The 72,089-nt window shown below is 40.2% G+C and overlaps 1 long non-coding RNA gene across 1 annotated transcript; it reads right to left on the bottom strand.

The window, feature by feature from the left end:
- Positions 1–32,872: 32,872 nt before the first annotated feature.
- Positions 32,873–53,538, bottom strand: LOC114693456. The gene is made up of 3 exons (XR_003734554.2): positions 53,352–53,538; positions 35,094–35,187; positions 32,873–33,065 (listed from the first exon to the last, which is right to left on the bottom strand). It is a non-coding gene; the product is annotated as an uncharacterized LOC114693456 (long non-coding RNA).
- Positions 53,539–72,089: the final 18,551 nt, after the last annotated feature.

Here is a 72,089-nt window from a genome sequence, read left to right as displayed (position 1 = left end):
ACACACACACACACACACACACACACACACACACACACACACACACACACACACGAAGGGACTCAGGCAAAACACCCATACAGATAAAATTTAAAATATATCGGGCCTGGCAAACATTGCTCTGGCAGGCTCTGACCTTCTCTCTTATTCCCTCTGCCTTGCTAAAAAACATTAGATTGCACTCCTGAAACTGGCCCCCTAGGTCTGCTCCCTCAATTGGCCAGTCCCTCCTCCTGAGGCTGACTACCAAGGTCCAGCTATCAACATATCGAAATCCAGCAATCAACTGCTCCCACTCCCCACTTTGGCTCAACTAATTAGTATGCTTAATTAAAGTTGAACACCTCATGCTAACATGGGGTTTCCCCTTGTACCTTTATAAACTGCCATCTTCCTATGTGTCATGTCTGTCTCCCCTCCATTCTGAGGCAGCCCTTTGTCCCTCCAGGACAAACATCCTTGCCCCTTTCCCTTGTTCCTTCCCCTTCTCCCTCATCACCTACTGTGTTTGTCTCTTGTTCCCTCTGTCCCTCTGGGGCAAACAAATCTTCTTTATCCTGAGAACTTGGCTGTGGGGGTCTTGAGTCGATACTATATATACATACATATAAAACCTTAAGACTATATATATATATATATATATATATATATACACACATACACACACTCTTAAGAATGACTGGTTTTTTTTATTGTTTTTGCTCTTTTGAGGGGCCCACCACCCAGCTCCCAAACAAATCACACATGGAGGCTTATTCTTAATTATAAATGGCCGGCCTTAGCTTGGCTTGTTTCTTGCCAGCTTTTTTTAACTTAAAATTATCCTGTCCCATCTTTGGCCTTGGAGTTTTATCTTTCTCTATTCCTGTATATCTTTTCTTTCCTTCTTACTCTGTGTCTGCCTGTGTTGCTGGGTAGCTGGGTGGCTGTCCCTTAGTGTCCTCTTCCTGCCTTTCTCATTCCTTCTTCTTCTCCCCTTCCCCAGATTTATCCTTCTATTAATTGTCCCTGCCTGCCAGCCCCACCTATCCTTTCTCCTGCCTTGCTATTGGCCATTTAGTTATTTATTAGACCATCAGATGTTTTAGATAGGCAAAGTAACACAGCTTCACAGAGTTAAACAAATACAACAAAAACAAAAGTAATACACCTTAAAATAATATTCCCCAACAAATCATGATATATATATTTTGAGAGCTCACAAAGATTCCAACTTGTGGTTTGACTCAAGGTCAGAGAGTCAGAGTTTATGTTGCTCTCCAGGGCTGCACAATAGGGTGCAAAGACATGGTTACCAGGTATCATATACTTCAAGGACTAATCACAAGATGCTTTGCTGTAGGGTATGGTTACCAGGTGTTTCAAAGGTCTACACTTGGTTGTACATTGTGCTTTTGATATTAAAAGGCAGAGTTTTGCCTTTCCCCCTGCTAGTGTATAAAAAGCCCATTACAAATAAACTCAAGCCTGCTGGGTATTGGCCCAGAGCCCTCCCAAAGCTATCCTGTGTCTATCTTTTTTCTTTGTCTACTTCTATATTTCCTCTTTAACATTTCTCAATTCCGTACTCCCCACTTCAAAGGACCTCTTGATATGTCAGGGCTGGACCCCAACACTTGGCCCTGACTCTCTCTCTCTCTCTCTCTCTCTCTCTATATATATATATATATATATATATATATATATATATATATATATATATATATATTCTTAAGAACCACATGGTTGGGCTTATCATAGGAATAGCCCCACTTCTTGGTACCAATTTTTTGTATTAGCTCATTGTTGTGATAAAATGCTTTTACAAAACCAACTTAAGAAAGGAAGGGTTCACCTTGGCTCACAGTTCTAAGATGCTGTCACCATGGTGATGATCATCCTCTCTGGTGCCTAAGGCACCTGGTCCCATTGTATCCATAATCAGGAAGCACAGAGTAAGGAATGCCAGCTCCTTGTCTTATTTTCTGTTGGGCAGTTAGGGTAGGTCTTTGCATTTCAATGAACCAATCTAAATAATCCTTTATAGAACCTCCCAAAAGCTTGCCTCCTAGGTAATTCTAGATCCTGTCAAGTTAACAATCACAAGATCTAAACTAAATAAGAAAGCATGTGAACCCAAATTTTATTACACATCTTTTCCATTATCTTAACAGGATTCATAAAGACACCCAGTGATTTTTCTGTAGCTTTCCAGTTTCATGAAATACTGATAATGTTTCCCAAAAAAGGGCTGTGGTCAAACAAATTTGGAATACTAAACTAAACAAAGTTAAGAAAAAAAAATGAGGATTTTATTATCTTTTTTTTTAAACACAGGAAGTCCCAGGACATGTTCATGCTAATATGCCCCGTTAGTCTATAAATAGCTCAAAAGGATAGGCTGTTTCCTTAATGATCTTGGCCACAAAAATCTCTTTTCCTATGGGCATCTTGCAGAAGTAAGCATCCACAGAGCAAACTATGGGAAATTCTGCTGCTTGAGACTCCACAGAAATCTTCCTTTCATGCAGTAGTTCTCAAAGTGTGGATCTCGACCCCTTTTCCAAACTTCTATCTCCAAAAATATTTACATTACTATTCATAACAGTAGCTAAATTACAGTTATGAAGTAGCAACGAAAATAATTTTATAGTTGGAGGTCACCACAGCAAGAGGAACGGCATTAAAGAGTCGCAGCATTAGAAAGGTTGAGAACCATGACTTTAGTGAGATGTGATGAGTTCTTTGGTTTTTCATGTTACAGTGTGAGTTTCCCTTACCAAGAAGGAGAAGGGTCCAGCCTTCCAGGCATGCTCTCCAAGGAGCCTTGCTCAGTAATACTTTATGTGACTCAGTTGTAGCAAGTCAATGCCAAGGGTTAGCTATTTGAGGATATTGAGTTCAGGGCTTTTTTTGGCAGCTTTAACATGAAAGGATGGAAGACAGACTTATAAATAACAGTAAAAAAACTGTAGGCTTGTTTTGTCTCTGAAGGGCACTACTTAGATTTCTAGTGAGAACTACCAACTTCTGCAAAAATCAAATGAAAGGATTTACATGCAGAGATACACACTAACAGCTGCAGACAAAATCAAGATTTTCACGAAGTAAAAAGTGGCCCCATGGCAACAATCATATATGAAATAAAGTTCTCAATTTATACTTTTTCCTGCTTTTGGATAGTAACTTTTTTTGTGTTAATTCCTCCTACAACCTGGGTACGAGTTTGTGCATAGTGCTTTTAGGTATGGGAAGCTATGACCTGCTCCCTTCCAAGAGTGCTGTTTTGGACTTCTGTGCCTCTGGGTTATTGGGGCTTAGAGAGAAGCATTTACTCATGAAGAAAATGAAGTCTGGGTGGGTAGAATTATAGAAAGTCAGTAATCTAAGGTAGGATAGTCTCCGAGTCTTCCAAAGTCCCAGTTTAAAGGGCACGTAGGCAGTAAATCAAGGATTGTTTTTGTTACAAAGTATTGCCATTAGTTTCCTAAACCTGTAGGAAGTGTCACCTCTTGTGGCCAGTATGGTAATATACTACAGACCAAGAAAATTTAAAGTTCTATGCTAGAAAAGAAGCTACATCCTTCCACTAAGATTCCTATGAAAACCATTGTTTATACTATGATTTCCTGTAGCTCATAGAATGGAAGAAGATACTCTTTTAGAGGTAACTACCATTTCTCAAGATGAATGAGATAGCAAGTGAGGAGGTCACTCTGGAACACAGTGAACCATCAGATGTGATGCATGATGGGTGGACAGGAAATCAGAATCCATAGGCAGGGACAGGCTCTGGAGTGGCTGAGTCTGCTGTTCTGGGGAATGACTTTTGTGATCAACAGAAACTTTAGTCGTCAGGGCTGAAGAGGGGCAGGATGACAAGAGGGTTTTAACCCTTGAGCTAAAAGTTTGCCAAATTCTGGTCTAGAAATGAATGTATACACGGACTTCAGGGCAAATGGCCTCCATATGTGCACAGTTAGTGTGTGCCACTGGTCAGCTTATTCCATGCCTCTGCCTACTTCTTTGTATTGTATTGTCTTTTTTTTTTTTTCATTTTCATGAAACAATGTAATCACAGGGAAGGCATACTTTTAAAAAGATTCATTGTTTTTCTAACATCCAAGATAGCACACAGGCTATATTTTTAGGTTTGGTGATGATTTGCTGGTCTAGAAAAATGAAATATTTAACACATCTTCCCAAGTTTTTCCTTTTGTTGGATTTCAGTAGCTTATAAAATGGAGTCAGTGTGGGAGGCCACAGAGGTTTCCATGTGAGGTCTGAGCTTGTTTTACCAGCAGGGCTGCATACGAGGATGACTGGACCTCGGGCCTGGGCACCAGCTGTTTGGAAAGGTCTACCTAGGTCTATCTAGAAGGGGGAGGTCTTTTGCCTTGCTCCTTGGCACTGTTATAAAAAGCCCTTTTGAATAAAGTTCTGGGTTGGTGGATAAGGATCCAGGCCCTCCCCAGGCTATCCTGTGTTTCTGTCTTTCTCTCCACTCTCTATTTCTATCCACATCTCTTATCCTTCACTCCTCAAGAATACTCTGGGGGAAAAGGTGAGGGTGGGTCCCTCACAAGACAGTCAAGTTATTTGCAAAGGCAGAGTGTCTTTTAGTCTGCAGGTTCAATATAATCTTAGTCATGAAGAATTGCATGGGTAGATGTTCCAGTATACTTTTCACGTTAAAATAATATTCATTATTTTGTTATACTATTTTACTGGCCATTTTTACTTATGCTGAGAATTGCCTGTTCATGTCTGTTGCCCACTTATAAAAGGTGCATTTTTGGTTAACTTTTATGACCAAATTCTATATCAAAGATAAGAATCTTGTATCTTCTGTGTTGTAGATATTTTGGGTACTATTTCAACGATGTTGAGGATTTTAAGTATCTTCTCTTTATGGTGAAAAAATTGAGGGAAATCACAGAAAAATAATCAACACAGAAAGAACAGGGGAAATTTGTTAAGTGGTATCAAAGTCTAGGCTATATAAACTGTCAGATCTATTAGGTTATTTGAATTATCATGATCAATTAATTTGAACGCTTTAGAATCATAACGGATATGATATGATACCAAAAAAGTTGCAGGCATAATCTCTAAGCTGCCTCAGAGTAACTTCTTCTTCATGTTTCGCAAAGAAGAAAGTTTAGTTTTCCTCCTTAGCTCGAAATCGTTTGAGATGGGAAATGAAAAGCTAATTGTGTGAATTAAACTTAAATACACATGCTCAAATAGATAATCACTCAAGCGTGTAGTGAAGCAAGTCTGTGAACAGAATAAAATGCTCCCCCTCTCTCTTTTTGTTCCTGCTGTTTCTGTAGTTTTGACAGCACCGTTAGTGTTGATATGTGAGAAGAGCCACACAGTTGGGTCGGGTTCTTCAGCACCTGCCACACCTTGCTTTGGGAGATTCCTTAATTCCTGTAACAATGGTGAGAAAATGGCCAATGTGCCAAGTGTGGAGCTACAAGCCTTTCTAGTGTGTTATTTAAACTGAACAACAATTCCATGGTGACAGGTTCTGGACAATCTTCATTTTACATATGACAAAATGGACATCATGGGCTTAGATAATCATTTTCTAACTAAAGGTTTGCATCTGAAATGTCATCAAGTAGCTCATGTTTTGAATACACTGCCTACCTGGAGACACTATTAAAGGAGGCTGTAGAACCTTTATAGGTTGTAGGCTTTGCTGGCAGAATAGGTTAGTTGAGATGGGCCTTTTATGAGTACAGCTCAGCCTCTGGTTCTGGCCTCACTCTCTGCTGCCTAGTCCGCCATGATGTGAAACTGTGTCCTTCATCACAGGCTCCCAGTGCAATGGTGTTAAAGCACATGAGGCCTGGCAACCATGGATGGAGGAGCCCTTTGATACTAGGAGCCAAAATAATATTTTCTTTCTTAAGTTCTTTCTGTCAAGTACTTCGGTAACAGCAATGGTGAAGTAGCTAATACAACCAGACTCGCATGGCAGCAAATAGCAAGGTCGTGATTCCTACCCAGGCCTCACTGGGTCCAGAACACTGCCCTTCCAAGCACAGTCTGAGATAGAAGGAAATGTCACACAGTTATCTTTTTAAACACAGGACGTAGTCTCTTTGGAGAAAAAAAGGAGAGGAAATTTGACTTTTCTAAAATTTATATATTTAGCAAATTATACTTGCAAGTATCAAGATCCACAGAGGTGAGATTTTTAACAGGGGAAATCTGTTAAATGTGGCATTTGATCCTAGATTTGGAGGAGAGGTGGGAGAGGAGTGTCTCCTGTAATGGGGACTGCAGTGGGAAGAGACACGGACTCCGGGGACAGACTGGTCGAGTTTGCCCTGGGAAGGAAGCATGGAAATCATCCTGTATATACAGAGCACATGTTTACCCACCAGGCACTGCATGAACGATTCCCATTTGCCTCATTTGTTTCTTCTGTGGTCTATGAAATCAGTACTGTTATCACCTGCGTCCAGATGAGGCAATGGAGACATCAGCTGATGCTCCCAAGGTTAGCACGCTAGCTAGTGTTGGAGCAAGGCAGAAACCCAAGCCACCCTGCTCTTACCCACTGTCTAACAACCACCCCCTCTTTTCTTCTGAGATGAGACGGAATGAAGGAGCACTGGGAAATGACAGGGATACATTTGTCTCTAGGAGAGAAATTATACTTAATGGTGTTTGTTTCTCTATGTAGTTGGGAGCTGGGCTGTTTGCCCAAAATGAGAGAATATGATCGGGTGGAAGATTTGAAGAAAGTTGTAAACATTCACATTCAGCTAGAAGCTGACTAGAGAACAGGAAGTTATATCCTTTGCAGAGCAATCCTGAGAGTGTAGACCAGGAAGGAACCCTGTATTCATAACAGAACTCCTATGCTCAGGGTTTGAGACTTACAGCAATAATGGCAACTAGGTAAGCAGCCCTGGTGCCAGAATTCACTAGGGACAGTTCATGGGGACAGGAGACACAGGTCTCCAATCTTTCAATCCAACAGCAATCTGAAGAGCTCAGCCAGGTCAAGTTTCCTGCTCAAGGTGGGAGACCTGAACTTTGGAAAGATCTGGGGCTTTTACACTCTTGATTAGAAAGCATTGTCTTCCCTCTGGTATAATCAGGAGCTGAGGCAGAAAAGCAACACATTCCTAAGGACTCAACCTTGGTGAAAACCTTTTGTGCTAACCCAGGCCTTGTGACTGGGGCATCGAGAGCACCATGTGATGTGGCAATGCACACAGTGTTCACCAGACCATGGGCATTTATGAGGCACCACCCCTGCCCTGGTCAGACAAAGAGTCTGCTCTCCAGACCAGCTGGTTAGCACAGAATGATTGATAACCAGTCTGTTGCCATGGGACTTTGCAGGCAACCTTTTCCTTTTCATGGGGGTTCAGCACCAGGAACTCAGTATTGCACAAGTTAGTCCTTCCCATCTAATCAAGCTTCTCCCTTAGTGTGAGGTCAACTAAGGGTGCCTGATAGTAAGGGTAGTAAGTTTGAAAAGTTTCACCCCAGGATCTGGTCCCAGTAATGATGGAAGAGGAGATCAACACAGTATTGTTCACAGGGTGAAGAAAGAGGAATCTAGTACCCACATACTCCCATTTTCACTGACTTGTAGTTACCCACCAACTGCACCTAGTTTTTTAATTTACATTCATTAGCATTTTGTACTATCAGTTATTTTATTTCTTTACTGAATTATACTAGATATAATCGAGTGCAAGTATTTTAATTTATAATCTGAAAATGTTTTATTTTTAAATTTGGGTGTGTGTATGTGAGTGTGAGTGTGAGTGTGTGTGTGTGTGTGTGTGTGTGTGTGCGCGCGCGCGCGCGCACGCACGCGCACCTCACAGAGCCCAGAGAGGGCATCAGATCGCCTGGAGCTGGAGTTCCAGGTGGTTATAAGCCACAAGATACAGCTGCTAGGACCAGAAACTCAGGTCCTCAGGAAGAGCAGCAAGTACTCTTAACTACTGGACCATTTCCCCAGCACCACAACCTGAAATGGTCTGACACATGTCCATATCAGTTACACTACCACCATCAGAAAAGCCACGAGCAAAGACATCACCCCTTGACCCTTTACAGCCAAGCCACTCAGTCACAGCAGGTATCAGGTGTCCTTGGCAGTCAGCCCACTCTGTCACATCTGAAGTCAGGTGTCGTATTTTGCTCCGTCCATGCTTTTCACCGTATGATGAGCTGTGTGTGGCTTTGAATCCTTATTCAATTTCCTTTTTGTCAAGTACATCTTGAATATAAAGTTACCCTATAAACTGGAGTGATTTAGAGATCACAAAGTCGAAAACAAAGGACTAGAGATACAACTATTGCTGTAACAGTGCAAAGTGGAGGCTGAACTGGTAACACAGCAAATAACTATTAATCTTGACGACAGACACTTTAGGCCAGATTCCCAAGGCAGACTCTAGCGGACTCGTGCAGTAAGGACAACTGTCTAGCTCTGTCCACTTCTCTCCATCTCCATCTTCATGCCAGTCCACTGTCAGAGACGAGTTCTGGCTCTAGGAAAGAGTGATGCCAAGACCCCTTCCGCCTCCATTCTAAGCTCTGCCTTGAATCCCTCTTGCTGTGGATGTCAAGGGTGCCTGATCCCCCTGGTCTCAGTTCATGGCCTTCAGCGACCAAGCCCACTAATTCCCCACCTACTATGGCCTGTCTGTCTTTCCCTCCGTGCCTGGTTGGGCCCCCTGCTTGGCCATCTCTGCCTTTGCTGAGTTCCTTCTCGCAGGCCTCGGTACCCGGAACACGGCCGCCTTCTCCCTGTCCTGCCCGCTCATCCTGACTGTGCAGCCCCATGCAGCTCCCTGGGCCCTTACTCATTCTGTAGTGAATGAGTTTTCATGACAAATTATGTGTCTTTCTTTAGTTGTCAGAAGTAGGTTAGGACCCAGTAACATAAAAGCAGGATTCTTCCATTGGAACTCGGGATCCCTGTTTGGAAAATGGTCCCCGAGTCAGAATCAGTTGTGTTTAGACAGTGATTCAAGATGAACCTGCAAAAATAACCTGTGAATCCTGTCTGTAGCAGAGGACGGGGGTGGGGGAGGGGGTGGGGGTGAAGAAGATTGATCTGGCACTTGCCACGTGAGCTCTGCCCTCTCTGGCAGTTGGAGGAGATGGTCCAACTGCAGAGAGTACATGTTGCATATATTATTGACATAAACTATATATTTAAAATATAAGCGAGGCTTATTTATATGTTCAGCCAACCCATAAACTAAGCTGCAGCTGTGACTAAACTATTCTATCTATAGTATAAATCATATACTATATACCCCAAGGAAGTACTGTCTCCAAGGCCTTTATAATATGAACCAACCCCCTACTATTTATCCCACAGAGACTAGAAATTTGAACGTAAGAAAATGTGAGTTGGACACACTGGAGAACTTAGGAGCCGGGAGATGCTTAAACCACACAGTGGACAGGGAGAGCGCTCTCAAGTCACCAACGGCCCAGGAATCCTTCCTTAGACTGTTTTAGACGTGCCTTTGGGAGACTGCAGGCTATCTCAGGGATGTGAAGGTGTTTCTAAACCAGGACTTGGGCCTTTCAGGGTGTGTATTTCAATGTATGCATGGTAATTCCACTGCAGATATGTGGTGAGGAATAAGGTAAAGAGCTGGGCGTCAAAAAACGAAATCTGGGACTGCGCTCCATTTGTGACCCTGAACTCCAGCGTCTTCATCTGGGGTTCATGCCACTCCTTCACATTTTGTTCTGTGGATTAAACGAAGGGGTGAACAGCCACCCTCCGGCTCCAAAGGTCTTCCAGCAGGGCGGCTGCTCCCAGTGCCACAGCTTGCCGCTGAAACAACAGCTGGAATTACAAATTCTTCAGCGGGCCTTCTCAGCTGGGTGGAAACGGCTCCGAGGTAAGGATTTAATTAGGAAAGAGAAGCCACAGTATCTAGGTTTTTCACAGAGGGGAGAAGTTGAGCCACTCACAAAGGAGTTTCCTGCTACAAATTCTTCAGTGGCATGGAGTGTGTCTCACTAATTGGGGTGATGACTAATACGATGCCGACGGCCGGCCATTTGCCCAGGGTGGCTGCCTCCATTAGGAATGGCAATATGCCCTTTTTGTGTACTCTGAAAGATACCCAGTGGGGAGGCCTGAGGAGCTACGGAGGCCTTTGTAGAGAGGGCAGGTCTGGGCAGGCTGGGGGCCAGCAGGACTGAGCAGCCACCTGCTGACAGGCCCTTTCTTCCTCCTGGACAGATCCAGGGGATTCCATTAGAGAGAGTGCTGCTTCAAGCATGCCCTGGCTATCTTTAATGACTTCCACGGAAGGAAATGAGTCTCCCAAATCAATTATGACACTCAATTAGGTTACTTAGGCTGATGGATCCCAAGTGAAATCAGAGGATGCCATGTGCTGTTGAAGGGCCTGCAACTCTCCTGGCTTCAGGGCCCAGGGATGTCCCTGTTAGTGTCCCTGTATTAGCTGTGAAGAGTAGTGGTTAGTGGCCCAGCCAGGCACAGAGTGAGTGCCCAGTCAACTGGCTGAGCATACATTTCAGTGCTGTTCTTCCCTGCATCTGATCGGTCTCTAAGAAAACACTTGGAGGACTGAGAATGGTCTATACATTTTATATGATGGAGAAATGCTAATCACCTCCTCTAAAACACATTTTAAATGTTTTTACTGAAACAAATTTGAAATCACACAAGTATGTTTCTCAATAGAACAAAAAGGACCAATTAATGCTGGTATGGCACATAACTGTACTCCCAGTATTTGGGAAGGAAAGACAGGACAGGCAGCCTGGGCTAAATAAGTGAGTTCCAAGTAGGCCTAGATCACACAGTGAGGCCTGTGTCAACTTGGCTCTACCAAATAACCGACTATTTTGTTTTTCTATGTGATCCTCTCACTAACAAACCGAGAAGGAAAGAAAGATGCAAAATTAAATCCATGCACAGGAGCCTTGCAATTGCCAGAAGACAACATCTGTAACTTGTCTCAGTATTAGAAGGGGGCTAATGGGCGACCTGTCTGTACCCAGGTGTCAGGGAAGAGACCATCAACCAAGCCATGACCAGGAGGTCCTCCTTGAATGCATCAGAGGAAGATTTCCTGCGTTTGTGCGGTGTTGCCCTCTCCAAAGCCCTACTCCATGCCTTTGACTCTAACCCAGTGCCCAGGCCTCACCCCACCCCATGCCTTTGACTCTAACTCAGTGCCCAGGGCCTCACCCCACCCCATGCCTTTGACTCTAACTCAGTGCCCAGGGCCTCACCCCACCCCATGCCTTTGACTCAAACTCAGTGCCCAGGGCCTCCCCCCACCCCATGCCTTTGACTCTAATTCAGTGCCCAGGCCTCACCCCACCCCATGCCTTTGACTCTAACTCAGTGTCCCAGGCCTCACAGCCACTACAGACCTTACCACTCAAAGAATCAAAACTAGTTGTGCTGATTGTGATCAACAAAGAAATCCACAGGGGACTAAACCCCAACCTGATCCATAGTCCATAAGCTGTGACTTCCAATTAAAGAGGGTTCATTTTCTTTTCTAATTTGCACAGAGACACCATTCAGTTGATCAGAAGCCCCGTGGTTGTGTTCAGTTGCATTATCACGGCTGTCTTGAATGACTTACGACAATGCAGTAACTTCACTGAAAGCCTTGGCAGATGTAATATTTGCCACGCCGTACTGTGCAAGCCCCCCAGAAGACAAGAATATGGAGAAAGCCAACTTCTGAATTGAAGGCCTCAAATTTTCCAGAACCGAGGAAACATGAACTTAGAGACACAAGAAGTATGCTATATACAAGAAGACTTTTATAAAATAAACCCATTCCTGGATACATTTTGGTGAAACAGTAGAATTTAAAATTCTACAGCAAAATCAAAAGGGAAGATTGTTAAAGCAACAGGAAAGAAAATGATCCACAAATTATAGGTAGAGACTCACCACAGCAGTAAGGGAAGCCAAAAAGCAGTGCTGAAATAATATTTTCAAAGTTCTGACATAAAGTAACTGCCAACTTACACCCTCTCCATAATTGTACTTCAAGAACAAAGGTGTAGGAGACATTTTTGGCAAACAAATTTGAGATCATCACTAAAAGATCTTTACTGAAGAAACCTCCAAAGTGTGACTTTAGGAAGAAAGGAAAAAGAAATTTTTTTTTAAATGGAGCTAAGCCTACACATGGCTGTTTGCAATAATAATAATAATAATAATAATAATAATAATAATAATAATTTCCTTTTAAAAGGTGTGTGTGTGTGTGTGTGTGCGCATGTGTGTGTATGTGTGTGTGTGTATGTGTGTGTGTGTGTGTGTGTGTGTGTGTGTGTTTACCACATGAGTGTAGGTGCCTGAAGGTGCCAGGAGAGTGCATCAGATCCCCCTGGAATTGGAATTACAAGCCGTTGTAAGCAATCTGTTGTGGATGTTGTGAACCAAACTCTGGTCTTCTGAAAGAGCATGAAGCGCTCATAACTATGGAGCCTCCAAATAACAAATTTTAATTTGATGTCAAAAAGAAAAAAAAGAAACATTCACAATGGCAGAGAAGGTGATCAGAATTAAAAGTACATTAAAGATCTGCATATTCTCTCACAGAGATAAAGGAGTGATTGCTAATTTTGCTAGATTTACTCGCAAAATTTGAAAAGTAGTCACTAACACAGAAGTAGGTAAGTAACTTTCAAGAGAGAAAAGATGAAACAAAAAATTAACAGAGCAGCCTGGAGAGACAGCTCAGAGAGCAGGAGCACGCACTGCTGTTGTAGAGGGCCTGAGCTTGCCGGCTCCCAATCACCAGTTACCCTTGCTCCTCCAGATGAAACCCTCCTTTGGAGTCCATAGGCACACACACTCATGTGCAGACACCCACACACAGACACACATATGCACAGAGTCAAAAACAACTAAAATAAACCTCTTCAAACACATGAAAAGAATCTCATCACCCCACAAAGGCTAGCAGAGACAGCACAGAAAATAAAACTGAGTAAAAGAGACAAAGCCAGATGATGATTTTTTAAGAAGCCAAATTATGTTTTAAAAACATTGCAAGTGCAATTGTATTAAATCTGTCATAAAAATAAGAGTATCAGAGTTCTAGAAATGACGTAGCTGGTAAAGTACTTGCCCCCCAAGTGTGAAGACTGTGGTTTGATCCCTAGCACCCACATGAAAGTGGAGCATCCCAACATGCATCTGTAATCCCAGGACTGGGAGGTAGAAAGGAGAGGGTCCTCAGGTTTGCTTGTATCAGCTTGGCAGTATCAGTGAGCTCCAGGGTCACTGAGAGACCATATGTTAAAATGCAAAGTGCAAAGGATTGAGGAAGACATCTGATACCAGCCTTTGGCTACACACGGCACGTATGTGTGCACAGGCACACAGGTACACACACACACACACACACACACACACACACACACACACACACACACTCAAAATAAAAACATCAGGCAGTATACCCAAAACATATGAAAAGACCTGGATAGTTGAAAGTGAGAGGACAGGAGAAATCTATTCATCAAAAACTAATAAAAATAGAATTGAGAAAGCTATCATACTAGCAGATGAAACAGACTTTGAGTCATGAAAAAAAAAAAGATACATAGAGTCTCAACCTACTGAAAAAAGTCTCTACTCCCCATGAAGATCTAATAGTTCTAGAATTGCTTCAAATCATATAGATCAGAAGTTGATAGATCATAGAAAGAAATTGACCCATCCTTTCTTACAGTGGGACATTTCAACACACCTCTTAGTCCTTAACGTGCCAAGGATACTTTAAAAGAAAAATTCAGCCATTTTACTGTTCAACAAGTTCATTATTTTTGAATGAAAAAAATTATAAGTATCATTATGACCATAAGGACTTGATTTAATTCTAGTAAAATGTAAAGCAAGTCCACACTCTATTTTAGAAAACCATGTTGTTATTGTATATAAAATTTTCAACATGCATTTAAAATCTTTTAAATTGTTTAGTGATATTTTTACATTGCTATCTCAGTTTCACCCACTGATCTAGTAAAATCCACACATTTTAAATATGGTAACATATAAGACTTGACCAAACAATTTATAAGTTTGATATAATAAACATATATAGAAATCTATATCAAATAATATAAGGATATACTGCTGAATAAATCATGAAATATTTATGAAATTTGACCAAATGGAGCAATTCCAAAGAAACTTAAAACAAATAGAATCTTACCACCATATAATTAGGTTTGGAACCAATATGCAACAATCAATTGCATGAATAAATATAGAAATGAAAATGGAAATCCAAAAACCCTACTTTATTTGAATAGAATAACAAATGAAAGAAAGTTGGGAATAAATAATATTAGAAAGAAACTTTTGCATGGCTCTTGCTACTTATGAGGCATGTCTTCATACCCCTTCTTTGTCTCAATCCATTCACTGTTTATAAGAGCCTGAAATGGAGACCACAACTGCACTCTTCTACAGATGAAGAGACAGGCATGGAGAACTTACAGGAGTTTGCAGTTAGTAGTCCAGGAAGGAGAGCTAGCTCCTGATCTTTTCACCACTGTTCTTTACCACACATTACTCTAATGGCAGGCAAAATCTCTGGGAGATCCATCAAGTTTTATTAAGATATCTGTACATGAAAAATGAATGGAATACTGTATTTCTTACTGGAAAAGTTGCATATCATTAAGATATACCCCACCCCACCCCCACACGTATGTACACAAATCTTAATTACACTCAATTTAATTTCAGTCAAAATTTTAGCAAATTGTTTCATGGATCTAACAGACTGATTTTTAAAGTTCATATGAAAAAAACAAATGGACAATGAAGTTAAGGTATTAATGGCAAAAGAATAAAGAGAGGAGCTATCTTTTACCAATTATAAAGCTTGGCTATATTTGAAAAATCAGGGTGCTATTCTGAAATAGAAACGAGTTTGACCAAGGGGATCAAATGAGCAGGAGGGAAAGTGAGCCTCGTAAAATAGTTGTCGTTTCTATTAGAGATGATAGTTGCATTGCACATCACTGGGAATAGAACGGATTATTGAATAAACACTACTTGGGTGACTGAAATCCTACTTCCCAGCGTACTGTGTTGGTTGTTTCTCATAGCTGCTGGGACAGACCACCTAAGGGAAGTGACTGAAGGAAGGCTTTACTGTGCCTTGCAGTCCAGAGTAGAGGCATCACGGCAGCCTAGTCTGGTGAGAGCAGCAGGAGAGCTGGTCATTTCACACGTGCCTCAGGAAGCAGAGAAGGACGAGGCTTGTGCTCAGCTGGTTTTCTCCTTTTTATCCAGTCCAGACCCCCACACTGTGGAATGGTACCACCCACATCAACTAACCTCATCTAGATAATTTCTCACAAACATGTTCTGAAACTGTTTCCATGGCGATTCTAAATCCCATCAAGTCAACCATCACACCTACAGAAAACTCAGATCTTAGATGGACTGTATGCTCAAGACTTCACTGTGCAAAGGCCGAGAAGGTGGTTGCTTTATCCAGAAGGGATGGATTGTTAGGGAATGTTTTGTCGACCATGATTTGAGAAAATTTCTTGAATAAAAAACTGAAAGTGTAACTCACCGGAGCAAAAGCATATTACCTAACTACATTAAGATAAAATATGTTTTCTTTTTGAAAATATTTTCTTCAAAATTTCCTGTATATATAATATATCTTAGTGATATCCAACTCCCCTTGCTCACCAGCATCCCTAGCCTTTCCACCACAGCTCCTTCCCAACAAATCCAGTTAGTGCTTCCCATATGTGCTGGGTTTTTTGTTGTTTTGTTTTGTTTTTTCAAGACAGGGTTTCTCTGGGTAGCCCTGGCTGTCCTGGAACTCACTCTGTACATCAGGCTGGCCTTGAACTGGGAGACCTGCCTGCCTCTGCCTCCCAGTGCTGGAATTAAAGGTGTGGGCCACCACACACAGCCCCATATGTGTATAAGTATCAGTCCATCTACAGGAGAATGAGGAACCTAGAAGTGACCACACCCCTAAAGAAAAGTGAACCCCCCCCCACACAGCTGCTCTCAACTGCCAATAGCTCTTCAGTTAGGGCGAGGCATCAGAAAACTGGCCCCACCCTACGCTGGAATGTTTAACTGGCTTGACATTGTGCAGGTAAGCACAGCTGCTATACATTCATGCGTGTAACGGTCATGCCATGTCCAGAAGACAGTATTTCACAAGGTTCCTTTCCATCCACCAGCTCGTACATTCTTTCCATCCCCTTTCCCCTGATGTTGCCTGAGAGTTGCTGTGTGTCTGTCTGTCTGCCATTTGTCTATCTGTCAGTGTTACATCTACAGCTGAGTACTTACAAGTGGCTTATTCTCAGCACTTCGAACAGTAATGAGTCTCTTCCTTAAGCACTACCCAGTACAATAAAGAAACTTTTCTAACCAACGTTGGGAGCAGTGCATAAATATGAACATAAATATTTAGAAGGCAATATAACTGTTTGGAAAGCAACATCAATAGGTAAGATGAAAGATTTCTGCTCAACTGTAAAAATTTAAACAAAGGTTGGGTACTATATAATATTAAGGAGTTAATAATTTTATTAGACATGACATAGGTGTTGGTGAGTTTGGTATTTATTAAAGAATGACTGTTGGGGATACCTAGTGAAGTGTTTCTTGTGAAATTATACAATGAAGGGGCTGTCTTTACAATTAAAAGTTGATTTCACAGAAGTACCTGCCAGCCTTGAACAGTAGGTCTGATATCTACCTTCTTCCTTTACCCCCGGGAACTCAGCTCTTGACGTGTCCATAGTGTGGTAAAAGTGAGCAGAATGCTTGGGCAATGATACTGGAGTTCCAGATTCAAATCCCTTCTCCATCTCATGCCTCACTATGACATTATCCATGTCTGTCAACCCCTCTGAGGCACATTTTCCACATAATAAGTTATAAAAATGTAAGCCTACATGATAGGGTTGGAAGCAGGAATAAAATGGAATACTACTCCACTCAGCTCACGGGGTACTCACAGAGTGTAATCGCTAATATACTGGTTATTACCCAGTGGCTCTGCTTCAGTTTACTCTTTCCAAGATAATATTGACAATACCTATTTTTTTTTTTGAGCCTTGAACCCAAAGACATATATCCAGTTCCTATGATGTCTGAAGTTTTCTCTCCAGAACTTTAGCCTGGTACTCACCACAGAATTCTACTTCTGTCATTCTCTGTACACACTTGTGCTTCCCAAGACACTAGAGGCGTGTCTTTATGCAAGGCCTAGTCTGTTTAGACTTCTGCAGATAAGTCTCTCCCAGGTCCAGTTCAAATTACCCAAGTGGCCCCAGGAAATATGATCTTCCAGTTTCCAAGCCTCCAATTCTCCCTCACTAGCCCAACTTCCTATATCCACCAAACCCCATAGACTTCTGCCAGCTTTAAAGCACAATGCTAACACATTGATTCATGCATCATACACTCAACATAATTCTTCTAAAAACTGGGGCTGAATGGTGAGGCAAACCTTCCTAGTTTCCTCAGAGTGACACAGCCTAACCCAAACCCACAAAATGTGGTAGGGACAGAACCTTTATTTATTCCAATTGTTGCATAATCAACACAGATAAAGAGGCATAATTCTCTTGAGAGATTTTCAAGGTCCTCCTTAAAGTGTGTTTCTCTCACTATTGTGGTTCTAAACTATGGCCACAGCTTCAAGACCAAATTATAGCCTTTGGCGGCTGGTTTCAGTCTGGTGGTTACAGCAATGAATTTGGAGTCAAGAATCCTGGCGTCTCAGCCAGCTATTCCCTGGGTAACCACATGCAAGTTAGCTGCCCTGTCTCAGTTTTTCTGTCAGTCAAATGGGGCACTTTTCCCTCGCTTCCATCTACTTCAAAGGCATCCATGGGGACAATCCATTACCTCACAGCCAGCGAATGTCGAATTTTCTGTGTAGTAACAATACTATTGTCAGCTTTTCCTCTCAAAGCACAATCATTTATCTCGTGATTACTTTAGGGTTTGGGTGGCTGAGTCTCACTGCCGGAGGCTCATTCAGGGGTGTTTGTCGCCAGGGTTTCTCAGCCACATGCCCAGCTGCCTGGATGTTGGCAGATGAAAGCAGGAGCATCTTCCAAAGCATTAAACCAGAAAGCCTGGATGCAGCCCAAGAGAACAACATTGCTAAATCATACTGGTGGCTTTCTGAGTCCCAACCACCCAGGCTTCCCTATAATATCAGAATGTGGAACCACTTGAAAAGAACTGTAGTTTATGGTGTTTGTCAATAAATAATACCTGATTAAATATTCCCCCTCCCCCACATCTTGGCATAACACCAATATCTCTCTTTATCGACCATGTTTAGAGCCTATAGTTCTAAAGGAATTCTTTTTTCATGCTTCATATTTTAATATATCTGAACACTGAGAAGCTATCTTTTTGAAAACAGTCATTAACAGATCTAATGGAGGTGGAAACTCACCTTTTCAGAGTAACCTTGAGAAGAATTAACTTTAAGCCTCCTACAGCTAATAGAAGTGATAGCTATTAAGAGAGAGTTGTTCAGCTAGCAGACAAGTGACTTCTTAAAGTACTTAAATGGGTTATCCTTTCCACTGCTGATCTTTGTCCTCAATCTTCCTCCATATGGATGTCACTGGAGAGAAGAATGTAAGCTTTGACAGTTGCTGACAAATAGTATAGGTTGAGTACATTCCATTCTGTTTTCTAGAATGTTTGCTGACAACTGAAATCAGGATGAAAAGAAAGAAACCTCGCCACATCAGTCTTTGCTACTACTACTGAGTAAAAATTACAGTACTGGGGACTCTGGCCAATTACAGCCTGCAACTTTAAAGAGTGGGTTTCATTATTAACGCCTAAACAGCTCTGTCCTGAAAAGTGTTGGGTAAACGTAAGTGTACATTAGGTATGGGAGATGAACTCACTTAGAACTCATGTGGTGTCGTGGAATCTAGTCATCCACCACTTACAGACACAAGAGTCCCAGGTTCTAGTCTGGCTTCTGCCACTAAGTCTCTCTGTAACTTTAATGAACTTTTTGGGGATCCAGATTCCTAGTTATCACAAGCTTTATTTCCTTCTCTTCCCACTCACCCCAAAAATAGGTATGTTGGTTGCTGACCCCAGAACATCTTGTGATTTTACTAGGAAATGGGGCCATTATAGATGTAATTATTGAAGATGAATCATACTGGAGTAGACCCCTGATCAATGTGACCAGTGTCTTTGTAAGAAGATGGCCATGCCAACACAGAGACACACAGGGTGAATGCCATGTGAGGATGAAGACTAGGCTGGAATCACACAGCTGAAACTGAGTGCTGAGGATCACCCCGTCACCATGGGGAGCTAGGAAAAGCTACCACATAGGTTTCAGAAGGAGCACGGCTCACCTTGCTTTCAGACTCCCAGACTCAACTGGGAAGCAAGGAATTCTGTTGTTTTAAGTCCCCCAGAGTGTGGTGCTGTTATGGTAATACTTGGAGTCTAACATACCAGTTCTTGTGATGAAAATCAGCACTAAAAGCCTTATCTGAAAATAGACTTTCATTAATTGGGCATCAGACTTTCTCTGTAAAGAGCTGGCTAGGAAATAGACTTTGCATGTTGGAAAGTTTCTGTGACAAATACCTAACTCTGTTGATTGAAAGGTGCCATGGACAAAAAGTTGATAAATCCTTGTGGCTGTGCTCCATTTAACTTTTATTTATAGATACTGAAATTGAATTTCATGTAATTGTCACACACACACACACACACACACAATTTAATTCAATTTCTTTGTCACAAGTACACGAACGTTGGGAGCAGGTGGTCACAAACTACTCCTTAGCCCTGGGGAAAACACAGGATCATTTAAACTACTCTTCTATAACCTGCTCTTGTCTTACAATGAAAAAATAACCCTGAACTGTTGACAGCATAGGTGGTTCACATCTGCCGACAGATGGCCAAAAAGAGAAGGACGGACCCGGACAGGGGGTGGAGGACGGCGTAATGAAACACAGGGGCACTTGGAGCCTGTCCTGAGGGAGCCAGTGCTGGTGTTCACGTCAGACCTCTTGTGTTGTCCCCTGACAGACCCCAGACCGAACTGTAATCTGAAGCATTCACTGAACCAGCACAGACGGCAAAGCACTTCATCTATATAAAGGTTAAGTCAATGAAATTATTAAAATGCTAGAGCAGAATTTGAGAGCTTAACCTGCCAGGATGCCATCGTCCTGGCACAAGGAGAACATCTGATATGCCTGATAGAAAATGTCCACAGAGTACAGACCCAAACCCAGCAATCTGCTTTGTGTTACTTTCTAATAAATGTCAATGAGGAAAGTATGTTTATAACTCACTATACGGGGGAGGAAATCCAGTAGCTTGCCACATGGGAGTACGTACTCCTTGCTGATTCCAGGAAAATGTCAAGCTAGTACAACTGCCCAAAGTCTCTCATGATGAGCTGCATTCATGTTGACTCAGTAAGAATAGTAGGCCCTCCAAGTTCCATGAATGTGATATTCCCCGCTGTTTAGCAGCCAAACCAATTGAAGCAGGTCGAATCAACAACCTGCTTTGGAACTGCAAGTCATCAATGAGATTCAGGTCCAGCTTTGTCCTTCTATTTACCCTTTCCTGGGAAGGACGGATTGTGGGGTGGAATTTTGGTTCCTGTGTTTCAGCAATGACCTACTAGAAAGAGTTCCAAAGCTACCATAGAAGCATGTCTTCTTACTTCTTCTTATTGGAGTTTTTCGCCCATCTTAATTTGGTTTGCTTGGCATTTATTAAGAACATGACTTGGCCTAGGATGAAGACAGCTCATATCCATGAAGGCTGTAGATTTTTTATGAAGAAAGAAAAGTCTTTGTAAAGCTGATAATTTTACTTGAATAAGGCCAAGAAATAAGATGAAGGATAAAGATAGTGAGTATAATACAAAACTAGAGGGGGGCACTAAGCCCAAACTGAGGGTGCAAAAAGAGGTTCCAAGACAGGATGGGTGAATGAGAGCAATATATAAATCGAGGAAGAAGAGGAAAGGGCACCTCCACCCACGGGATCTGTGTGAGGAAGAAAAGTCCAGAGGCAAGAAACACAGGCGCACATCTGGAGCAGAAGTTCTAACCTGGGTCTCCAACTCAGGCATCCAGAATGGAAAGACTGGGTGCCTGGACACTACTATTCTTCAAATCTTCAAATCCACAGTGAAAGCTGGAGCCCAGAATGTCTATTCTTGTTCTTCTATCATGTTCATATCAGGATGGAGAACCTAGTTCTAGGGGTATTTTTTTTTTGTGTGTTTTCTTTTTTTTTTTTTTTTAAATTATTATCATTTTACAACACCATTCAGTTCAACATAATAGCCACAGATTCCCCTGTTCTCCCCCTCTCGCCCACCCCTCCCCCCAGCCCACCCCCCATTCCCACCTCCTCCAGATCAAGGTCTCCCCGAGGACCGGGGTTGACCTGGTAGACTCAGTCCAGGCAGGTCCATTCCCCCCTCCCAGACCGAGCCAAGTGTCCCTGCATAAGTCCCAGGATTCAAACAGCCAACTCATGCAACGAGCCCAGGACCTGGCCCCACTGCACAGCTGCCTCCCAAACAGATCAAGCCAAATGACTGTCTCACCCGTTCAGGGGGCCTGATCCAGTTGGGGGCCCCTAAGCCTTTGGTTCATAGATCCTGTGCTTCCATTCATTTGGTTATTTGTCCCGGTGCTTTATCCAACCTTGGCTTCAACAATTCTCGCTCATATAAACCCTCCTCTTTCTCACTAATTAGACTCCCAGTGCTCCACCAGGGGCCCAGCCGTGGATCAAGAAAAGAGAGGGAGAACAAGGAATAGGAGACCATGGTAAATGAAGACCACATGAGAAGGTGAAAAGAGGAGGAAGCAGAGAGCTAGGGAGGCCCACGGAGATCCACAAAGATACCCCCGCAAAAGACTGCTGGCAATGGTCGCAAGACGGCAGGAACTGACCTACTCTGGTGATGGGATGGCCAGACACCCAGATAGTGGTGCCATAAACCCCATCCAAGGACTGAGGAATTTTTTTTTTTTTTTAAGGTTTTAATTTTAGAAAAAAAAAAAACAACAACAACAAAAAAAACTGCCTTTGGCTAGTGGTTTGTTTGCGCTGGACTGGAGCTTTGCAGTGACTCCAAGTGAGACAAGCGGAACCACAAAGGCTTCTCATCCTGCTGATGGGCCTGTCCTCATCCTTCTCCCTGGGGCCTCCACCCAGTACACCCGACAGCCACTCCAGAGTCACTGTTTTGGAAAGACAGACCAAGATGGGCGGAAAACAAGAGCTGTGCCTGTTCTTGGCTGTTGGGCACCACGCTGTAGAAAGTTATAGGTGTATACCCCGTAATGAGGGGAGCAGTCTCCATGGCTACGGTTAGTTCAGGCCCACTTAGGTTTTAGCCTTGAGCGAAGGTGCTCTAGGTAGGGAAAGGCAGTTGTTGGAGAAAATGTAGCTTCATTTCCATTCTTTTTCTCCCTGGTTTCTAACGACTTAATGACGGACATCTGTCACTGCCCAGATGGGAGGCTCAGTTCTTTGGTTCTCCAACCACAAGTGGAAATATACAAAAACACTATGAAAGAACGGTGGCAATACTTTCTTCTCCAGGCTGAGGCAGCTGGTCATCAGGCCCTTCCCGGCTAGGACTGACAAAACATTTTCACCCGGCACTGGAATTAGTTAGCACAGGCGTCAGGACAGTCGGGGTCTGCACACCAGTGCCACCACTTACCAGCTGGATGACCTGAAACAAGTCATTTAGCTCATTTGTTTTCTCATCTTCAAAACAGGGACAATAATAGTACTTAGAATTAAGTGAGAAAATGTCTGCTACGGTTGTCACACGTGATATATAGTTAGTAATTATCAGCAGTTATCTGCCTCCCATCTAGCATTCTTTACTCTGGAAAGTATACTTTTCCTCAATAAAAGACATGACTTTCTACTGAATCCTGATGATTAGAACAATAAACTGTGTCATGCTTCAAGTTAAAATCTGCTGTCTATCCACAGGAGGTGGTGCATCCCTTTACTATTACACAGTTCTACTGCATGCTGACGCTAATCCTACCTCCAGACCTTCATCCAGGCTGTTTGCTGGCCAGGATGCTCTGACTCGTCATGTACCATCCAGCTATCCACTCGTCCTTGTGTGTCCCAGCTCTTTACAATGAAGTCGCATCATGGATTCAGTTGCAGGGTGTAGAGAAAGCACCAGCCACACCTTCTTTTTGGAGCAGCCATAGCAGCAGATGCAGAGATGAGATACTCCGCATTAGGCTTAGTTGGGAAAAGAGCCTAGATGCTTGAGAGAAAAGACTGTGTAAGCAAAGAACATTAAAACACCAAGCAGTTATGATACTTGCAACCATATAAGCCTGAGCCCTCCTAAAACAGATGCACCACTTACACATTCTGTTTCCTTCTGCTTCTCCAGTTCCGGTGTGCCCAACCTTTACTTGACAGGTTTCCTGTCAATCTTTCAATCAGGATTTCTTTGTTCCTCCGAGAAGCCTGATTGCTCTTCTGACTATGCCTTACCCTTGTGTTCTTCACCACAGTAGGTTTTCTTTAAAATTATTTTTTCATAATTTTTGGGAATGTATATATGCATCTACTTGCTTCTTTCTTGCTCACCAGACTGTGAGAACCTACTCATACACATACAGAACTTACAGGCAATCCAGGCTTTCCCTATCAGGGAAATCAGTCCTAACAACCAGGGCTTAAAATACCATTAGAACAGTTACAAACATCAAGCCACTAAAACTATACACTAGTAGATTAATGATTTCATTATATGCACAATGACAATATGTTGAAGATAAATTCCACTGAGCTATGCATTGAGCCAGAAATTGGACACACAGTGGAAAGTCAAGGGCACGAAAACATCACATTTAATTGGAACATCAGTAGAGTCAGGAGCAAGAAACAACAAGCAGAATGGCTAACGCACTCTCTCACATCCTGGAGGCCTGTGCCCTAGGAGTGGGGTATTCTACAGCAGGGGCAGGATACACAGAAGACCCTGGGTGCTATGGGAGACTAAGGGCGGAGCCTCATCCCACCCTACAGACAGTATTGTCAATTGTGAGGACCACTTTGCTATTTGTACACATGGAAAGCACTAAAACAACAAACAGAAAACAGGACATTTCACTGTGTGTGGAGTAAATATTTGTTTGAGAGCAATTCTTTCTATGGAGAACACTGTCTTTTATCCTCACTTTGGGGTGGGCTAAAGAGACTATATAAAGAGTGTAATAAATTCACACAATACTTTGTGGATATTTAATGATGAAACTTCACGGAATCAATAGGTTCCTCTTTTTCTATTGCTGCTGTCATGGCTATGTGCAGAGAAGAAGACATGAAGAACCAAAACACGGGGTGAGAAAAGGTCACTGAAGTGCCTTTAGTTCTAACACCTTCTACATCCATCTTCAGAGCAGTCTTTTAAGGGAGCCAGGTCTAGATAATAGTTTTAAAATGTATCAATACCTAAAACTTATGAGACATTTATGGTTTCTGTTATATGGCCTCCAATCCTCTCCACACCTATACAGCATCCAAACAGCACCCTGTGTCCCTTTGGGGATAAGTCAATTAGTGTGTGACCCTCCTAGGAGGCACTGAATACTACCTCACTGCCATTTTTGCACAGACGCTCCCTCTCCACCAGCTAGCTTCTGGGCAAATGGGAATCAGGCAATCAAACACCACCTGGAGATGGCAAGTTCTGAGCAAGCAATGTCATGGAAGAGGTCAAGTTTATTACAGCAGCATTGAGGACCAGCTGGCTCCTGAATTGAACACTGGTCAACTAAGATGCTGATGTCAGATGCACAGTAGCTTGCCACGTTTTCATTTTCCTCTGGATCTACATCCTCCACTATCCTGGCAGGGGATTCTTTGTTAGTCTTAGATATTTAGGGTTGGTCTCCGTTATGGGAACTTAAGAACTCTCACCAGAGATGCCATGTACAGCCAAGTAGCCTGTATTTTTAAATGGAGGCCTGCAATCTCGTCTGGCTCTCATTTACCAAGCTCATGAGGCAACGTATTTCCAGGAGGAAGGACAGGGTGGCATTTTCCAATTTACACAAGGCATCATATGGGCTGGCGGCAGCTTGGCCTCTGACTGACACATCTCCATTTTGCAGTGTGAAACAGGGGCTTAATGATCAATCGTTGACACAAACTGTGTTTATAGGAGTGGAATGATATGGCATTGACATTCTGAAGCCTAGCTCTGCCTGTGACTGAATCACCGATACATCCCTACAGGAAAAAATGAAAAGAGAAATTTTTGAATAGTTCATCCTGTTGTGATAGTGCCCACCACAGTCTAACCTGTAAATGGCTTTCAATTATTAATGGTTGAAATTTAAATTAAGTTTAAGAGCATTATAAACACTACTGCCTGGTACTATGTTAGCGTTTAACAGTCAACACTTCGCATTCATTACTGCTGACAGAAAAGCAACTTACAAGAACCAAAACTTTCCTTGACTTCCCCAGAAGCTGCATTTCTCCTTTTCCTGGAGAGGCACCCTAGAAAGGTAAAGCTCTCAAATTACACCATGCGATGCTCCAGTCTAACCTCTTTACATTTTATCATTTTACATTTCCCTTTTGTCCTCACTCCGCCCCAATTTAGATCATGAATGTATCCAGAGGCAATGCGGGCCAGCGTATGTACCATGCCTAGACTGTGAACACATTTATTGTCAAAAAGGAAATTAGAGAGTCCCCACTCCTTCCATTAGGACCCCAACAGTTAGCTTCCCTTCCTTTACGAAGTTTCCTTTTACCATATTAAACCCTCCAGCCTTCCTTTCATGTTACTTTAAGACACTGATCAAAATCTTTTGTTCCTACTTCCCTTCCCCATAAAAGAAAATTAGATTTGTTTTCAGGCTTTAATCCTGCTAAGATAAAGCGAATCAGCTCTGTTTTCATTACTGTCCAGTCGGTTCCATCAATCACGGAAGGGAATCAGTAAAAGCAATCAGCGAACAAGGTCAACAGCACTCAGCAGAGGGCCAGCGCGATGGTACTTTACAGCTCCAAATGAACACTGGGGACAGGATGACAGTGCTTCACAGCCCTGAGAGGCCCAGGCCAGCATCTTAGGAAGTCGTCTCTAAATGGGGAGAAGATAAAGCAGAGAAAGGAATTATCTTTATTGCGTAACAGGTCTCCCAATACCAAGCCCGGCAAAAAACTGAAAACCTCTGTTGGAGGCTAGGGGTATCTTTTCTTGGCACAATGACTCAGAGCTTGAGATGGAAAGCCTAAACTTCAGGAGATCTTACTCTTCTCTGGTCAATGGTGTTGTCACATCTGCGAAAGAATTGTGGAATCTTTTAGGCAGACATGGGCATTAACTGGTGACAAGGAACATGAACTAATTCTGTTTAACTTAAGAAAAGGGGGGTATGTTTGAAGGGGGAGAGTTATGAGAATCAATACTAGGTTAAAGAGCCAGGCTTTAAAGTGATAGGATCCAAGATGTCTTGGTTCCAGAGTCCAGAACCTAGTCAGTGGTCTGCACTGCATGAACTCTGAATTCTCCCAAATTTATATCCTCTTGCTTGACACACAAATCCCAAGTAACAGTTTAACTGGTCTAGCACTTAACTTCAACCTTTTAGGGTGGACAGAGACCTTGATCTGGGACCCCACTAAGACAGTGAAAAAAATGAAGGCATTGAGAGAAGAATGAGGAAGGTCAGTGGCAATGTTAATTATCTGAGTGGTGTTATCAACATAAAGGACAATGCATCTCTGATGGCCGTGATGGAGACAGTGTCCACTATGCTACTGGACACATTGTTTTAGCCCTAGAGGTCAGGACACATCTTCGTTCTTGCATTAACAAACCTCTAATAAAGCACATGTAGACGAGCTTCGGTAAGCAGTACTGTATTTAAGTATTTGCTGAATAGGTGTTATTTGTTCTCATGCTTTCCCGTCTCCCACCTATATTTCCTAATATCTAGCAAACATTCTCTAGTCAAAATTGATAAAAATAGGATCTCTACAAGAACAGGCTCAGTGCAATGGTAAGAAAAGTCCTGCACTGGAACCTGTCCTTGCTTCTACCAAATGTGACCTTGGGGATGGGTCACAACCACTTGGGATTCATCTATAAAATGAAATGGTGGAGGCAGATACTCTTTAGAAATCTGTTCAGTTCTCTTAAGTTTAACATCACGGTCACAAACATACAGATGACAGAGACTTGGCTAACAGAAGAAATGTTTATAATTTTCACAGTATGACAAGGCTCTACCCTGAATCGGGACAGAAAGTAAAATCTAACTTACTTGGTGGCATTTAGGAGAAATTGCCAATATCGTAGAAAATCTAGATCACTATTATCAGACTTGAAAAGAAGGGCAATAGAATCAATTTTTCAAATAAAGTCCAACATTGAATTCCAACGTCTAAAGCAAATAAAGGTCAAAGCACTCTTCTGCAACAGAGGTGGGGAGACTGGCCCCACCCTCATCCTCCTCTTCTCCCATTGGCTCCCAGCAGCAGCATTTGCTGCCACTCATCCAATTCCTGACTAGCCACTCCTAGACTTACCTGAAATTTGATTAGCAATCTTGTTTCAGCAAGGAAAATAGAAAAGGCTTTCTCTAGAGAAATGCAGTCAACTGACTTAAATGCTATTGTAAGTTTATCAAAAGTTAACTTTAATTTTTAAAAAAGCAATTAATCCTCCACATTACTAAGAATATGTACAATATTGTTTTAAATGAAAACACAGGTACCATGTGTTTGCCAGACATAATTATTTACCAGATTGAACTATGAAATATAAAGAAACCCTTTCAATACATGTCACTAGCTTTTACATTTAAATCATTTTTAGTCTTTTTGTATGATTTTTTTAACAGTCCTGCTTCAGAGAAATGATGTGTATGTTGGTAAAGCCCAAATAATTTAGCATATATCCTTTTATAATCACCAAAGGGGAACTTATTGAAAAATATGAAATAACATAAAGGCAGACCGCTATCTCTGTCCCTAGTAGTGAGGGCTTTCTCAGCCTTAGGAGAGTATAGCTTTGCTTATAAGTCAACACTTGGCCTACTCCTCTACTTGGAAATATCATCACCCAAATGAGGATATGAACTTCACTGTGGGTTTCACACATAACATGCCAAACACAAACCAGTGTGAGCTTTGAAAGGTTCAAGCATGCACATTAGTCATCTTTATTTACAAACACTAATGTAGAGAAAAGATTATCGTTTTACCTTAAATTAGAAATTAGTCTTGAAAATTTAAACATGATTCACATGCTCAATTTACTTCATCATTACTGAGTTTTAATGATGTCATCTTTTAATAAAAGTAAAAAGTTATGAAGGTTTTTCTGAAAAATATTTCACCATGGCAGAAACAAAAAAGTAACCTTCTTAGTCATTAGTGATCTTCCTAACCTTTTTTGACAGGATGTAAGTTTTAAATTGTCTAGGCACAGCCAATTAGGTGTGAAATGGCTTAGTATGTGGACATAGAGTATATATGCGGGTAAGAGGGCAGACAAAAGCCATCTGTTACAAAGGGTGCCTGCTTATTGTCTGTTCCATGAGGAGTCTGCCAAACTATCTTCATCATTTATTTGATCAGTGGTCAAACTTAGACAATTAGAAAATTACAAAATTAGACTCGAAAGTGATTAGAAAATGATCAAAATCCACTTTCTAGTAAGTATTGACGACAATCAAATACACTGTAGGCCTGGGGCACACGCTGTTGGTGTTCCACTCTGCTTCCCAGTCCTTTCCTTCTAGACACACACCTTCACCTCCAACAGCCAGGAACTGGAACTTTGAACCCCTCTTAGCCAGGGGCCACTCTTCCTGCACATAGCCCACGCCAGGTGACAATGGAGTTTCCTTACCTGGTACTCAGACTGCTTGGAAGGGGTAACTGCGAGCAAAGTGTGGTATCTATACCCTCGCAGGTGGCATGAAGGTCAAGTTGCCCCGGTGGTTACTTGATTGTCAAATTGGTTACACAGATTATTAGTTTTCTTCTTTCCTACCTCACTTTTCTTCTCTCTTGTCATCTTTAAAACAAACCAAAAAACTTCCCTCCCCATCTATAAGCCTACTTTTGGGAGAAGAGAAAGGAGGACAAGAAGATTGAAAGATGGACCCAACATGGACACTCTATGTAAGGATGTGTCTAAAAGGGCAAATACTATAAGCAAAAACACTAAGAGACAAAAAGGACAAAGTTACACTGTCAATGGAGATGTGCCAGCTCAGGTAAAGACAACAACCTGGAATACACACACACACACACACAAACACACACACACACACCCCATACATATATACATACATATTTCAGACAGGGTCTATCTAGCTATGTCGCCTGGCCGGCCTTTCACTTGTGAGCCTCCTGCCTCAGCCTCCAGAATCCTGAGATAACAGGATTACTCCATCATGCCTGGCAGAGAATCTGGAATTTTTAAGGTTCTGTGTACTGACAGAATGCTGCTCTTGGTCCTCCCTAGACCCTACCATCCTTGCCAAGGAAAGCTATAAGACTCCCCAGCAGTCATGTAGGTTAAGAAGCTACCTTGCTTCCACTGTCAAATGAAGTGTGTATGAAAATGCATACGGAAACCTGATACCGCAACTCAAGTGGGAGGGCAATGCAAGTTGCTCAAGGTTGAAGTGGGGAGAGGAGAGGGATGTGGGAGAGGGTGGGTAGATTAACCCAAACTGGGGATGAATGCAGCCTTGTGGGAGAGGGGGCTTATGGGAAAGGGTAACATCTAAATTTCAACAAGATCTCATTTTCCAAAATAGACTAGAAAAAAAGTAGTAGGCAGACCAGCTCGGTTATCAGTTTAGTAGGACCCCGTGAGCAATGGTTAGCTGGGATACCAGTAATAAGTGTGCATTGGTTCTGAATATGCTGGTTAAATGTTTCTACAGAAACAGCCAACTTCAGAGTCTGAAATAAAATTACAGACTCATTGTACAGGAAGCCAGACATAAGGCAGGCAGAGATACCCACTAATCCTGTTCTTTTTAAAATTACATTTATTTATTATGTGAGTGCCATGGTGCATGTATGGACATACATATGGGATCAGCAGATAACTTGCAGGAGTTGGTTCTCTCCTTCTACTATGTAGATCAAATTCAGCTTTTCAGGCTTGGTAGTAAGTGTGTTTCTCTGCTGAGCCACCTCACCTGCCTCGAATCCTGTTTTTTCAAGCTTCTTTGAGTAGCTTCACCTCCAACCTAAAACTGCTTTCTAGCTGACTGAGGCAAGTAGGGCTCCACACTTGTGTGTTTATATCCAGAGGGAGAGGCTGGCTTTGGCAGGCTATGTATGCGGCAGGTTTCTTCCTCACCAGAGCATCACAGCCCCCTTAGTTCACTGGCTCAACATTCTTTACATTTGCCCACCTCTTACTTAATCATTTCCAAGGGAGAACGAGTTCCCAGGACTGGCTGAAGACTCAGCAGAACCTGGCCTAGGAGTGGGATGCGTTCTCCCCTGGTCACATGTGAAAGAAGAATGGCCATCAGAAAAGGGAAACAGATTCCTAATGAAAAGGGGACGGCAATGGAGACTGAGTAGTCAAGACTGGGATCAATGACATGGAGGGAAGAGCGCACAGTTTCCCAATAGGTGGGCTACTTCAGAAATCAAAACATTAGGCAGATCTTACAATCTGCCCTTTGATAGTTGGGTAGAAAAGGTGAGATAGGCAAGACTGGGTGGGTGAAATAGCAAGTTTGAGAAGGATAATCATGGCTTCTGTTTTCCCATTTCACCAAGTTAATTTGAGGATGCTCATCTGTCAATGCAAAAACAATCAAGTTAGTAGACAGAGTTTTAGGGACAGGCCATAACTGAAACATCAGAAATCATAAATATATACGTTTTTAAAAGCAACTGATACAGGATGAAATTAATAGAAATACAGAAAGGCAGACTAGATGCAAGCTAGGATTTAGAGTTAAGTGCTCAAGACACATTAAGTAGCTAGAAGATCCAAAAGCAATCTCCATTGTCACATGGCAGTGGACTGGGAGGCACTACAAATTGACAATATTCTACCTAAACAGTGGTTCTCAACCTTCCTAATGCTGCAACCCTTCAATACAGTTCCCCATGTTGTGGTGACCCCAACCATAAATGATTTTCACTGCTACCTCATAACTGTAATCTTGCTACTGTTATGAATCGTAATATAAGTATGTGTGTTTCTGATGGTCTTAGGCAACCCCTGTGAAAGGATCATTTGACCCCAAATGGAGTCATGACCCACAAGTTGAGGACCACTGGCCTAAACAGAGGGAGGGCTATATTGCTCCTCTTAACTTGGAAAGGGCACGGTAGAAGCATATGGTATCCTTTTTGAATACAGTACAAACTGAGACATATAAAAAAATAAATCCAAAGATGAATTAGAGGGGAGTGGTTGCATGGTTCCTGGAGTGGATGCTGAGCCATGCAAGTGAGGCTCATCTGCTTGGGGGTGGAGGACACACAGGGGCATTTCCAACGGCTGCATTCTCCATGTGGTATTGGATAATGTGCTGAAGCACATGTTCCTGGTTAAGGGGTACACAAATTCAAGCCACCAGAGTAGGGCATCCTAGGAGAATCCCAGGGTACCTGTCTCCTCAATATGGTATGAGTAGGCTCTGAAAAGGTTTCATTATATGATGCTAAACCTTGAGCACCTTAGATCCTGTGGAAAAGCACCTGGAAGGACAGTAAAAACAGTAACTAAGGCATCTGAACAAAGACACTCTAATAGGAAGCGTATTTCCTGGAGCCATACAGTTGTTGGGTGAAAATCAGAGGGCTGGAAGTGGGCCACCTCTCTATGAGTTAGTTAATTGGCCATAAAAGCCCTGAGGACCTATAAACTGTCACCACTATTGCTAGTTGTTGGTTGCATGAGACTAGACAGTAAGACTACTGCAGGAACACTGCAGTCCATGGAGAAAGGAGGCTGGGACCGAGCTGGAAGCGCTCACCCTGGCCAGCACAGAAGCAGCTGGAGAAGAAGTGCGTGTGCTGCCTGAACAGTACTGAAGTAACAGCCATGCCCACTGCTAACAGTAACACCACTTCTGAAAAAAAAAAAAAAAAAATACCAGCTCCATGTACAGGGCATTTACTCTGTCCAAATACTTTTCTTTATTCAACTCCATCATTTACCAGTTTCAAAGAGTCCTTTATGTACCAAATTAAATCTCCTCCTACTCAAACAGTAGGTATAGCAACAGTAATAATTTCCAGAAACTTTGTTGTGTGAAATGAATGTATGCGGCAGCTGACAATACATCCATGTTGCTGAAGTATCCCAGGCCCACTTTCCCAATTTTAACAGAGGTACCACTATTCTTAGGACTAGGAACAAATAGCCAATGGACTCTACCAATCACTAATAACATTATTAATGACTCAGGAACTAAGTAAATTACAGCTATTTAAAATGATTAATATTTTAAAAACACAGGTTTTGAAAGTCCCCTAATAAATTTTAGTAAATGTTGCCTACACTATCAAAACACAGAAGACATTAAATTTTAATGTGATATAAAAGTAGCTTGTAAACTGGACCCATATTTCATTGATGTGACTCAAGAAAGGTGCTGAGTTAGAGAGCTGATGACGCCCAACATCTGATTGTTTCAGCCTCAATTAATTTAAAAATCTTCACAATGTGGACTTTTATTGTTGATATAATAAGCTTGAAAATCATGAATATAAAGGAATAGAGGCAAAAGATCAAGACATCTGAACCAAAAAGATTAGATCAAAACATTTATTTATTTATTTATTTTGTTATAAAAACAAAAATAAATCCAAGCAGGTAATGAAATAAACATAGTCTTTAAGTATCCCATCCTTGTTTTCCTGTCCTAGAATTTAGTACACAGTCCATGTTTAAGGTTCTTGAAACGTTTCTGGATGCTATGACGTTTCCATCTTGTAACCATGCTTCTCTAGCTCAGCGCTGAAACACAGACAAAGGACAGCATTAGCATTCTTTGTGGTAAATCAGAGAAACAGCTGTTTCTAAGACATAATAATAAAGAAAGCTTGAGTCACTAACTTAGAACATTACCAAAGAGCTTTATTTTAGCCCCTAAAATGAAACCATAAGGAAACTGGGTATCAGTCAATATAGTAATTAAAAAATTTGTTTTTCCCCAATTACATTTTATTTTCATTAATTTTCTCATATGAACCTACTTACAGAATAAATGAGACTTTCTACTGTCCTCCAAGAACCTTGCAAATACTGTACTAATGTCCTATTTCTAATGTACATTTAAATACAGTTTAAATACTCTTAGATTTGTCTGTTTTATGCGTATGAATGTTTTGCCTGCATATGTGTGTGTGTGTCTCACCTGTGTGCCCACTGCTCACAGAAGTCAGAAGAGGGTGTCTAATGGTTGTGAGCCACCATGTGGGTGCTAGAAATTCCATCTAGATCCTCCTCAAGAGGAACAAGCATCTACCAGTGCACTATCTTCCCAAGCCCTCAATAGGAATGTCTGTGGTTTATTTGTTTAGGTGGTGATATGGACTAAAATCAGTGCCCCACGCATGCAAGGTGAGCATACTACTATTCAGCTGTAGTTTTAGATACTTCAACAAAATTTTGAGATCTATAAAGTTCACATCAATATCAAAATTTTACCAATTATACAATCAGCCCAAGCATAACTGCTATATACAGGAAGGAAACTAGTTCAACAAATGATGCTGGGAAACTTGGGTGTTCACATGTAAAAATGAGTTACACCCACATTATATGCAAAAATTCATTCAAAATGATCGACCTAAAAGAGCTAAGCTATACAATTCTTCCAGAAAGACACAGGAATAAATCTTCATTATCTTGAATTTGGTAATGAGTTCCTAAATCGGATACCAAAGTATATGTAACAAAAGAAAAAATAAACTTGACCACCAAAATTAAAAATTTTGCAAATGACATAACAAAGTAAAAAAGACAACCTAGCAGAGTATCTGACAAGATTTTAATACCAAGAATATGCAAAGTAGTCTCACAATTCATCAACAAAAAGTCCAATTTAAAAATGGAGAGGATTTATTTCAACAGACAGACTCCTCCTCCCTCAAAACGATACATACAGTGACGAAGCACACAAAAGCCATAGTCACCAGAGAATTAAAATGGAAGTTACAAGGAGACAGTGCTTCCAAGCCTTCACTTACAAGATGGCTGCATTTACAACAGAATAAACGAACAATATCATGCTTTACCGCTGCTACTGGGACAACTTTTCAGTGACTATAGACAAGTCTGACAGGTCCTCAAAAAGTTAATACAGAATTACCATACAACCTAGAAATGTCACTTCATGTTCCCTAAAACCTGAAAATAGGTACTCAAATACACACACATGCATGTTCATAGCTGCACACTATTCACAGCATATAAAAAGTAGAAATGTACCCAAACTGACAAATAACATAAAATACAGTATATCCTATATTAGAGAATTATTGAGTTATGAAATAGAATGTATTTCTATATGCTGCCATATTTCTGAATTTGGGAAAGATTATGCTAAGTGGAAGAAGGACATATCTTGTAAAATAGCATTTATATGAAATGTCCAGAATAGGCAAATTAATACTTGAATACTTGAATACAATTAAGTAGACTACTAAACTCTAATCTCTAAATTTGAGAATCACTAATTGAGTTCCCCAATTAGTTCTGATTTTAATTTCTGCCCAGTTACTCAATACTGGTTGAAAATAAATGTTAAGATTAAATTCATGAAAAATAGTAAATATGCTTCTATTTAACTACCCTTTTAGAAGGAACCAAAGGTGTATGCAATTTCCTGAAATATTCCTGTTTAGAAATCCAAAGGGTGAAGGTAATACATCTTATTTTACACAATGAAAGAATCATCTCAAAAGTTTTAAGAGAACAACCATCTATGTAAGCTGTACATTCCATGTTTAAAATGAAATAAGATTCTGGCTGAAAACCTACCGTAACTGATTGGAGAAGTCATCTTCTACATTGTCGTCATCCCAATTATCTTCCCAGACATGTGCATCTTCATCTTCATCTAAGCCAGCCCAGTCTACAAATGGAAACAGATGCCTAAGTATTTTTCATACATTATTTCCAAAGAGATAAAAACTTCAGCACCCTCACAACTCAAACAAAACAAAACAGCTAACACTTTACCTAAGAAAAACTGAAATCTTCCTCTACAAATCTCAAAGCTTTTGCTATCTTGTTCTCATTTCCTCCATAGACAACAGGGCAGCTGCACACAATGAACTCAAAGTGACTTTGTCAGCACACACCAGCCTCATGCAAGCTCGATCAGGTCAAATCCCAGTATGGAGAGGGGATGTGGACATGAGTTCCTATGCCTGGCTGAGGAGCTGTTCTGAGAGTTAAGAGTCAGGTTTTCTTTAAGAACCTATAGTAAGTAAGCTGATCGTGTTCCAGGGGAAGGCCAAACATTCAGAATATATGGGAAGCACACACTGGACTTGATGGTTTGGAGGGAAAAAAAGACACAAAGTTGGGAGGGTAGGGAAGAGAGCTGGATCTGGGAGGAATTTGGGGGAAGGGGTGGATATGATTAAAAGACATTGAACGAAATTCTCAAAGAACTAACGGGAAATTAATTCAAATTATAAGCTACCACCAAAATTTAGCAAATAAAAATATAAAATTTAAAAGTCTTTTGTCATTTGTTTTTTGAGACAGGATCTCATACACATCAAGACCAATATTAAACTCACTGTGTTGGGGAGGAGGCCTTACAGTATTATTGATCCTCCTGCTTCCATATCCCAGCTGCTGAGATTACAGACACTCAACAGGAAGCCCCACTTGTCTTTTAACAGAAAAAAAAAAAAACAAATGCACAGAGGTTGCTGTTTTACTTAATTTTTTTTTCTTTTTCCTCCTTCCTTTTGGCTTTAAAGGACAGATTTAGATAGATTTCAGCTTTCCTCAGAACCAGAAAAACACATGTGTAAATCTCTCTAGATATTCTTGTAGGGGTTAATATCTATTAAGGGGTTGGAGAGATTGCTCGGTAAAGTGTGCAAGCATAAGGAACTGGGTTCAGATTCCCAGTACTCACAGTAGCAAGTGCTTGTAATGGAAAAAGGATTTGTGAGTTCCTCGTTCAGTGAGAGTTGATGGAGTTTAGAAGGATACAGAAAGACTGCTGACATTCACCTCTGGCCTCTGCACATGTGTACACATATCCACATATATGTATGCATACATACACTTACAAAAGGAAGTATCTATTGCTAAAATAATACTAACAGCACAAAAGCTCTAAAACAACTCAGTAGTCAAGCAAAGGTCTAATCAATTAGATAGCTTTACTACAACCAAATATTTAGTACTTCTATTTCAGAAAGTAAGAGGCATACAGTGAAATGTAAGTTACCTCCAAATTGCCTTTTCTTTATGCTTTTGAATACTAACTCATGGAATGCCTGAATTAGGAACTGCATCGCTGATCCATCCTCTATGTTAGTTTATCTTTGAGTGATGGTTCAGCAATACACTGTTGATTTCCAAATACATCCCCACTGCTGAACTATCCTTTACACCTTCTAATTCTACATCTAACTGACTCTAGACACAAATCCAACTTATTGGCCTAAAGAAGGAAAAGCAAAGGAATCATCCTAAAATTCCTAAATACATGCATCAAATTCTGCTTATTTAGCCCTTCAAATAATTCTAAAGTTGACCTTTTATTCCTATTATTTTTAATCTAGAACAAACACTCACATTAGACAGGGTAAGTCCCTACTGCTGAAGACAACATGCATTTGGGACACATGGACCAGAGGACTTGAACTGAATGAGCTCTGAAAGCTTCCTCCACTTCCTGCCTGAGGACTATATTTCATGGTACCAGAAGGCATCATGCAAACTTCCAAAGGAAGGAAGCAACCAACAGTCCTACCCAGCTATGGTGCCTATGAACCACAAGGATGACCATAACCCTAAAGTTGCAGTGGTGGCATGCATAGTTTGATGGTAAGCCAAACACTCTAATTGGACTTAAGGCTTGCTGAACTGGGGGGTGGGGGATCATCCCTGGTACTCAAATTTAGCCAACTACCCAGCGCTAGTGAGGTCATGGATCTTGGAGGAGAAACTATAGGTACCATTCTAAGCCAGCACAAGCCCTAACTACATTCTAAATATTTTTCCATGTACCCACATATAAGTTCTCACTCCTCATGGAAATTTCGCTTTTCAACAGATGGAGACTATTACAGAACTGATCAAAATGCAGTGAACAAGTGATCTGTCCAGTCCAACTCATATACATCTATAACACAATTCCTACACTTAAGGTACAGGGGTCATTTCAGAAGACAGGGTGGCAAGAATTTTTTAGCCGGAGGAATAGGAAATCTGCTGTGAGACTGTGTCTCTTAGAAATGTCAGAAGCTACAACCAACACGGCTGCCTAAACATAACCTGAACAAGGACGACACCAACAGACGTGCTAACATGGAAGGGGAAAGCTCAAGAGGCCTCAACCCTAAATAAAGAACTACAGGCAACTAAAGACTGGTGAGAGCAGGACAAATAGTGTTTCACAGGGAAGTGTACACCAGCTGGTTCCAACTGGTTACCAAATACCAAATAGTCCTGAAAACACATATACAAGCGACATTATACAGAATTGTGCAGGTTGTATTTATGTATTTAAGAACACAGACACCACCACCTCCACCACCAGAGAAAAGAGGTCATGCATTTAAAAGACAGTTTGGAAGGAAGGATTAGAGAAGGGAAGGAAAATAAGAAATGATGTATTATATTATAATCTCAAAAAACAAAACAAAACCCCCAAACATTTACACTATCCCTTTTTACCTGGTTCCTTCTACTTCAGATCCTGATGAAAAATTAGCCTCCTTGGGGATGCCACTTTAATCCCCCCCCTTTTTTTTCCATTTGAATGACACCAACCTATCCCAGAAACAAGAGTATATGCCTCCAAACACCTCCTTAGGCTTATACAACTACTGTAAACCTGACTGACATATTTTTACAGGTTGTTTTAAAGTAATATTTTTCCAGGTGTGGTAGTACACACACACACCTGTAATTCCAGCACTAAAGCAGAAGCAGAGGTTCTTTGACTCTAGAACTGTATTTCCATTTCAATTTACTATAGAAAAATTCTGTAAAAATTTTTTTTCAACATTCCAATCTACTCATAGCTCTCTCATGTGTGCCATGTCTTACTCACACTCATGCTTCTAGTGTAGCAACTGTACAATAAAGACTTATCTGTAAGATCTTAATGTTTAATTAGCTCCTAGTTTTACACTTCATATTTTGATATTAAAATTTTCTTTGGTGTGTGGGGTATACATGTGACTGTGGGTGGGAGTGCACATGCGCATGTGTAGACGCCCAGGTCATCAGGTGTTCCATGCCATCACTCTCCACCTTATTAAGGTGAGGTCTCTGACACTGAACCTGGAGCTAGGCTGGCAGCCAGCAAGCCCCAGGGAGTGTTCCTGTCTCTGCCCCGCCACAGTTCTGGGGTTACAGGCATGTGCAGCCTTGAACAACCTTTGCTATAGATGTTGAGCATTCAAACTCAGGCCCTTATGCTTACACAGTAAGCACTCTTAATTCCTATCCCACTGAACAATCTTCTGAGTGCCTGCTTAAAATTTTATAAATTATCAAACGTTTGATGCTGTTCCTTATCTCTGTACCATCTTCTGAACCCATCTACGGCTTGGTTGACTTTTACTTCTGAACTTAATTCAAACACTATTTATTCCACCATTATAAAAACTACCACAGCTTCCTGAAGAAATGGTTGATTTCAAATCTGTGACATGCAAACCATTAAGCAAATTAAGAGATTTATTTTTAATGCCAGAAAGCACATCAAAGCTAACAGAAACTTCCTTAAAGGAATAACATACTGAATAAGGAGGGGAAAAGCCAGTCTACTGTAATAGGACATTTCTCTCTGACCTGCCAGTTCCTGAATAACTGCTCAGAGGCTTAATATAAATAATAAATAATAAATGCTTGGCTGGTAGCTCAGGCATATTACTAACTAGCTCTTACACTTAAATTAACCCATAATTCTTATCTATGTTTAGCCATGTGGCTTGGTACCTTTTCTCAGCACAACATTCTCATCTTGCTACCTCTTCGTCTGGCTAGTGACTCCTGCCTCCGCCCTTCCTCTTCCCAGCATTCTTAGTTTGGTTGCCCCCAAATTGGCTACTGGCCAATCAGCATTTTACTAAACCAATTTGAGTGACAAATCTTTACAGTGTACAAGAGGATTATTCCACAGCAAAAAGAAAGTGCCAGGTACACTGACAGCCTGGGATTTCTCAGTACTTGGGAAACAGGAACTCAGGTCATTCTCAGCTACACAGCAAGTGAGATAAATCTGGGCTACCTGAGACCCTGTCTAAAACAAAACAAAACAAATTTGAGCAAGGTATGCTGAAAAATTAAAAGAAACCAGGTGGCTGTACACAATTTTACTGTGATCCTAACACATGAAAAGCTTGTGTGTGTGTTTGAGGCCAGCTCTACAACAAATATCAGAAGAAAAGTAGATAATAATCTTTACAGTTCCATCTGTGTAAGTACAAAAAAATGACAGAAATGGTCATTTTGCAAAACTTCATTGTAACTTAGTAAAAGATCACTAACCAGTATTAAAATTATGGAGTAAAAATGGGTGGTTTATAGGACAGGCTGCTTACTCATTATAAATTGTGAGACATAGCCATTGTCACCGTAGCCAAGTGAACAAACAGCACATTACCACTAAGTTAGGACAATTTAGCATGTGATTCTTAATGAAAGCAGTAAGAGATACTCATCACCTCAGTAGAACTCTGGATAAAGTTAATTCTGAATCTATAAGACAAATGAGAAGGTGAGACGTTATGTAACTGGCCTCTTCAAAGACGTCAACAACTCAGAACTATCTTCCTAGAAGCAGCACTACTCACAGTGGAGGCTGGGCCCTCCCACATCAATCATTAATCAAGGAAATGACCCAGAGGCTTGTCTACAGGACAATACTGTAAGGGCCTTTCCTCAGTTGGGGTTCCCTCTTCCCAAATGGCTCTAGTTTGTGTCAAGTTGACAAAAAAAACTAAGTAGCACAAAAATCCACTTTGGAAAATATCACCTCTAGAAATTTTGAGTATCGCAACATTAACACCCGGACAAATAGTTATTACTTAAAAATAACATCTATCATATTTGCCTCTGTAATTTAATGACCAACAGTGCTTAGCACATGAACAAGGTCATGAAACATGAACAAAATCCTAAATCACAATAGTAAAGTCAGATCATGTATATTTTTTATTTCCCTCCCCTCCATCCAAAAACCTTAATTACTGGGTATTTTATGTATGCCCTAACCATTAGTTTCATCGTTCTTGTCACCTATTAGAAACACAGTGTGCACAGGAACAACACAGGTCCTTTGAGTATATAGTATGGCTTCCAGAAAGTTCTGTGTTTTCATGGGGTTCCAGGCTGTGTGAACAAGTGGGTCTCTGTTTCTTATTCCTTTTCTTGGGCTCTTTTCCTTCTGCTTGTTTTGTCCAATTCCAGTGTGTTAGTTTTGTCTTATCTCATTATCTCTTAGAAGCCTGCTTGTTTTCCAATGAGACAGAAAGGAAGTAGATCCAGATAGGAGGTGGGGAGGAACTGGGAGGCACAGAGTGAGGGGAAACCATAATCAGGGTATATTATGTGAGAAAAAAAGTCTATTTTTAATAAAAGGAGGGGAAAAAAAAGAAAACAGCTATGAATATTTCAATCTCACGGCTTGAATTTGAAATATCCCTGTGTTAAAATGTTGGTATGTGGCCCATGGCACTATTCTGAAGGCTGCAGAGCTTCCAGCGGTAGGTCTGGCTGGTGGGAGTACATCAGCAGGGTAGACTTTGGAAGGGAGTCCAAGGGAGCTTTCTACCTTTTTAATTACAGTCGTGTGAACGAGCCCCCACCTCACGCACCAAGGGCCATGCTCCCCCGCTATTGATGGGCTGACATCTCCCTGACCCTGTGAGCCAGTTGTCTGTCCGGTATTCATTCTGTCAATGTCAAGAACAACAACAACAAAAACCCCAAAATCTCAGAAGTTAATAACAAAGGCACGATTTAGGCTTTTTATGTGCAAATGTAATAGATCCAAAATATTCAACAGCAGTGGCTCATGAGGGTGTTTTATTCCAGTTATGTACTTACATTTTTCTGATTTAAGAACAGAAAGAAAAAAAGTACTTCATTTACCTGGTTCCACAAACCAGAAAAGAACAGGAACTTGGAAGGTATCCTAGCTATTCTTCCTCCTTCAACTACCAGTCACATCTTTTCCAGGTTTTCTTGTTGTTTGTTTAGTTGTTTATCAAGATAGGATTTCTCTATGTAGCCCTTATTATGTAGACCAGGCTGTCCTCAAACCTGGAAATCTGTCTGCCTCTGCCTCTCAAGTGCTGGGATTAAAGGTGTGCACCACCACCTCCCAGCCCTTTCCAGTTTTAATTCCTAACTATCTTAAGCTACTCATCTCCTCCCTACACTTAACTCGGCTATATCAATGCGGGTGAGATTATTTCCTTCATGGACTACCACTGTACCTTTTATTGTTAAAAACACAGAGAAATATTACACGACAGTAGCAATGGATGCTAGGATTGAATGTTAAAGACAACAGGAGCTTCAAAGCTGGAGGCATGTTCAACAATTAAGTGCTTAAAGAACTCAAGTTTGGATCCCAGCACCCATAGCTCACAACCAACTGTAATTTCAGCTCCAGGGAGTCAGTCTGTCAGACACCTTTTCTCTTGACTTACATGCATGTGGCACACACTCACATAAGGCACATACACATAAATGAAAAAAAATGTTTAAAGGAGCTTCATTTCAGATAGTAGATGTTTCTCTACATCACTAAATTAAAGATCAATGCGGTTTTAAGTTTTTAATTAAAATTGAACAAAGCCTTGAAATAATCCTAGATTTGTTTATAAACATCTAGGTTTTTGAATGGCAAACTTGCAACAGAACAACTGAATTTATTATCCTTTTGCAGCAAATGAGCACTGCCTGGTAATATCCCTGTCATTCCTCCATATTCCCTCCCTCCAGTCCTACTGTATGGACTATAGTTTTGTGGCCATTTAGTAACCTAACTTAGTTTCCCCCTCCCAAAGAAATGGTAATACCAAACTCCTCCTTATTAAAATTCAAAAGAAACTACTTCATTAAACTGCTTTATAACAAATTTAGGCTTTGTCCTTCAAGTTTTTATAAAATGGTCAAGACATGACTATTTAAAAATTACTGATATTTGGCCGGGCGTTGGTGGCGCACGCCTTTAATCCCAGCACTTGGGAGGCAGAGGCAGGCGGATCTTTGTGAGTTAGAGGCCAGCCTGGTCTACAGAGAGAGAGATCCAGGAAAAGCACAAAGCTCCACAGAGAAACCCTGTCTCGAAAAACCAAAAAAAAAAAAGAATATAAAATAATAAAAACATGGTACTTTTTTGATACAGCTTATAAAGTCTTTCAAAAACACTGCAGAACCTTAATTGTCTTCTAAATTGCATTTTTAGAAACACTAAAATTATAGGGTTCCAGAAACTTTTAATCTAAATTATTATTTGATTCAAAATGTTGATTTCAATATTGTTATTACTTGGTGTCATTCAAATGTCTCCATGATGGCTTTACTTCTTTTAATTTTGTGAGGGGAAAAAGGCTTGTTAATTTGTAACCAAATGCTTCAGAGAATCACTAACAAGAAATTAAGTGAGTCAGTGATTTATTTTATGAAGTGCCAATTCTGAATCCAAGGAAGGCAATCTTCTTACCCTAAGTGCCTTTTTCTTTAAGATGGTACAGTTTCTAATCTATCAAAATGAATAGGAGGAGCACTTGCCATAAGAATAAAGCACCTTTCCCTTCTTTAAAACAGTCACCTCATGCTTCAGGCAGGAGGGGAGAAAGAAAAGGGTAGAAAAAAAGTCCTCGAAAAATAAAATATCTCACAAGGCAAGGAATACAGTAAATACCACAGGCAAGGCTTGAGGATTCATGAAAATAGCTCTATTTCCCTGGTAATTTTTAAAATTGTATTTACTGTATGTGTGTGTGTCTATGTATGTGTGTGCCCATGCCATGATGTCCATGTGGAGGTCAGAAGACTACTCACAGGAGTTGGTTCTCTCCTTCTACCATGTCGGTCCTACAAATCAAACACAGGCTGTCAGGCCTGTAGCAAGTGCCTTTACTACTGAGCTCGCTAGCTACATTGCCGGCTTATTCCTTGGTATCCTTACCTCCCTAAGAGTTGTCGTGATCATGGTGTCTCTTCACAGCAATAGAAACCCTAAGACAGGTGCCTTATTAATATCTAATGTTGTCCTTTAATATAAATATACATTTCTACTTTCAACTTCAATGCATTGCCAGAACTGTGATCAACTAAATAATTAAAGCTTTTTACTCCACTTTTTCTGCCTCCAGATGTGTACTATCTTAAAAAAGATTTCTATGTTTTTAAATGAATTGGAAATAACCAGTAACAGTTTCCTAATAAATACATTTCTAGTGATTCTAAATTTAAGACTTTGCATCAAAGTTATAGCTTTCTTCTCATTTGCCAACCAAGAACTACATTTGTTACTAACTTTAAATTTTAAAAAACTGAGACTACCGAATATCCCATCTATTACAATGACATCTAAGTATGGAAAAGGCTCTTAGAAAATGTTTTTTAATAGTCTTATCTTCTAACATATGTTCCCAAATTCCTTAAAAGCACCAAGTGTGCCCCCTTGGAGAAATGTAAAAATTCCACTTAGCATTTTCATGGTTTAGAAATGTTTTCTATCAGCCCCAAAGGTGAATCTATTATTATCATTCTGCTAAATGGACATAGTACGACGCCCTGCCCCGTAGATTTGTCTCTCTACCCACTTATTTGTGTATTTCTCAGACCTCATCAGAGAAATTTCTTTAAGCAGTGGGTGGTGGTTTAGCACCAGAACTCCTAACTGGTCAAAGAGGAGAAAGTAGGTGTGTGCGGAGCACTTAGTCACAAATGGGACATGTATATCACACGCCCTTCTCCAAGGTTCAGGGACCATCATGGAGGGGGTGGGTCAAAAGCATGGAAGAGCCAGACGTTTAGAGGACTGAAGGGAAATATGAGCTTCTAGATATGACAGGACTAATGCATTCAGGAACTCCCAGCAGCTGAGGTTGCCTTCACAAGACCTACAAAAGATCCAGTCAGTTAGCATTTCAATATGAAGGGGTTTCATGAGCCCCCATCCCTAACTGAGGAACTATGGAGAGTCAATGCCTTCTGGACGAGGGGAAGTCATTTTCTCTAAGGGTGTGGCTCCTGGTAGGTGCATGACACTCCGCTGGGAGGCTCCACACCATGAGTAAGTATTTGAGCAGCACAAAGTGAACTCAGTAGGTTTTCCTGAGAGAGAACGAACACAAAGTTGGAGAGAGGAATGATCTGGAAGTAGTTGGGGGAGGAAAAGGGTGCAGTGAATTCAATCAGAATGTGATATATAAAATTTTTAAAGAAAAAATAAAAATATTTTAAAAAATGAAACCAAATTTCATCAAACAGAAAAACATACATGCATATGCAGAACATTATATGATGAAAAATACACCAAACTGCACTTATTATCAAGGGAGCGTAAAAGAAAACAGGGACAATTACAACAGCACTGTGACCCACACGTGAGAATGGAGCCACACCAACTCTCATCAATTGACAGGTAGATCGTGCTTCTCAGAACTCCGCTTTCTATAGTTATCCCAATGCACCGCCTATTTAGTAGCTAAGAAACTACTGACTGCCCAGCACAGCACCCTGTTCTCCCCCACTTTCTCTAACTGCTGTCAAAGGAGAGCCTCAGAGAAACCAAGCCAAAGCAATCCAGATGCTGGTGCTCCCCGGCTACTGGAACATTCAGTTACCGTGGCAAGGAGTCTAAAACTAATGTTCAAAATAACCTATAGAGCCATTATAGTTATCCACAATTATCCTTTAAAAACCCAATTCAAACTCAATTCTTTTCATCAATAATATATACTTGACAAACTATTTCCACTTCATTGTCCTTATTAATCAGTACTTTCAATTTTATTTAATTTGATACAGAGTTGCCAAAAATCATTAATCTCAAAATGCCCTTATGACTTAAAAAATCTTACCTCATTTGACCCTGTTTCTCACGACTAGGCCCTAGTCAACCTGAGTTCCACATCCATTTCCTGGGCACAAAAGTGTAAAATCAAAATTCCCAGCCTCTAATTCGTCCTAGCACCCCATATAACTAACAGCCCAAAGGTAATCAATCCACTTGCCTTCCTGTTACTCCACTTCACTCCTAATAGCCTACTGGAGACCCTTCTTATCTGAGGTATTTCAACAATGTACTGCTTAGGCCACTGACTGTGGCTTCCACCTCTGCAAACTAAATCTGCTGGTTTAGCATCTCCCAGTACAGTACTGCCTATACAAACCTCACATGCAACACTTGCAAAAGCAAAATGAAGAAACCATTTTAAAAACAACACCCCAAACCACCACAAGCATTTCAAATCTATTTAAGAATGAAGTCCAAAAGAGTTATGACTTAAAGATTTCCGAGATCAGTCAGTCTCTAGCTACCTATGTTTACAAATACTATTTCCTAGCTCCCCTTTTTCAAAAAAAAAAGAAGAAGAAGAAGAAGAAGAAGAAGAAGAAGAAGAAGAAGAAGAAGAAGAAGAAGAAGAAGAAGAAGAAGAAGAAGAAGAAGAAACCTTAAAAAAATTACTGGGGGGGGGGGGCAGTTGAAACATGCCTTGTTAGGTAGAAGCCAGAAGACAACTTAGGACAACTTGCTGGAGTCATTCTCTCATTCCACTTTCTTTCTTTCTTTCTTTCTTTTTTTTTTTTTGGTTTTTTGAGACAGGGTTTCTCTGTGTAGCTTTGCGCCTTTCCTGGAACTCACTTGGTAGCCCAGGCTGGCCTCGAACTCATTCCACTTTCATAGGGGCTCCAACTCAGGCCTGCAGAACAAATGCCTTCACCTACCCCACTCCACCAGTACTAGCTCATACTAAATACCCATGGATTTTCACCACCAAGCATTTACTTACCCCTTCTTTTGGACATTCCTTTTCTATATTTCAATCCCTCTCTCTTTTAAAAAGATTTATTTAATTATGTATATGAATGTTCTGCCTGCATGTATGTACACAATGCGAAGGCCTAGTGCCCAAGGAAGTCATAAGAGGGGCCAGATCCCCTGGAACTGGAGCTACATGTGGTTGTGAGCTGCCATATGGGTGCTGGGAATTGAACCCAGGTCCTCTACAAGAGGTTCTTTTAGCCACTGAGGAAACTGTTTTCCCCATTTCCATCTCTTAAACTATTTGTTCCAATGGTGCTAACTCATGTTTTAAATACATGGATATTGCCTTTTTTTGAACTGTTGCTGAACTTTACAATTGGTTATGTTCTAATATCACGTGCGCGCGCAAATGCAAACGCACACACACACACACACAGAGCAAACAGAAATCTCACCTAGAAACCCAACAGATAATACAGACTAAATCAAAATTGTTCAAGTTTAACCAGAGACATGTGTATGGAGGGTCCATGGGAGAAACTAAAGCCTTAGCGTCTCCCTGGGACAGGCATTTCTCAAAAAGTCCTCTACTTGGTGACAGCCACTGGTCCTTATTCCTCAGCTTCCTTGCTACATTCAAACAGATTCTTCATAGAGTGAAATTTGTTCCAGTGAAGTATCTACTAGAGTGAACCTGGTTGTTGTTGTTGTTGTTATTATTATTATTATTATTATTATTATTTTGCTAAGCCCTGAGTAAAAACTCTATGCCTCACAGAGGTGTTATGAACAGTAAAAGAGACTATGTGAAGCATTCAGGACTGGCAATGGCAGCTAAAGTCATTTTCTCTCTGTATCCCTCAGTACCAGATTTATAGGAGGTAATTAATATGTATCAAATCAACAAATCACTTGTTACATGCTAACTACAAAAGCAGTTGTGGGGTGGTAAGAAATTTAAGTAGAGAAACCTTTTCCTGAATGAAGACAATACCACAGCTACCAAATCGAATAAAGATACACTTCAGATCATCTAATTTTTGCGATTTTTATTTCCCTTTTACTGTTTTCATAATTCAGCTTTCAAAGAGCAAAGCTTAACAAACAGGTAGTAATGTTAAACACTGAAAATCACAATTGCTTGTTGTTTGCTCACTCTACACATGCACTGAAATAGTTAATCAAGTAGTAATCAAAGAATTTGTACTGTTTAACATTCTGGTTATCACCTCTTATCACTTACCTCCATAGGGATTATTCAATCTGATTTTCACAATCCCTAAACAACATATACTATGTCTATGCAAAGTATGCTATGTATATATAGATATGCATCTCGTGTGTCTTTAAATTTTATATGAATAGCACACTAGTGTGGGAGTCAGGGTAATCCAGACTGAATGAGATCATGAAGGTGTGGACCTCATGAGTCAATTACAGTACAAAAAGATAAGGCAGCTCTCCTCTTCACCAGGAATGAATCTGTCCACACCTGTCTTACCAGACTGACTAAAAAAATAAAATTTGTATTGTTTAAGCCAGTCAGTCTATAGGTACTTTCTTCTGGTAGCCCAAGCAGACTCATACAGTTAGGAAAATCTCTTATAACTCCAAAAAAAAAAAAAATCCATAAATCATGGGCAAAGAAACTAAGAATTAAGGCTAGCAATTCAAGGAAAGGCATAATGGTTGATCTCACTCAAATAAACCAACAGAAAAAAAGGGACTTAGCTCAGTTGGGTAAAATAATGCCTGTGGTGCATGAAGATCTGAATTTGGCCCCTCAGTACCAATGTAGAAAGCTGGGTATGGGAGAAGCAGAGAAGATCCTGAGGGCGAGACTTGCCAAACTGGGGGGTTCTGGGTTCACTGACAGACCTTGCTTCAAATGTAAGATGGAGAAGGCAGCCCCAGACATCAACTTCAGGCCTCCATATGCATATACACACATGAACATGTACACATGCACACACTACACACAAAGAATGAAATTGACCCAAAATAAAATGATACGATCTCATTTTTCATGCATCAGATTGCTAATGACTAAAATGTTTAGTATCTGGTGCAAGAAAGCTTAATAGAGAAAAGGTGAAGTATAAATGGAAATATATATCATATAACTCTTCTCAAAGGAAATTTGAGAATATATGTTTAAATTTAAAACATATCTGATTTTAGATGAGGTGCACAAGCTTTTGAAAGACAACATTTCTGTGAAGTGAAGGAGCAACATGTGTGGTTGGTGTATCACAGCCTGAAGAGAATGAAGAAGTCATCCATACTAGAGCAAGGAGGAGAGAGCGAGCCCTGGCATATAGAATGCTAAGCCCAAATAAGGTGAGCAGAACTTTACAGGCTAGCAGAAAAGAGGATTAAACAAACAGACAACACATTTAAGAGAAATAGACAATAAATTTAAGATATGGTAGCTAGGTGTTGAGTTACTAGAGGATGGAGTTACAAATGTTGAAAAGGATAACAAAAAGCAACAAGGAACCTGTGGCTCTGAATTCCAAGTGGAGGGATCGATGCAAACTTGGTTACACACACACACACACACACACACACACACACACACCACCCAAAAGCAATATGCATAACTGGAATCAAGATCCTGTTCTCCATTCCAACCAAAGTCGGGAAATACCAGATTAGCTTCAAATATCTTGTGTCAAATACTAGCAAGTGCAGAGAAAATGATGGGGAAGTATCAAAAATCACACAAAAACAAGCTTGAAGGAGTTTTCCATATTCAAATATGGGACTAGAAGGTAAGAATAAAAGTAGTAAATTATAATGCATTGAATTAAGAGTCCGTTAGCACACAGTAATATAAATGAATGAGAAAATCAGAAAATAAATGCATTAAAGGCTTAGCGATTGGAATTAATATTTACATGGTATTAATTAATTAATGTCCCTCTCCACAAACAGCTACTAATTACTAACTGCAATTCAAAAACTTACTTCCTTGGATACAATTTCTAACAACAGATATTCAATAGGTAGCTTCCCATGTAGATAGATTAGGTATCTTCAAGGTTTTAGTGACACAAATTTTTTATTTCATACCAGTACCATGTAACTAACTTAAATGTTGGATGCTCTTGTTTATATGACTACTAGACTATATTTAACAACTGTTAACAGCAAAGCCCCCTTTGGTACTATGTAAACAAACTGGCACAGTATGGAAAGCAGTCAACAATGGTTCTGTCTTCCTCCTTCATTTATCTACAAAAATCTTTCTGATAATTGCTTAGTACAGTTAGTACCCAGTGTTCATGTTAATATTTTAATGGTACTGTTCTTATGACAATTCTTCCCTACACACATCTATGTATAACATACATTTAAATTCCTTAGCTCCTACTCACAAAATGCTGGCCATTTTTACCTCTATGAGTCATGTGAATGTGATACACTAAAACATCCACCAGATGTTTAGACCTCTATAAGATGCCCTACTTTGCCAGACACCAGTGAGAGAGCCTTAGTTACCCAGTAGAAGCTTCAGGGATCACCAGCCCACTGTCTGACTCAACATTCTCTACCATAGGAATTTGATTTGATAGGATGAAGAGATGGGTGGTAGTGTACTCCTGATATTTTGGTGTATACATGAGTATCAATGATTATAGAAAAAGTAGAATTCTTGCAAATCCTGTTGCTCTATGAGGCAAACTCAGTTTCACTTAAATATTCTAAAAAAACAAGACAAAATAAACCAAAACATCTTAGCTCTGGAAAAGGAAAAAGAAAATAAATAAATAATCTACAGGACCACTGTTTCTTTCCACTTTTAGCATCCACTTCTAAATCCTTTCACTATCTGTCTGATAAGGAAAAAGTAGTTAGATGTTTCAATCATATAACAACTTCAATTTTATAACCCACTCTATAACCACCAACCTAAGTGCATGATGGATGAAATTTGAAATATTCTCTAGACAAAATTGTTAACTGGGTCTAAAACTTCAACCTTGTGAAGACCTCCAGAAATATATTAAAACAAGTCTTACCAGAACTTTGAATTTGAATGGCTTCCTTATAAAGCCTATTCTCACTTAGCATAAACAACTAGAAATTGTGTAGACTGCATTCCACAAAGATTCTAAACATGATTTTGTAACAGCACCTACTTAATGACCATTATAGTTCATACCCACCAATTAGAATAATTGTAAGGAATTGCCAATGTAACAGATTCAGACTAAACAAGGGAACTGGGGGATAAATGGAACTTTTGTTCTTTTATACCTTCAGAGATTCATTCCAGATGTTTTACTTCACACTGAAGAAGAGCTATTCAGATGAAACAATGAGGCCTCCATCCAATCATTAACTTTTCTTTTGAAAATAAAATTTATCTTTCTTTAAGATCACTAAATTGAAATCTCAACAAGCAGGTTCTTACCTAGGAAAAGCTGTACCAACAGACAAACCATGAATATATAATTCAATGACTTACCTGCGACAGGCTCTACTGTGTACAGTCTACACACAAGTTAATCCAGAGACTGGTCAGCCCCACTATGGAGCACTCAGACTAATAAAGCTCTTGGAAGTAAAATGTCCTATAGTCGGCAGAGGTAAGTAACTCCAGATTGGCTTATTTATTCTATTATTGAATTTGTCAATGGTGTATTTGTGACAAAGGGCAATCACATGAAAAACTAAATTTTGCAAAAGGAAAGCACTTGAAAGTAAATCAGGGTACTAATAACTGAACAGAAAACTCAAATACCGAAAGATTCAAATTCTAGTAAGTGTTTCTAACATTCTCCCAAACAATGCCAATGCCAATGCCAAGACTGGTGGTCCATGTACCACATTTCAACATCAACAGAGAATCCGTATCATGACAACAGCAAAAATATGAAAGAACATGTTCAGTCTCAAAGAAACAAAGTTTTTCAGTAATATTTTTTCAGGTTTATTTTTTTCTTTTAATTTGTAATCAAAAGTTTTCACTTATAAATATTTAGTGGTTTCATCCAGTGGACTAAACTTTGTATACAGTAAAATCTCCCTAACCCAAATTAAGGAAAGGCTATTTAACTGATAACTAGAGAAGAAACATAAACTTGCATAACAAATGCATTTCAAGGTTATTTCTCATTCTAAATGTAAAGATAATTCAACGAACACTAGATCTTCTACATCCAGAGACAACAAATTCCTAAGATGGATAAATGTCACAGCACATAAACTAGTAGAAGTCTCTTGTGCATCCTTTTGTCTTTAGAATCTTTGCTTTTCCTTAACTTTAATGAAATGTCTAAACACAATACAACTGTCAACACTGAGCAGACTACTGCTCCAAATAGATTCTGAAGAACAGACACTACACAAGCTGATGAAGGGTGCTGTGAAAACCCTAGTACATCATCAAGGAGACAGTTACTTCTAAATCCGTTTGTCAATTCTCAACACTAGTTATTTTAAATAGATACATGCACTAAATGTAAGGGATAAAATCTGGGTGGAAGCCTTTAATCCCAGCACTTGGGAGGCAGAGGCAGGCAGATCTTTATGAGTTCAAGGCCAGCCTGGTCTACAGAACGAGATCCAGGGAAAGGCGCAAAGCTACACAGAGAAACCCTGCCTCGACAAACCAAAACAAAACAAAATCTGGGTGTGAATATTGTTCAGAAAGAGCTTTAGATCCCGAGTTGGCCAGTTAATGGCAAGGGTTTGTTTGTTTTCTAATATGTGAACCTCTGCTGCTTCAGGATGGGATGTTAGACTATACAATGTAAATCAAGTGTCATAACAGTGGAGCTTGTGTGTAATCAGGAATAAAGGGCAACTGGAATAAGCAGTTGGGATAGAACTGGATCCTGCCCTCACTTAGCTAATTCTACCACAAAGCTCTGTCAGAGGATTATTAATGAACCTGAAAACAAAACAAAACCCAGATTGAGCAGACAAATGCATCATCAAGACAAAGGGTAAACTATCCCATAATATACTGTAGACCCCTAACTGGAAGGAAATGTGGTCTGAATTGGTTTATGAGGCTGTGTAATATGCACACTAAGCTCTCTTTCACCAAAACCAAAACACTGCATGATAAGTAAACAGACTAAATGTTGCAGTGATGTGGTTTTATGCACAATGAGATCACGCTGGGGCAACCTAGCACAATTTCTGTCAAGTGATCACTGCTTGATGCCACATATGTGCACACCACTAACCACCATTTTTCTTCCTACCATCTTCAGAAAGGCAACAGTAACTCACATGTTTCAAAACAAGGTAAATAAGTGGGAATCCTACTCATAACAGTTAGCCAACAAAGCACTCAATTATGAAAATCTACGGTGGCAAAGAGATCTAGCAACCCGAAGATAACAGCTGAAGTCAAGGGTGTGAATCAGGGTGTCCCTATTTCAGTTTCATCATTTCTATAGTGTTGACACTGGGCCCGTTTCTAGATTGTTCCAAACTTCTGTTTCCTTATCCGAATAATGGTAGATACAGCAATATCCATTCCCTATACTTGTGGATATGGAATTGTTTTAATATAGAAGCAGACTTACATTCCCAAGATCATAGCAACCTGCTCCAACATTGGCTGTATTATTACCTACAATGAGAGTACTAAAGCATCTCTAGTTTTGGAGTTAATTCAGAATGCAGACGTTTAAGAGTTTTATAAAGCTTGGGTTATGTTAATTCAAGTGGCCGTAAATGGTGAGGAGCAGGAGATGACTCTGCCATCCTACTTCGCAGGGCCCACTCAGGCCGTCCGAAGAGTGGCTGCCTTGGGCCAACAGTGCAATTTTAGGAAGTTTACGACCAAAGGAAGGCAGGGAAACCGAAGCAAAGCAAGGGTCCCGTGCTGAGGATAAAAGGCCACAACCACGCTACAGCGTGCGGCCTCTCGGCGCCGGGGCACCGAACACGGGGCCGCGCCACGAAGCGACGGCTCCGGGGACTCGGAGGCCCGGGCAGCCGGAGGCCGCGCCGGGACCGCGCCGCCGGGCGCAGCTCATCGCCGCCGACGCAGCGAGCAGGCCCGGCGCCGCCCCACCGGAGTCCCGGGGCCCAGCGCGCGGCCTGGCAGTTACCTTCGGCGGGAAACTCCTCGAACTCGTCGTCCTCTTCCAGGAGACCCAGGTCGACAGGCTGCTTCTTCTCGGACATCGCGCCCCGCCGAGCCCCACAACGCGCAGAGCCGCCGCCAAGTTGGAAGCCTCAGCACTCGTCAGCCGCCGATACCGCCAACGCCGGCGCAACCATAGAGACGAGCCAGGAAGAGTTACGGGGCAGCGCGAGGAATGCTGGGATATCCCAGGTCCGCCCAGCGCTTCCTGTGGGTGTAGCAGGTCCCATGGCTTAGAACAGTGGGCTGTTTTGTTTTATAGATTTTGTTTTATAGTGCGTTCGTTTTTTTTTTTTTTTTTTTTTTTTTTCATTCATGTAGGTTGCCTGACTGTGAAAGATTAACAGTGTATAAAATTACTAGAGACCATTACTTAGCTTAAAACCAAGAAAAGAAATCTAGATGAAGTAACTAACATTTCAGTGGCAGGCCCTTAACATACATTATCCCATACTCAAACCAATTCCTTGGGCATGCTGCTAAATATTTCCACATCACAGGAAACTCAGGACCAGAGCAGCCAAAGTCACTCAGATATGCTAGACTCCTGCCTGTCCTCCAGCTTTTCCATTGAGCAGTGCTTTTTGGTCTTAGAATTGTTTGTGGTCGGGGCTTTGTGTTGTAACTAAGTCGACAGGTTGTTGTAAAGATAAAGGAGTAAAAAAATGATGTAACATTGTATTGTTGTTCAGAAGATATAATTTGGGTTTCCTTTTCTTCGTTCGAATGGTTGTGCACATGGAAAAACAATGACAGATGTGAGAAGGGTTAGTCCCTAAATTAAACACAAAGTAATACGTGTTTGCAGAACTTACAAATCTCTGCTCTATTGCTTCTAAAAAGGGTCCTATATGAGTTATTTAATTTCTATGTTGTATATTTATTTGCAGCACCACAGTTAAGATTATGCATATTAACATGCATATTTACAAATGCAAGCATAATTCTATTAGATAATCAGGAAATTGAACCAGGTCTGTATTCCCTACTACTCAGGAGGCTGAGGCAGAAGGGATCTTTGGCTACAATATGAGTTCAAAATCGGCTTGGGCAACTTGGTGAAGCCCTGCCCCCAAATAAAAAGTAAGCAGAGGGTTAGAGATGCATCTCAGTGCCTCACTCCTCAGTGCCAGAAGAATTTTAAAAAGGGATTGGGAAAAAAATGTTTTAACAAATCCTATGTGCTTTGTAGCTATAAATATGGGTAAGGTGGTATGTTGCTTTACAAAAAGGTATATTAGAAAGTAGAAAATGGAACATCTTTTGAGGAAATAACTTCATTTTATTCAAACACTTTGTTCTATTTGCATCTCCATTGCTATGATAGCCTGGCAAAAAGCAACTCGGGAGAAAAGCTTCATCTGGCTTGCAATTCTAGGTTGTAGTCTATCATTGCTGGGATATCAAGGAAGAAATCTGAAGCAGCTTTCACATCCACAGTCAAGAGCAGAGAATGAATGTGTGTGTGCTATTTGTGTTCAGCACTGTCTCACACTTACAGAGTCCGGGATCTCCTGCCTAGGGAATGGTGAGCCCCTAATGGGCAGGCTTTTCCATTTCAATTAATGAAATCAAGATTGTCCCTCATAGATATGACCATAGAATAACCCCATAATAATTATCTACCATTGGGACACTCTTCCCAGATGATTCTATATTGTGTCAAGTTGACAATCAAAATTCATTATCACACACCAAGTTCCTTGATCAAATGTTCATTCTTTCTGGATCTTTCAGTTTCCCCTGAATCAGAACCTGAATGCCTTAAGAAAATGAACTCTTTCCTAGTCAAGTGGACTTGAAGCTAACTCTAAACCCTTCTGGGGTTTTATTCCTATTATGATAAGAAGACAACATGAGATTTACCCTATTAAATTTTTTTATATTTGGGGGAGTTACATCTTAAATTAAAAAAAATATTAATCTTTTGAGAATTCCTTACAATGTGTTTTAATTATTTGATCAATTCCAACTTTTTCCCCTAACTCCTCAAAGAACCACTTCACCCCTCATCTCCCCAACTTTGTGTCCTCTTCTTAAATATATATATTTAACTGCCTTGTAGACCAGGCTAGCCTTGAACTCACAGAGCTATGCCTTCCTCTGTCTCCTGAGTACTGGGACTAAAGGCCTGCACCACCACTGCCTGGCTCTCTTCTTCCTTTTAATAACCCATCAATTCCAGTTTGTGCTGTCCATATTCTCCCAAATGTAGGGCCATCCACTAGAGCATTGTCAATTATGAGGAGGCCAATCCTTCAAGAAAAACCAACTCTCCCTGCCCCAGGAGCCATCAACTGTCCAAAGTTGCTCAGTGTGAACTACTTCCCCTCCAGCTAGAATGTTGACTAACTTGTTCTTGTGAGGGTCTTGTGCAGGCAACCACAGCTGCTATGAGTTCAATGAGTGAAGCATCCTGTCACATTTGGAAGACAGTGTTTGGCTCCAGTGTTCTTGGACTTCTGGCTCTTGGAATCTTTCCCTCTCTTCTGTGATAGTGTCTGAACCTTGGGGAGGAGGTATGACATAGATGACCCATTTGTGGATGATCATTCCACTGACACTTACTCTATGCACTTTGACCAGGTTCTATGACCAGTGACTTTGTGCATTAATCATTATCTACTGCATAAAGAAACTTCTGTGATCAAATTTCAGGGCTTCCTTAACCTGAGTAGAGAGATACAAATTTAAAGGGCAGTTTATACTATGTCCATTTTTCTGTGGATATCGCTTTGTATAAATAAAATGCTGATTGGCCAGTAGCCAGGCAGGAAGTATAGGCGGGACAAGCAGAGAAGAGAATTCTGGGAAGTGGAAGGCTAAGTCAGGAGACACTGCCAGCCACTGCCATGAATACCAACATGTAAGATACTGGTAAGCCAAAAGCCATATGGCAAGGTATAGATTTATAGAAATGGGTTAATTTAAGATATAAGAACAGCTAGCTAGAAGCCTGAGCCATTAGGCCAAACAGTTTAATAATATGAGTCTATGTGTTTATTTTATAAGTGGGCTGCGGGACTGCTGGGGCTTGGCAGGAGCTGGAGAGAAACTCTCCAGCTACACCATTTAGCATGATGGTGATGATGATGGTGGTGGTGGTGGTGATGATAAGTTCACTCTTGGGACCTGTGAGCTTGGGGTTCTTGGCTAGATTGGCAATGTCAGGCTGTGTTTTCTCCTGTTGACCAAATCTTAAATCCAATCAGAAAGAAGTTGGTTATTCCATAACATTTGTGCCACTCTTGTACCCACAGGCATATCTTATAACACTATTGAAGTTCACAGCATTTGCAGCTGGGTAAGACTGGTGATGATTTTCTCCACCTAGCAGCTTGCACAAAACCTTCCAGTACTATGAAAGCTAGCCAGCAGGGAGGGTGCTTCTGGGTCAGTACTGACTTGATTTCTCACATCTTGTGACCAATGGCATCTTAATTTTATAGCTGAACTTTTATTCTTAATTGATGAACTACTATTAGCATTTGAAAGCACAGGCACCTCTCTTAAAAGAGGAAGGTGCTTGTTTGTTTTTAGATGGGGTCTTACTATGTAACCCTACCTGGCCTCGAACTCACCATGTAGACTAGACTGCATTGCTTGCTTCAGAGCTCCACCTGCCTTGCTTCCCAAGTGCTCAGATTAAAGGTATGTGCCACCATGTCTAGTACTCTTAAAACTTGAAGAGTACAGGACTGTACTGTTAAATGTAGATGCTCAGTTATACAGCAAATTTCTAGAAATTACTCATTGTATAAAATTCTCAAAGAATTAATACTTTTTAAAAATTAAGTTGCAAAACCTCTCTAAAATGCAAATTATTTTTGTTTGTTTGTTTTTTGAGACAGTGTTTTTCTGTGTAACCCTAGCTGTGCTGGAACTCACTCTGTAGACCAGGCTGGCCTTGAACTCATAGAGCTGCCTGCCTTCCAAGTGCTGGGATTAAAGGTGTGCACCATCAAATGTAAATAATTGAAGAGGTCAGATCTTATGCTGTTTTCTTACAACAACAACAACAAAAACAATAAAAAAAATACCCCAGTACAGTTTAGAGTCAGCCTCAAGTATCCAAAGTTTACTTGTGCCCCCCCCCATTTCCTTTGCCTCTGACAGCCACCACTGTATTCCATGTTTCTATGATCACCTGTTTTATATACCTCACTTTACGGTTGAGGTCTTATGGGTCTCTAGTGGCCCATACACTGAAGGTTTGCTCAGGAGCCTGTGGCATTGTGAGGTGATGGAGACTTGGAGTCTATCTAGTGCAGGAAGTCAGGTCTTGGGGGCATGTCCTTGAAGGGGATGTAGGTAAGCAGCTTTGCTCTCCATGTTCCTCCTCACACTGTTCCACCCCACCACAGGCCCCCAAATTGCAGAAGCCAAGCAGCCATGGACTGCAATCTTTAGAATCAGGAGCCCAAATAAATTTTTCTTTTTTAAAGTTAATTTTCTCATTTTGAGTACATTTCTCAGTGATACAAAAATCTGAATAACACATTTCATCTAATACTTGGATCAGGTAGGATTTGGACTTCTATGGCAGGCTTATTTCACTTAGAATAATGTCCTCCCCACAGCTCTTTTGAGAAGCATGCATTACGCATGGCAGGATTTCCTTTTTCGTAAGATCAAATCCTCCTGTACACCAATTATCTTAATTCCCCCGTTGATTGTTTGTTTCTATATCTTGACTATTATGAATTATGCTGCAGTGAACGTGTGAACATGCAAGTACAGCTATCTCGTCAAGATCCTCATTTCAATTCTTTTGGATATATACTCAGAAGTAGGATAATAGGATCATGTGTAGATCTATCTTTAATTTTTCTGAAGACCATTCACCATGTTTTCCACAGAGGCTGTTTCATTTCTCACTCCCACCAGTAGTGTACAAAAGTCTCCAGTTTCTTCAGATCATCATCAATATTTACTATCCGTGCTTTTGGAGAATAGCCATTCTTAAAAGGCATGAGCCGGAAGCTGTGGCACACGCCTTTAATCCCAGTACTTGGGATGCAGAGCCAGGCAGATCTCTGTGATCAAGGCCAGCCTGATCTATGGAGCGAGATCCAGGACAGGCACCAAAACTACATAGAGAAACCCTGTCTTGAAAAACCAAAAAAAAAAAAAAAAGGCATGAGGTATCAGTTCATTGTGGCTTTGATTTGTATTTTCCTGATAATTAGTAATGTTGAAGAACTTCCCATGATGCCTATTTTTATGTCTTCTTTGAAGAAGTCATTTTCTGTGATGGCTATTCTTGGTTGTCAATCTGACTATATCTGGAATGAACTACAAGCCAGAAATGAGATAGGGAGACACGTGCCTTTAATTCACATCTTGAGGCAGGATGACACACCTTTAATCTGGGCCACACCTTCTGCTGGAAGCCTATATAGAAGAAGGAAGCTTTCTCTCTTTGCCTGCTTACCCTCACCTTGCTAGCACATCCATCTCTTCACTGGCATTAGAACCTACTCCTTTTGGATTCCAGCACATACTGAAGAACAGTCGAGACACCCAGACTTGTGAGACTGTGTAGCAGGCTTTCTTGAACCACCAGCCCCCAAATCATGACACAGAGACTTATTATTGATTATAAATGCTCAGTCTTTAGCTTATGCATGTCCCACTAGCTCTTATAACTTAATCTGTTTCTCTTCACTTACATCTTGCCTTGGGTTTTTTTTTTTTTACCTTTCTTTCATTCTGTATGTCCTACTTTCCTGCTTCACCTGTGTCTGGCTGGCTAGCAGTTGCCTGGCCCTAGGCATCTCTCTCTGTTTCTCCCTAGTTCTCTTCTCTCTCTCTCACTTTTCTCAAGCCTAGATTTCTCCTTCTACTTATTCCCTCTGCTTGCTAGCCCCACCCATCCCTCTACTGCTTTGCTATTTATTGAGCTTTTTATTAGGCCAATCAGGTGCCTTAGGCAGGCAAGGTGAAACAAATATAACACATCTTTACATAGTTAAACAAATGCAACACACCTTTACATGGTTGAAGTAATATCCCACAACAGGACTGGACAACTACTAGGTTCTTAGACTTTCTGTTCACAGTTAGTCCTTGTTGGATTAGCTGAACTGGAGCCTGTAAGTCATTCCAATATACCACATAAGTTCTGTGACTCTAGAAAATCTGACTAATACATTTGTCTATATTTTAATTGGGCTATTCTGCATTTTACTATTTAATTTTAGAAGTTCTTTCTGTTGAATATTAACCTCTTACCAGATATTTGGTGAGAAAATATTTTCTCCAATTTCCTAGGCTGTCTTTTCATTGTGTTGGTTAGTTTCTTTAGTTTGCAGAAATTTAGGAACGTTTGAGTTTTAAGTCCTGTTTGTCTGTTTTTGCTGTTGTTATTTATACTTATAAGCCAGAGTCATAACCCAGAAACCATCCAGTAGACCAATGGTATGCAGTTCTTCTGTGTTTCTAAGAAGTTCATGTGGCAGGTCTTATATTTATGTTAAATTCATTTGAATTTGTGTGTGTGTGTGTGTGTGTGTTTTATTTAATTATTTTGTGGGGACAGTGAAAAATGAAATTTAAGAACATTTTCTTTTAAAAACATAAACTTGCATGTACATCAGTTTTGAGAATTAATTATTTAATATTGTGTATAGATTATGCTCTGAACTGTACACTGTAAATGTCATATGAAGAAATGGTCCCTTCCCTTGTAGAGTTCATATCCTAGTGGGTTCCATTCAATTCCATCAGTTCCTCTAGACCAGCAGTTCTCAAACTTCCTAATGCTGTGACCCTTTAATACAGTTCTTCATGATGTGGTGACCCCCATCCATGAAATTATTTTCATTGCTACTTCATGTAATTTTGCCACTTTTGTGAATCATAATGTAAATCTCTGTGTTTTCTGAAAGTCTGAAGTGACCACTGTGAAAGGGTTGTTACACACACACACACACACACACACACACACACACACACACACACACACCCCGCCGCAGGGGGTCTCAACCCACAGGTCGAGAACCACTGCTCTAGAATAACATTTCTAACTTTCTGGAGGAGATATTTTGGGCTGCATATGCTTTTAAACTTCAATGTACATTTAAATCTCTAATGCTCTTTTTAAAATTCAGATTCCAAGTCAGTCTGTATATGGGGCCTGAGAGTCTACATTTTTAACATGCTCTGAAGTAATATGGCTGCTCATCTGAACACACACATTATAAAATAAAAGTGTGGATTAAATCACAGTAAAGGAAATATCCAAGTCTTAAAATTGATCCAGCTAACAATATCATGGGACTGTCCTAAAATATATGATTCTTTTAGCACCTGGACTAGAGATGACTGCATCTCACTCTTTGAACTTCTCCTCTGTGTTACTCCTTAGACAGCAGGAGGACTAGCTCTTCGTGTGTGTGTGTGTGTGTGTGTGTGTGTGTGTGTGTGTGTGTACACGCAATTCAATTTAGAGATTCAATAATGTTATGAGTCTTTTATATCCAAATCATATTAATTCTGGGCCTTGAAAAGAATTTCAATTCCCATAGAAAAAGCCTTTTTTCTGGTGGGGGGTGTCTTTTGTCACAGCAAAATGAGATATCTGGATAAATAAAATAGAAAAAAATTGTAATTTAAAAATATATGACCTTATTGTAATTAGCAATGAATAAAGAAAATGTTATATAAATCCAAAAGTTAATGGTAAGAAGTACTTAATTTACCATGAAGTAAAAGAACTTCCCCAAAGATCCATCTTGCACCAAAATACATGTTCAAAGATCGATATTTGCATGCCCAAGACTTGTTTGAAAAGGCGATTATGGTCTCACAAGCAAATCATAAGAATTTTAAAAATTTTGTAAATGCTGTATTTATATGACAGACAAGAACCACTCTGAAGGAATCATTATGGTTTGGGAAATGATATGCAATTTCAAAATCATCTAAATCATTTCAATTGCCTGTATTTACATTTATATAATGGGTATTTATAATGGTGATTATTTTAGAACTTACCTTGTTTTCCAGGATCGCACATTGGTTTCTATGGGAACCAGATTGGCTCTAAAGAGAAGCGTTTTAAGAACTCTTTTCACATCCAGTGACTGTTAACTGAACTGTAAATTCTGTTTGTTAACGGTTTTTAACACTCAAATTTTAACATCTCAGGAAAAAAGTTGAGCATTTAGCTTTATAAATCATTTTAAATAATAAAAAAATTTAATGAAACATCTGGCATATTGAAAGGCTTTTTACAAAAACAAAATAATTAGCTTTAGGAGCTAATGATCTGTCCCCCTTTATTGCTTTCATCAGTGACTAAGCCACACTAGCCATGTGTTACTTTCTCTTGGAGAAAATCATACAAAACAAAACTCCATGTGATGCACTGTTTCTATACACTTTATCTGCTAGTGATGTGTGGATATCTGTTTTCTTCCTCTTGTAGAAATTCCTTAGGTAAACAATGTAAAATGTTCTGCACTGCAAGTTTCTCTCTGCCTACAACCTCACCCATCCTGCAATTATTTACCTAGGTCCCAGTCGTACCTTGACTGTGAGTTGGGACTCTATCCCTGTTCCCACACCACCTGGAACTTATTTTTACTGTTTTTAAAAACAAGCTCCTAAGTCTTCAAATTTCAATTTTTCTTTTTCTTGGACTAGATTTGTAGATCATAAAAATCCAATGTGTGGCTTATGTATTACATTTTTCAGTTTACTATATTTAATTTTCCCCCACATTTCATGTTTTCCCATAAACTTTATTTGATTGCCTGGAAAAATGATATTTCACTATATGTTTATTCAATTCACTCTACAAATAATTAAAGTCCACTAAAAAGAAGAAAAACCTATTTCAAACAAGTGCTAAAACTTGAAGTTTTACTCAAACTGTAAAAAGATGCCGACTGCAAGCTCATGGCATCTCCTAACCATAGCCAGTTTCTAGAATAAGTATCACAGTCATTGCTGACACATAATCTCAAATCCAGAAGGCACAGGTTTGTGGCATGGTGCCACATGGGGTTGAGTAAGCACTGGGCTATGGGATTTTCTGTTTCTTCCGCTTTAGGATGGTGGGTTTCTTTCTGCTGTAGCCTGGTCCTGGTATTGGGTCACTGGACTTCGGACAGTGTGAGAAGAGAATTTGCTAGGATATCAACATTGAAGAGATTATTCTGTAACTAAGCTAGGTGGGTGGATATTTCATGATGTTGTAGTCATTTTTAGCCCTCTGAAAAGTATTCTGATATTGAATTATCATATGTATAGTTATAATTAATAATTTTTTGAGTATTTAAATTCTGATTTTGGCCAATGAGCTAAATTATGAATAGCCTCACAAATAAATGAGAAACAGGTAGCCAAAGGTTTGGGGAGAAATTATCAATTGATTGTTCAGCTTTTCATTTGTTTTTTTGTTTTTATAAGCCACAGTAGTTTATTGTCAGGGTTAATACATACATCCTTCTGAGTGTTCTGTTTTTTAAGTTGACCTTGAATTGAAGTAGAACACAGTGGAAATACAAGACTAATGACAGTTTTTAGAGGCAAAAATTTCTCTTCAAAGGCATTTCAATCTAAGGTGAAGAATGAAATTAGCTCTCATGGGGCTTTACATGATGTGTCTGTCCGAGATTGCGCTAGGAAGTTGCCATGAATACTTAGAGAACCTTAAAGCAGTTTGACAATACATTCATCTGATGCTGAGATTCAGTATTTTCTAAAGATAGGTCCATAGCATTTGATAGCAATTGAAAAGTTTTAAATTTTACCCTTGACTACAAATAGTGGTGATCCGATTTAACACAAATTACTATTAGCCTGAAAACAAGGAGTGCCATTTGAACTTTACAGTACTGAGAATAATTCATCTTGTGTCACTCTGGGAGCTGGGGAGTGAGGTGCTTCTACCTCGGAAAGATCTCTTTCTAGCCCTAGAGTCACATGTTTATTTGCAAAAGACTGCAGTGAAGGAGGATGAAGTGGATGCTAGTCTCTTTTTTGGCAGCTCCAGAAACAAGGATGCACAAGGCATGAGTGAGGTTTCTGCACAGCGACCATCAAAACATGAAAGTTGAGTGAATGGCACCTCACAAAGCTCGCTTCATAGTCTGGCGAATAAAATATAAGCGCGCCAGGTTGACTCTGCAGTAAACTGAATATCGTCACCGTTGCAGATGGCAGATGGCAGTGCTTTGTCAACTTCAGGCTTCAGAAGGAGCATCAGTGTGTCACATTTGTCCCATGATGACTAGTGGAATTACACAGACAGCAAACCAGGGTGGAGACAGAGGAGGAGTTCAGTAAGCAAAAGCAAAATTAAACAAATGGGAGGATGGAAGATGAAGCTAAGGATGTATGCATGGTTTGCTTCAAAAGCCGAAAGAACAGAAACATAAATCTGCACCTCTTTGAAAGGTATAAAATGCCAAAGGAGAAAGAGCTTGCTACCTTGAACTGTAAGTAGGAGAAATAAAGTGAGAATAAGAAAAGGAAAGTTCAGGCAACACATTGGGGATCCTTGTTAGTTGTCAGAAGCATTAGATTTGTTGAATGGGTACTCAAGGACTCTCAAGATATTTGAAACCACACTGAACGCCATGGACATTGTATTGTGAAACACAAGACTTAGGGGGAGGAGGGAAAGCCTGGAGCAACCAGGAGGATTTTTCCAGCTCTAATTTCTACTATTCCATAGTTCTGTAAAGAATAGTTGCTAAATTGCTTGATCAACCCAGACAAATAGAATTCAACACAAGAACAAAACCTCAGACAAAACAATGTCAGCCAAAATTGAAACACGCCCCTAAAAATAAAAAAAATAAATAAGAACCCTAAACCTTGCATCATACACTAAAGATGACAAATTTAGACCCTGGCAGTCTGCCCAGAAGAATAAATTCCCAAAGACAGAATCCTTAACTAAGCAAGCACAGCGAACAGGTTGGGAAAGTTTGACATACTTGTAAAACCTGATTAAAATGTTGTAGCAGAGTAAATAGTGACAGAGAAAAGAAACACAGGTTCGGAGCCTGCTTTATCCGTGAACTGATTTGTTCATTCATCATGCAAGGGTTTATTGAGTGCCCACTATGTGTCAGTCACTCTCCAGGTCTGGGCACTTGAATAAACAAAACAGACAAGTTTACATTTTGGTGTGAAACAGTGAAGAGTCAACACCATCTGCCATATCTTCAGTTAGAGGCAGCAATGCTAAAATAGGCAGGATAAGCAAGAGGAAGAATTGGAACTGGAGTATTTAACAATGAAGAACAGAACTCATGGATACAGAGAGGGCTTCAGCAAGACTAGAAGGAAATGCAGAGACAGCTAAGGACATTTTAGAGCAAGAACATTCCAAGAAGGGAGAACTCACAAACCTGCTGTGTTTGAAGAGCACAAGGAGGCCTTGGGGAGAGAATGCTACGATAGAAAGTCAGAGATGCTTTCTAGGCTGTGACAAGGACCTCGTCTTTTTCTCTCAGCCAATTGCCATCAACTTTCTGCTTTGAAAATATGAAAAGTTTAGTAGCTATACTAATTTGTAATTCATGAACCATGAGATGTCAGCCTCCCTGGAAGCTACTCACCCACCCCTCACAGGTGCTCCTGTGTGGCTGTTTAAGTGTTCCAGGGGTGATGTTTAATAATGTCAGCATGACCTAGCATGGTGGGTTGCTATCATATCAACATGTCCTACAGTCACTGCTATTAAAAATGTTGGCAGAATTGTATTAGAACTCTGAATATTTACTTCCTTTTTTTTAGAGTAGCAATAAGAAATGTCTAAATTTACATGTAATCCTTAATGTTTGTGCATATATAGAATGTGTGTTTATTGTAATAAAAGTCCAACATGTTAGCAATTCTATTATAGGTTTATGATCTTTGTAAACTTGTCTTTACTAAGGGTTTGGCAAACATTTAAAGGTAGCTGGGGGCTTAAACATCGACATAGAAAGCAAAGTCAATTTCATTGTGAGAAGTAATAGTAGAAGAGCTATTAGACTTTTCAGATGTTTAAAAGATGGCAATTCACTAAGTTAGAAGAACCACTGTTGGTGCTCATTAATTAACTGAAAAAAAAGTTTGAGTGTCTGCTGTGTTCCAGACAGGATACATTAGACTCTGCAGATACAGCAGTGTGCAACCCAGGGCAGCCTAAATGTAACATGTGACTTCGTTAACATTCTTTTCAGATAGATCTCGGGCTGTTCTTGTAAAGCAATACATCACCGAAGAGATGGGTCAGTTCAGGCTTACGTGCAACCCAGTATCTCCTGTGAAGATGGCCAGGAAGCAGCTCTCATGGTAGGCCACCACCTGGCCAATTTCTCCAACATAGCCTACATATCTAAATATTGAAGAACCTCAGAAGGAGAGGTTTGAATCGAGCTTATTCTGTAGCCACATCTACATGAGGAAGGATACTGAGCAACTAAAATTTTGGGGATTCCAAATAGAGACACACCCCTAAATATACTGGACTTTGACTGATTAAAGACTTAATATGAAAAGGTAGAGTATGAAATAGCTCAAAACTTTGTGTTGATTAAGTGCAGAAATGATAATTTTGATACATTGGGTGGAATAAAATACATTAAAATTTCTTCTGCTTTTAACTTGGTAAAAATGTCACTACAGGAAAACATACATATGTGTATGTGACTCACTTTCTGCTCTTCTAGAGGATGTGTATTTGTGCCTCACATCAGCTTAGTGCCAATGTGTAACTGCTGACTTTACTACTTATTAAATGACTGGCCCTTTTTAAGCACATCCCCTGTGTTAAAACATCTGATCCTCACAGTAACCCTGTAAGGAACTATTTCTCCAGATGAATAATTTCAGATGTAGAAAGGTCAAGAAATTTGCCAAAGGCTGCACATCTATTGAGTGGAGGAACAATTATGTTTTAGAAACTGTAACTACCCCCCTGGCTCTCAAACCGGAGTGAGCCTCAGAGTCACCTGGAGTGCTTGCTAAAACAGGTCACTGAGCCCAGCCCTGGGGGCTCTGACTCAGTAGCTAGGTGTAACCTGAAAGGCACATCTCTAAACTTGCTTCTGGGTAAGGCTCATACTGCAGAGCTGTAGACCATGGTTTGAGAACCACTGAGCTGATCAACCCCACACCACCTCCTTCTTAATGAAGTCTGTAGCCCTTTCCAACCACTGTATTTTTCCCCTTGAAGTATAGATAGTTTGAATACCTACCTTCCGTGGCATCAAATTCTCCATTTTAAAGTGTAAACCTCATGATTTTACTGCATTTACACTTTTGTAACCACCACCACCACTGCTAATTCTAAAACATTTCTATTGCTTCCGAAAGAACTCCAGTACTTATTACATGACACTAACCTTTTGTGTTTAACTTCTTTCCCCAACACGTTTTCAGAGTTCATCTAACTACATATGTATGTATATATCAATATAATTTTTCATTTTATGGCCAAATATTATATAATTATATATGTATACTAACTACATTTTGTTAATTTGTCAGTTTATGTACATTTTGGGCAGTGTCTATATTTTGACTAATTTGAATTTTTATAGACGTTTCCATTGCTCTTGGGGTGTAACTGTGGAAGGCATGGTGTCTTAGTTACTTTTCTGATGCTGTGATAAAACATCATAACCCAAGGCAACTTAAGGAAGAGGGAGTTTATTTTTGCTTGCGGTTGCAGAAGGACAGGAGTCAGTCATGTTGGGGAGGCGCAGCAGGAAGTGGCAGGAGCAGGAACGGAGAGTGCTCATCTTTTTATTGGGAGCACAAAGCAGGGAGCAAACTGGAGGTAAGGCAAGGAAGGCTCAATGGTCACAACTCCTGCAGCCAGTGACTACTTCATCCAGTAAGGCCACACCTCCAAAACCCTCCCAAACAGCACAACCAACATTGGACCAAATGCTGGAACACTGGAACCTATGGGAGACATTTCTCACTTTTACTTCTACAAGCCACAAGAATGGAGTCATCACTTATAATGTTTGCATTTTTGCATTTAGATTAGCATGTTTATATATTTAAAAGAACTGTCAAATTGGTTTTAAAGGGATATGTCATTTTGTATTACAAACAGCAATATATGATGATTCCATTTTCTCCACATCTTTGCTGTGACTTGGCATTTTCCTTTTTTTTAAATGGCCATCTGCTGTGGGATGTTCTGTATGTCCTGTGGGAGCCCGTTCTCGGGTTCCTCGTGGCTTTACCCAGCAGGTCCCCATAGAGGATGATTAGGATCACAGGCCTGAGTGCAGGTGTCTGAGATGGTCTGTACTTGGCTGTGCTCTGGGATGGTCTGTATGTCAAGTTGCTCTGATTGGTCAATAAATAAAACCTGATTGGCCGTGGCTAGGCAGGAAGTATAGGCAGGACTAACAGAGAGGAGAAATAAAAGAACAGGAAGGCAGAAGCAGTCACTGCCAGCCGCCACCCTGACAAGCAGCATGAAAAGATGCCAGTAAGCCATGAGCCACGTGGCAGGGTATAGATTTGTGGGAATGGGTTAATTTAAGCTATAAGAACAGTTAGCAAGAAGCCTGCCATGGCCATACAGTTTGAACGCAATATAAGTCTCTGTGTTTACTTAGTTGGGCCTGAGCGCCTGTGGGACTGGCGGGTGACAGAGATTTGTCCTGACTGTGGGCAAGACAGGAAAACTCTAGCTACAGCCATCCTAATGGATGAAGAGTTGTTTTACTTTGGCTTTAATTTTGCATTTTCACTAGTGACTAATGACATTGTATATCTACTTTATGGGCTCACTAGCTCACTAGACATTTGTAATTCATTTGGCAGACTTTTGTTGTCAAATAATTTGATTGTTTTAAAAATGGGGCTGTCTTTTTATTGTTGTGTTCTATGAGTTCTTTGGTTTTGAAGACAGGATCTCACTATGTCGTTCTGGCTGTCCTGGAACTCACTATGTAGCCCAGGCTGGCCTCAAACTCATAGAGATCAACCTGCCTCTGCCTCGTAAGTGCTGAAATCAAAGATGTGAGCTACCTGTAAGTTCTTTATATATTCTGCATACAAGTTTCTTATCAGGCACATGACTTACAAATAATTTCATTCTGAGAGTTGTCATTCACTTCTATGACAGTGTACATTGAAGAAAAAAATAATGCTGTTGAAATGCAGCTGCCTAATTTTTTTTTTCTTTTAGTACTTATGCTCATGGATTCCCATCTGAAAACCATTGTGTAACCTAAGGTCATGGGGATTTATACCAATGCTTTCTAAGAAAATGTTACTCACACATTAAGGTCTATAATCCATTTTGACTTAAGTGTTGTACATGGTGTGAAATAGGAGTCCAGTCCCATTCATTTTCATATGGATATCAAATTGTCCTAGCATTATTTGTTGATTATAATATCCATTTAAATTTTAGGTAAGAATGTTGTAAAGACTGTCTCAATTAATATTTCATTAATATAAAGTATATTATTTTCTCTCTCCACATAGTTGCATACTCTTAGAAAATCTTTTTAATCACTGTAATTAGGACAGAATAAATGTCTTTTGAATTAAAACTCCAAGTTAGTAATGAATGACCATAAGTAGGCTTGTTCAATTCCACCCTGTCATTTACTGTTATATAATACAAAGTACTAAGATCTTACCATTATGTCATTCAGTATTAATTCTCCATTGACATTTATAGAAGGCTAGACAAAGGGGCATTTGTCCTAGAGGAAGCTCCTCTGTGATTTAATAACATTTTATTGTTGCCTATGCTGTTACAACCTATCCAACCTTTGCTAGAAATACAAACTTGAAACATGGAGGATTGTTCCTATATATTATTGTATTCATTTGACAGAGAGGCTAACAGAAGAAAAATTGTAGAAAATAAGTTTTAAAAAGTAAAAAAAGAAAAGAAAAGCCCTACCCCAATTGCAAGTCACAGCAATTAGTAAATTATGTACATAAATACATCCTTTCCCTCAGAAGTCAGGTAAACAGAATACAAAATAATAGAGACATTATTAAAATGTTATAAGATGGTGGCAATGAGGATTAAAATACAAAATTTTCAATGTGTGGATTCATATGTCATATATAAAAATGTGAATTGTCAGGTAAGGGTTTTTCGTTATGTCCTCAAACTAAAGGCGTCCAGACTTGTGTCAGGGAAATTTGGGTTTCTGGGTGGACATAACCCCAAGTTACCACAAATTATAGGAAGAGCTGTAAGCAAGGCATCTCAATTTTAAGAACATATTCTTTTCTTTATTTCCACGTATGCCTATCACTGTCCTGGGATTATGTGTGAAGCTGGCCACTAGAGAAAAGAGAAAATAGACCTTCTTAGCATAGAGTCGGAATTAAAGCTAGTAGGCCATTCTGCTGACTCTGCAGAACACAGTGTCAATGCAGCTCTGCTGGATGAGCTTTTGGTCTGAGGAACGGGTGAGGAAGGACATTTAGACGAATGCTGAGTGCCAGCGACATTACAGATTAAGGCACTGAAAATGAAATTGCAAACCAAGCCACAGAGCCTTATGGATGTGTTGCAGAGACGAGCGTTTTTACTCAATGAATTCTGGTGACTCTCATCAGCAGAACAGTAGAAACGAGTTGGAGAGATGAAATATGCCATATTCTTTTTCTTGTTCAGTATATCGACTCAACATTCTACAGAAATGCTAGGGGTGGGCATCATTCTCCCAGTGATAAAACCCATGGGGGTTGGTTCCTGGGTTGTGAAAATGCCCATCAAATTTGGTAGCATATACCTGATACTTCCCTAAACTGAAATGTTGCCCACAAATACCAAAGTAATCAGTTTTTCCTTATTATTTATTCTAAGCTTTGCATGTATGAAGAAGAAATAAAAGCCAAAGGGTGTCATTCTCCAACTGCAAGCTACAGACTGTGCCAGAAAGAATTTTGCATAGCTTGTTAGGCCTTTACAACCTTCTCCATACTTATTACATTCTTTCCTGAAGTCACCATCCCTACAGCACTTTAAACCTCTAAAGCAGAAATGCCGTGTGTGTCTCTACAGTTAACAGGAGAGCATTAGGACTGTGGCTCTGCTCTACTCACAGCTGCCATAGAGATGGGCAGAGAGTGGACTCTGGGATAGAAGCAGTAAGCCAATACAAAAGAGAAGAAGACTAAAGAAACTGGAACTTGGTCTACAATCCCCAAGTCATAAAGTATTTGAAGTGAAGATATAAAGTCCACTGTATTTTTGTCTCATAAATTCTTGTGAGTATCCACCATGAGTCAGATCTTCATCACCCAAGTCCCTGGGACCTGCATGAGAGATGAAAGACACTCAGATAGTACCTTGGGTCAGAGAGTGGACCTACCGGGTTCTCTTGTTTCCCCGATCCTTCCACAGCCTGTTTTCTTGAAGCAGGAACCAATAACAAAAACCACAGATTACAGAACACAAGCGATGGTCATAAGTTACCCAGGCTGCCTAGTTTCTGGGTAAACACAATCTCATCTCCTTTGAGAACCTGTAATCACGTGGGCTATGTTGTGAGTACATGTTCTGCTTACATATGCAATGGTTTTTACACATAAGCTAATTTCTGAATTGAGTAACTCACTTTACTTCACATTACCTTAGGAGATCAAGCAATTGTGTTAATACAGAGTTCCAGGTTGGTGTATAGGAGCAGAGCTTGTATGTACAGAAAACCCAGCACCTAGAATCTTAGAAAAAAATGTATGCACTCTTAGGATATTAGAGAAGTTGGCTTATTCTAAATTCTGGTCCTAATTCTAAGCAAAGCCAAACTCCCCACATCCTGGGCAGAGCCAGTCTGTACATGTGGTCGCCTGAATGTCTTCTCCCTAGGCAATCGCTTCTCTCTCTTACCTTGACACATCCTAGTCAGGTTGCCAAGGATGTGTTTCCTGCATGGAGGGGCTGATTCATCAAACCCTGATTTGCACATCTGGGTCACACTGTGTCCTGGATTTGAAGAAGACTGCAGGAGTCTGGGTGTGGACCATCTCTGCAGTTCTGCCCCCAGCTTGTGTCAGCATGTTCTGGTATCTGAGCAAGCCTGAAGTCTGTGCTCATGTGTATGAAAAAAAAATTTAAAAGGGGGGATAAAACCATAGTAGATCGGCCTCTTTACTTGCAGGCTAATCAAATTGGTCAGCATTTGAAACAGAATACATAAAAAAGCTCTGATGTTAGAACACTAGCCTTACCATAATTCTTTCCATGTACTGTCTATCTAGATCTGTTCATTAAACTTTAGAAGCCTACTTCAAGGTAGTATTTGATTCATTTTATAACTGACAGATGACTTTTTTGGCAATTTTAGGGATATTTTTACTAAAACGTTAAGATTAGATTTACCTGTTTAGTCTTCATTGATCAGATTTCTTTTGAATCTACATACAATACTTTTAACTGATTTTATTTTTAGATGACTTTTAAATATCTGTAATCAATAACAAAGCTAAAGAAAATGTTTGTGTCTTAATCTCTTTTTATAAAGCCAAGGCGGGAAAAGGCTAACTTACTGACTAATGCATTTTTCCCTGAGAAAACACATTTCCTGTGAATAAGAAAAAATGATTTTGTGACTCTGTTCTTCAGTTTTTTCAAGAAACACCAGAACAGGAGCAGAAGAATATAAATTTTAAGAAATTTATTAAAGGCAAATTCTGCCTTATGTCCCTTCTGTTTATTATCTTAATTAGCATCCTATAAAGAACATAGTTTTTT

The sequence above is a fragment of the Peromyscus leucopus genome, chromosome 3 (assembly GCF_004664715.2).
Source record: "Peromyscus leucopus breed LL Stock chromosome 3, UCI_PerLeu_2.1, whole genome shotgun sequence".
In the NCBI taxonomy this organism is placed as follows: domain Eukaryota; kingdom Metazoa; phylum Chordata; class Mammalia; order Rodentia; family Cricetidae; genus Peromyscus; species Peromyscus leucopus.
Note: the sequence above shows the minus strand (reverse complement) of the source record. Positions and strands in the feature narration are given on the sequence as shown.